General features: G+C 43.1%; 4 protein-coding genes across 5 annotated transcripts in view; all 4 read right to left on the minus strand.

Moving 5' to 3' along the window:
- Positions 1–22,991: 22,991 nt before the first annotated feature.
- plekhf1 (pleckstrin homology domain containing, family F (with FYVE domain) member 1) lies at positions 22,992–26,045 on the minus strand. Its single transcript, XM_033991648.2, has 2 exons — positions 25,767–26,045; positions 22,992–24,376 (listed from the first exon to the last, which is right to left on the minus strand). The coding sequence occupies exons 1-2, from the start codon at positions 26,011–26,013 to the stop codon at positions 23,790–23,792; spliced, it is 834 nt and encodes a 277-aa protein (XP_033847539.1). The 5' UTR covers positions 26,014–26,045; the 3' UTR covers positions 22,992–23,789.
- Positions 26,046–37,017: 10,972 nt separating this feature from the next.
- LOC117393662 (pleckstrin homology domain-containing family F member 2-like) lies at positions 37,018–39,077 on the minus strand. The gene is made up of 2 exons (XM_033991649.2): positions 38,804–39,077; positions 37,018–38,149 (listed from the first exon to the last, which is right to left on the minus strand). The coding sequence occupies exons 1-2, from the start codon at positions 39,048–39,050 to the stop codon at positions 37,578–37,580; spliced, it is 819 nt and encodes a 272-aa protein (XP_033847540.1). The 5' UTR covers positions 39,051–39,077; the 3' UTR covers positions 37,018–37,577.
- Positions 39,078–44,974: 5,897 nt separating this feature from the next.
- On the minus strand, positions 44,975–59,832 carry pop4 (POP4 homolog, ribonuclease P/MRP subunit). 2 transcript variants are annotated; one of them, XM_055229300.1, is made up of 8 exons: positions 59,763–59,832; positions 59,583–59,682; positions 55,560–55,615; positions 54,760–54,998; positions 49,688–49,765; positions 49,305–49,366; positions 47,669–47,770; positions 44,975–46,783 (listed from the first exon to the last, which is right to left on the minus strand). In XM_055229300.1, exons 2-8 carry the CDS (start codon positions 59,614–59,616, stop codon positions 46,647–46,649), a joined length of 708 nt encoding a protein of 235 aa, XP_055085275.1. In that variant the 5' UTR covers positions 59,617–59,682; positions 59,763–59,832; the 3' UTR covers positions 44,975–46,646. The 2 variants fall into 2 exon arrangements, with proteins under 2 accessions (XP_055085275.1, XP_033844289.1); XM_033988398.2 differs by having other exon boundaries at positions 59,583–59,824.
- A 5,576-nt stretch (positions 59,833–65,408) lies between these two features.
- Positions 65,409–72,089, minus strand: part of tpcn2 (two pore segment channel 2) — a 30,316-nt gene continuing 23,635 nt past the window's right edge. Inside the window, exons 20-25 of the mRNA XM_033986489.2 lie at positions 72,010–72,083; positions 70,979–71,084; positions 69,727–69,809; positions 67,312–67,393; positions 66,651–66,742; positions 65,409–66,281 (exon numbers count right to left, since the gene is read on the minus strand). Of these exons, the coding sequence (XP_033842380.1) occupies positions 66,167–66,281; positions 66,651–66,742; positions 67,312–67,393; positions 69,727–69,809; positions 70,979–71,084; positions 72,010–72,083 (552 nt within the window). The 3' untranslated portion in view covers positions 65,409–66,166. The remainder of the gene's footprint in view (positions 66,282–66,650; positions 66,743–67,311; positions 67,394–69,726; positions 69,810–70,978; positions 71,085–72,009; positions 72,084–72,089) is intronic.

Raw genomic sequence — 72,089 nt, forward strand, 5'->3', positions numbered from 1 at the left:
TTCATTACTTTCTTCGACATCAGACGTTTATTTTGGAAAACCCAGATGATGATGTCATGTCTTTGGAAGCTTTGGAATCTTCTGAACACACCTGAATCTACCAGGAAGAGAACTGTGGACTTGCACAAATCTGGTTCATTCTTGGTGCAGTTTCCAGACACCTGAAGGTGCCATGTCCATTTGTTCAAACAATTATAACCAAGTATAAAATAGAAAGACCATAAGAATGTGAAGATGCTGCTGAGGCTGGTTAGAGTGTGTCATTATCCACAGTGAAAGAGGACTGTACCGACATGAGCTGAAAGGACCCTCTGCAGGATGAAGACATTACTCCAAAAGAAACATAAAAAACACAGATTACAGTTTGTAAATGCACAGGGACAAAGAGTGTCATGTTTGGAGACATGTCCTATGTCTGAACAAACTAAAACTGAACTGTTTGACCATAATGAGCATTCTTTTGTTTGGAGGAAAAGGGAAGTTTGCAAGCCTGAGAACACCATCCCAACTGTGAAATGGGGGGTGGCAGCATCATGTCGTGGGGTTGTTTTGCTGCAGGAGGGACTGGAGCACTTCACATTATGTGGAAAATATTGAAGCAACATCTCAAAACATCAGCCAGGAAGTTAAGGCTTGCAACAAGTGGGTCTTCAAACGGACAATGACCTGAAGCATACAGCCAAACTGGTGACAAAGGCTTAAAGATAACAAAGTCAATGTTTTGGAGTGTCCATCACAAAGCCCTGATCTCAATCCGTTCTATCAGAAGAAATGGGCCAAAATTCTTGCCAACTATTGTGAGAAGCTTGCGGAAGAATATTTGACCCAAGTCACACAGTTTAAAGGCAATGGAATGAAATACTAATGAAATGTGTGCAAACTTCTGACTTTATTCAAAGTCTTGAAAAACTGTCTAAAAAAACATTGTCCAGGTAGTTCGCCATCACCATTCTGGTAAAGCATCCACGGAGCGGCATAACCAAGTGGAGCTATAGTGTACAGAAACTTCTGTGCAGAGTACGGACTGGAGACCCCAAGGTCACCTCCAAAGGTATTGGAGAATGATCGAGCCAAGATCCTGTGGGACTTCAGATACAGACTGACAAAATGATGATGGACCAACCGGACATTGTGGTGGTGGATAAACAACAGAGCAAAGCCGTTGTGGTGGACATTGCAGAACCAAGTGAAAATCAGGAAAAAGGAACATGAGAAACTAGAGAAATACCAGGGGCTCAAAGAAGAGCTGGAGAAGGCCTGGAAGGTGAAGGTATCAGTGGTGTCCATGGTCATCGGAGCACTCGGGGCAGTGACCCCCAAACTGGAGGAGTGGCTACAGCAGATCCCAGGAAAAACATCAGACATCTCAGTCCAGAAAAGTGCAGGAACAGCAAAAATACTGTTGAACCCTCAAGCTCCCAGGCCTCTGGTGGAAGACCCCAGGTCCTGGGCCTCTGGTGGCGGACCAGAGCGTGGGTGTTTTATATACACATACGCACATACATATAGTGACTTTAGTTTCTGTGTCTGGAGGTCTTACCCGTCCTCGCTCAGTGCAGTGGACTTAGCAACACTCACGTCTGTAGCGTTAGAGCACAGACCAGTCAGTCCAGTCGTATCTATGGAAACAAGTCATCAAAATCATTTAATTATTTGTCTTTTTAACCATATGATTAAAGTAATGTACAATAGCTCCTTTTATTAGCACACAGAGCTACACAGTTTTAATGCTGCTACTTTTTTAGGTGCTTTTTTAGGTGTCCTTGTTCTTTCTTTAACTCATATCCAAATAGAGCAGTTGATGTCATGTTGGCTGTCCGATTGACTGTTTCGATTTCGTGTTAGTTTGGTTGATTCATTTTGAAGATTTTTGCCTGTTTTGTTCTGGTCAGAAAACACCTCACCCACATTGTGCATCATTATGTGTAAGGATGTGTAAAGAGCAAGCTTTTTGGTTGTTTTATTTGTGTGTTTGAGTGTGTGCTTGTCAGGTGCTGAGCTGATGAGCAGATGGACAAAATTACATCTCAGCTTCGTTGACTTCAGAAGGATCTGATTTACAAACACTCAAACAGATGCATTTATTTGTGTCAAACTCTCAGAATCTACAAGAATGTTCAGAAGGAGACATCTTCTGTAGTAAACACATGTTAGGTAAGTCAAGTAAACGGCTGTGGGAGGAGGCTCTGGGAGCAGCCTCTGAGAGGAGCCTCTGGAAGGAGCCTTTGGAAGGAGCCTCTGGGAGGAGTCTCTGTGAGGAGGAGGAAGCTCTGGGAGGAGGACAAGGAGGAGGACAAGGAGGAGGACAAGGAGGATGCACTGGGAGGAGGACAAAGCGCTGGGAGTCTGATACCTTTCAGGTGGAGCACCATGGAGGAGCCATCAAAGGACAGCTCAAAGATCTGGTGGAGAAGAAAGACTCCAATGGAGCTTCTGGAGACTGTGACTCCCTCAGGCATCGGAGCGCTGCTGATGTTCACCACAGAACCGTTCACCTGTAACAAACCCACGAAACACACACCCCATGAAGGACACGCCCCCATGAAGGACACGCCCCCATGAAGGACACGCCCCCATGAAGGACACTCCCCATGAAGGACACTGCCACATGAAGGACACTGCCCCCATGAAGGAAACGCCCCCATGAAGGAAACACCCCATGAAGGAAGCGCCCCCATGGAGGAAACGCCCCAGTGCAGGACACGTCCCATTGAAGGACACTCCCCATTGAAGGGAATGCCCCCATGAAGGACACGCCCCCATAAAGGACACTCCCCATTGAAGGAACGCCCCCATTGAAGGAACGCCCCCATTGAAGGACATGCCCCATGAAGGACATGCCCCATTGAAGGAACGCCCCCACGAAGGACACACCCCCACGAAGCACACGCCCCCACAAAGGACACGCCCCCACAAAGGACACGCCCCCACAAAGGACACGCCCCCACAAAGGACACGCCCCCACAAAGGACACGCCCCCACAAAGGACACGCCCCAATGAAGGACACGCCCCAATGAAGGACATGCCCCAATGAAGGACATGCCCCAATGAAGGACACACCCCAATAAAGGACACACCCCAATGAAGGACACACCCCATGAAGGACACACCCCATGAAGGACACACCCCATGAAGGACACACTCCATGAAGGACACGCCCCATGAAGGACACTCCCCCATGAAGGACACACCCCATGAAGGACACTCCCCCAGGCAAGACATATCCCATGAAGGACAATCCCCCATGAAGGACTTATGCACTATTACACTATGACCCTCAACTATGACCCTCACCTATGACCTTCACCCTATGACTCTCACTTCTGACCCTCACCCATGACCCTAACCCTCTGACCCTTAACCATGACCCTCACCCTATGACCCTCACCTCTGACCCTGACCCATGACCCTAACCCTATGACCCTCACCCTATGACCCTTCACCCTGTGAACCTCACCTTTGACCTTCACCTTTGACCCTAACCCTATGACCCTCACCCTGTGAACCTCACCTTTGACCTTCACCTTTGACCCTCTCCCTCAATGTGAATTAGCAGCACTGTTCATTGTGCTTTTAGTTTTTGTTTTTATATTTTATAAAGAGAAAGTGCTAAGATGAGTGACATCATCCTAAATCTGGTTATATAAATCTTTTTGCAGATCAAAAATCAAATGTGACAGATATATTAAGTGTTGAATGTTCACCTGCACTGTTGCTCCGGGCCCCAGCCTGATCTTTGAGGGCCCCGCACTGAGCTCTAGATGGTGCAGCAGAGGAACGTCTTGACGGCGGCGATCTTTGAAAACAGCCGCCAGCGTCACGTGGTCTTTGGACAGCAGTGTGTAGCCACACAGGTCCTCCATTACTGTTCTGACATTATTCATATCGATAACACTGGAGCCCAGTATTGAGCAGAGCATCAGGCGTTTCACACAGCTGAGGGAGACGACAACAAGTATTTTTATGTATAATGACAAACATTTGTGCAAAAGTGGTCAAAGGTTTTAATGGTGTGGTCAGCAGTGACCTCTGAGGAGCTGTGAGATATTACATCATATTTACAACATGTCACATTGGCATGGTGGAGGGTTTGAGTGCCCAAATGATCCTAGAAGCTATAGGAGCATATCAAGGCCAGCTACGTCACCCGGACCGGCGTTACTGGGACCCCACCCTGGAGCCAGGCCTGAGGTGGGTGCTCAACAGTGAGTGTCTGGTGGCTGGGGCTCAGCCCGAAAGAGTGGCGTGGAGCTGTCCTCCCGTGGACCCACCACCTGCACAAGGGTCTGAAAGGAGCCAGTGCAGAGAGATCTAGGCGGCAGTTGAAGGCAGGGGCCTCGACGAATGGATATCCGGACTGGCTCTGGGGACATGGAATGTCATCCCACTGGGGGAAGAACCCTGGGCTTGTGCAGGAGGTTGAGTGTTACCAACTAGATATAGTCAGGCTGGACTGTCCACTTCTCTAGCATTGTCCATGTGGCGGCAAGCTGGTGTGGGCTTATTGCCCCACAGTTCAGCTCCAGGGTCACCTTGCGCCTTCTGGTCGGGGACAGGTCACTCACTGCTTGTGGGCCCGGCCTTCATGGAGTCTTCTTGGAATTGCTCAAACTGATACTTCAAGGGGGTGCTAGACAGCCTGTTCTTTAGAGCAGGAATTGAACTTCTGACCGTCTGGTCTAACCACTGAGCCACTATCACCCAAACAAACCTGACTATGGGGCATATTGTTCCTGCCCTCAAACCCTGTGTTAGAACTCTTAAGTATAAGGATATGTAACCCAGGTTGAAATTCTGTCTTATTAAAAAAGTTTTACTAAACTCCTACTTTGACCTGCCGTTAAATCTTGTTTATATACATGCTACAGATAGAATTAAAGAACAGAAGTGTTTGATCTGCATTTTACTGTGTTCGGCTCCAGAGAAAAAAAAATCTGATCACATCTCCTCATACCTTCTGTTCATACACTTCCATTCACATTGTTCCACCTCGATGAGATCATTGGTGGTGGCAGAGCATGTCAGTACTGAGTCACCGGAGCACGTTTGTGCACCTGGATCCACAAATGTCCCACTGGCTCCTGGAAAACCGAAAAAAGAATGAGTTGTTTGAATATTAGATTTACATAGCCTCCTCGTGCAGCAGAGTCTCAGACAGATTAGGGAAGAGTCGAGAAGGAATCTGAAGAGAAAACAGGACACGAATGAGAACACCTGCCCAGCCGTGTCCAGTGCCCTGCTCTCTGAAGACCCTGACTCCCGTCCAGCCGTGTCCACTGCCCTGCTCTCTGAAGACCCTGACTCCCGTCCAGCCGTGTCCGCTGCCCTGCTCTCTGGACCTACAGCTTTTCTTGTGCTTGCTTGCGTTTTTGGCTCATTATTTTTATTGTATTTATTTTAGGAATTTGGAAAGATGGATGGTGTTTTTAAACCAACAATTATTTAAAAGTGATGTATGGTGAAAGTCTACATTAGCCGATTCACATAACTAAAATATCGTCATTGTCCGTGTCCCTCACAGCAGTCCTGTCTTTCAATCTTGGAATTTAAGTGTTTGTGTCTCGTCTCATAGAGGGTCTACACTGTGTACGGGAGAAGGCACCCTGATGCGAAAAATAACACAAAAGACAATAAAAATGACATGTATTTATGTAAATATAAATGTATTCATGTATAAATGTATTTATGTAAATAGATGAATAGGTTGTCATCAGGAGACTTGGAATCCTCAGACTCACATCTCCATGTCTCCTGACGAGAATAAAGTTACAGTTAAGCAGGAAAAAGGAGTTTGTCTCATTAAACTGACCTGTGCATCCAACCACCACAAGAGGGCGTGCTCGCAAAGCTGGAAGATAAACGCTTGACTTCATGTTGCCATTTGGGCCGACTTCTACATGGACCCTCTGCAGAAAAGACATTTACAAGGGGTCAGAGGAGAGGGGACAGAGGGGAGGGGACAGAGGAGAGGGGCAGAGGAGAAGGGGCAGAGAAGAGGGGACAGAGGAGAGGGGGCAGAAAAGAGGGGACAGAGGAGAGGTGGCAGAGGAGAAGAGACATAGGAGAGAGGGCAGAAAAGAGGGGACAGAGGAGAGGGGGCAGAGAAGAGGGGACAGAGGGGAGGGGGCAGAGAAGAAGCGACAGAGGAGAGGGGGCAGAGGGGACAGAGGAGAGGGGACAGAGGAGAAGAGACATAGGAGAGAGGGAAGAAAAGAGGGGACAGAGGAGAGGGGCAGAGGGGACAGAGGAGAGGGAGCAGAGGGGAGAGGGCAGAGGGGACAAAGGAAAGGGGACAGAGAAGAGGGGGCAGAGAAGAGGGGACAGAGGAGAGGGGCAGAGGAGAAGGGGCAGAGAAGAGGGGGCAGAGAAGAAGCGACAGAGGAGAGGGGGCAGAAGACAGGGGGCAGAGAAGAGGGGACAGAGGAGAGGGGCAGAGGAGAGGGGACAGAGGAGAAGAGACATAGGAGAGAGGGCAGAAAAGAGGGGACAGAGGAGAGGGGCAGAGGGGACAGAGGAGAGGGAGCAGAGGGGAGAGGGGAGAGGGCAGAGGGGAGGGGGCAGAGGGGACAAAGGAAAGGGGACAGAGAAGAGGGGGCAGAGAAGAGGGGACAGAGGAGAGGGGCAGAGGAGAGGGGACAGAGGGGAGGGGGCAGAGAAGAAGCGACAGAGGAGAGGGGGCAGAGGGGACACAGGACAGGGGGCAGAGAAGAGGGGCAGAGGAGAAGGGACAGATAAGAGGGGACAGAGGGGAGGGGGCAGAGAAGAAGCGACAGAGGAGAGGGGACAGAGGAGAGGGAGCAGAGGGGAGAGGGGAGGGGGCAGAGGAAAGGGGACAGAGAAGAGGGGGCAGAAAAGAGGGGTAGAGGGGACAGAGGAGAGGGGTAGAGGGGCAGAGGGGACAGAGGAGAGGGAGCAGAGGGAAGAGGGCAGAGGGGGCGAAGGGGGAGGTGAGGGAGTTGAGAGATCATTGTCATACCGAGGAGTTGTACGCATATGATTCCACTTCCACATGTCCATATCGTCCAAAGCTCTGCAACTTGTATCTGAACTGCAGAAGAAGAGAAAGACTTTAGGGTCTTTCCATTTCAGGCTCTCTCTCAGCCACTCTCTCAGCCACTCTCTCCCTCACTTTGCTCTCTGTTTCTGCTCTCTCCTTCTCTCATCTGCTCTCTCCTCTCATCCTTTCTCTTCTCCTTCTCTCATCCACTCTCTCCTCTCATCCTCTCATCCATAACACCATACACTTGTGATGCTCTTTACAGGTTAGAGACTCTTAAAGCTCTACATTGTCAGTTTTCATTCACTCCCCTCTTTTCCCTCTCTCTCCTCCACTCTCTCACTCATTCCCATTCTTGGCCCTCAGGCTTCCAGGTGAATTGGCCTGTATTACTTTAAACAGTACTTTTTACTGTATATTTCTGTTAACTTCTTTAACAAGCCCTTATCAAATATTTAATGTATCCCATTGAGGATGTAAGCATGAATAAAGGTCTAGTGGTTCAGTCTAACTTGTAATAATAACACAGATTTGAAGTATTCACTGTATTGGTGACCAGTCTATGGCCCTCAGTCGGCCCTTGGCTTTGTCTGTGATTTTATATGTGGCCCTTCGTGAGAAAAGTTTGGACACCCCTGCCCTATACCCTCACGGAGACCTCCCCCGTCTCACTTACTCAAGGCCCTATACCCTCAGGGAGACCTCCCCCGTCTCACTTACTCAAGGCCCTATACCCTCAGGGAGACCTCCCCCGTCTCACTTACTTGAGCCCCTATACCCTCTTGGAGACGATACTTGACGTAGCAGGGGGCCCGTCCTGTAACTTCCTTGTTTGTGAATGGGTCTGAAAACGTGACTTCTTCTTCAAACTGTATGATGTTGATCTGGACGTTGTCCAGGTGGTCGTTCGGGGCCCAGTCCTGCCTCAGGCAGAGGTTTGGATAAGCAGCATGTTTGTAGCCAAGAAAACATGAATAGATGTGGCTTTCATCCACACTAACCTGTACATGACACAGTACAATATGTAGTTAGCCAAAAGCCTGGGTTTGGGTCTGGTTTGGGTCTGGTTTGGGTCTGGTTTGGGTCTGGTTTGGGTCTGGTTTGGGTCTGGTTTGGGTCTGGTTTGGGTCTGGTTTGGGTCTGGTTTGGGTCTGGGTTGGGTCGTGGTTGGGTCGTGGTTGGGTCGTGGTTGGGTCGTGGTTGGGTCGTGGTTGGGTCGTGGTTTGGGTCTGGTTTGGTCTTTGCTTAGTTCTTGTTTAGTCCTTTTTACTCACATAAATCTTAGTGTAGTTTTTCCCATAAAAACAAAAGGGGCAGGTGGAGATGTTCAGTGTGGTCCGCTCAATAGTTGCCTCTGTAAAAAAAGAATCATCACTTAACAGTCAGAGCCAATACTCCGGTAAGATATTCTGACACAATTGATACTGATATGATACTCAGATATGATACTCTGATAGGACACTCACACACAGAGATGATACTTATTCAGTTCCAGTCAAATGCAGCTGATCTAGCAGTTATAGGGGCCAATTTGGAGCTGAGTTCCACATGTGGAATTTCAACCGTATCATAGCAACTAAAGAGCCAATCAGGAGTGAGGCTGTTGAAGGTAACACCTCTTCATGCCCGCACCACTGGTCTAACAGGTAGCAGGAGGTTAACAACACTGTCAATCAAACCTGTTGCTAACGCTAACAGCAGAGGGGGAAAGAAGACGCCTGATTTGTCTGTTATTAATGTTCATATCTTGATTTACAGACACAATAGTGAAATAAAAACCCCAAGATCATGTAGAGCGGGTTCATACGAACATCCATCCATCCATTTTCTCCCGCTTATCTGCGCTGGGTCGTGGGGGCAGCAGTCTAAGCAGGGACTTCCAGACTTCCCTCGCCCCAGACATGTCCTCCAGCTCCTCCGGTGGGACCCCAAAGGCGTTCCCAGGCCAGCTGAGAGACATAGTCCCTCCAGCGTGTCCTGAGTCTTCCCTGGGGCCTCCTCCTGGTGGAACATGCCCAGAACACCTCCCTAGGGAGGCGTCCAGGAGGCATCCTGAGCAGATGTCCGAGTCACCTCAGCTGGCTCCTCTTAACGTGTAGGAGCAGCGGCTCTACTCTGAGCTCCTCCCGTGTGACCAAGCTCCTCACCCTAAATAATACTAATAATACGAACATTTAAGACCAAAATGACGAGTCTAACAGCAGCAGTTACAGAGAGAGGACACAGTTTTACACAAAGTGAATTGGAGCCAGAGTCAATGGAACAGGAAGTGCACCATGATCACTTCCTGTTTGGAACAAACTGGCTAGTAGGTTAGCTATGTCCATTTATATAAACAGACTATGGTCAGACTCAGATCAGACATTAATGTGCAGGTCCAGCAGACACTATCCCCACAGAATCCTATGAAACAAAACTCTGCTGTGATCTGTTTGTAGACTTTGGGTTTGTGATTCTGGTGTAAATACTCAAAGCTCAGGGCAAAAGATGCTCAAAGGGAGAGACTGAGGGGGGACTGGCCTGGGCCCTGTCCTGACGATACATTCATAGAGACGATACTCCGATATGATACTTCGATACGACATTCACACACAGAGACAATACTACGATATTCCGATACTGATGCTTGCACTCAGATGATATTCTGATCTTGGTAATGTAATACTGATACTCCAGTATCAATACTCAGCAGAAACAATCCAGCACAGACAGAGACCAGAACTCACAGCTGTGTAAAATACATTTGTTTAGATGAAACAAGCCTCATACCTGTCATGTGACTGAGGGCCGCCAAAAGGACCAGCAGGAGCATGTCCAACCAGCAGGGAGCAGTAAATACTTTATTTTGGTGCTGAGAAACAGACAATACAAAACAATATAAATAAGTATTTAGTGACAGTTTCTCTGACAGGAGACTAGGGTCCGGGGTTCAGGGGTCAGAGGTCAGGGGTCAGGGGTTAGGCCTTGTTCCAGACAGGGCAGAACCCAGAGCTGAAGAAATCTTCATATCTATCTATCCATCCATCTATCTATCTTTCTACAGTATCTTTGCTGTTCCTGCACTTTTCTGGACTGAGATGTTTGATGTTTTTCCTGGGATCTGCTGTAGCCACTCCTCCAGTTTGGAGGTCACTGCCCTGAGTGCGCCGATGACCAGGAGCACCACTGATGCCTTCACCTTCCAGGTTTTCTCCAGCTCTTCTTTGAGCCCCTGGTATTTCTCTAGTTTCTCATGTTCCTTTTTCCTAATCTATATCTCTCATATATATATATATATATATATATATATACACACACACACACACACATGTAGGGGGGTGTGTGTGTGTGTGTGTGTGTGTGTGTGTGTGGGTGGGGGTGTGTGTGTGTGTGTTTGTAAAAGCCGACAGAGTTGTGTCATTAATGAAGGGCCAATATTATGTAAAATCCTTTTCAATCATTTATTTTAACTCAGTTAAAACCTCAATTAAAACATCTTTATTTAAAGTATAACTAAAGTGTAATTTATGTTTATTTTTCTCTTTTGGAGTAAGATTCACTGAACTTCATTTGGGACATAAAGGACCATGTGACACCTGTGCTCTGTTAAGTTTAGTATCAAACGAGAAGGCGAGAGGTTTGGTGCCTCGAACTCAGGGTTAAACTCACCTGTGGATCACTGCAGAGGAGCACACAGAGGAGCCGTGCAGAGGAGCCGTACAGAGGAGACACGCAGAGGAGCCGTACAGAGGAGCCGTGCAGAGGAGCCGTGCAGAGGAGCTGTGCAGAGGAGCCGTGCAGAGGAGCCGTACAGAGGAGCCACACAAAGGAGCTGTGCAGAGGAGCACACAGAGGAGCCGTGCAGAGGAGCCGTACAGAGGAGCCACACAAAGGAGCTGTGCAGAGGAGCCACACAGAGGAGCCGTGCAGAGGAGCTGTGCAGAGGAGCCGTGTCTCTCAGCGTGAGGTGTCCCACTTTTATGCTGCTGCTCTGAGCCCAGCCCCACATTCTTCTGTTTCTGGGGCAAAAACACCTGAAAAACCTGAGCAGAGGAATTCAATCAAAACAAACACACGACACACATGACACACATGACACACACGACACACACGACACACATACAACCCACACACACACACAACACACACTGATGCAGCTCGTGTGGGGAAGGGAAGTAACAAAAAGAAAACCAAGAGGGATAAATGATAAATTAACAGGTAATTTAATTAACAGGAATGTGAGGGTGAACTAAACAAAAGGGAACTAAACATGTATAAACAAAGGTTCTTTGCAAGGAATTAAACAAAAAAAAAGCAAAGGTAAAGTAACTAAAGATGAATTTTACAATACATCACTAAATCTTACACAGTTAGTACTGAGAATCTAAGTGTCTCATAAAACAAAGCCATTGCCCCTGGACTGACTGAACTTAAGAGACACACACAAAGGCAGACGGGCCACTCCAGGCCCCCAGGCCCCCAACCCCGAGCAGGTGTCCCCAATCTTCTTAAATGGGGAGGAAGGCAGCTGGAGGTGGGCGGGGCTTGAAGACGGTCCTCCAATCACGGCCCGGGGATCCGGCGGCCATGTTTAAGGGGAAAAAGAAGATTTGGGAACACACGATGAACAAAACAAATATACAAACAACAAAAAGGAACTTAAGGCCTAGGGCTGTAACACACACAACACACAGACACAACACACATACAACACACACACGGGCCACACAACACACACACGACCCACACAACACACACACGACCCACACACAACACACACAAGACCCACACACACGACCCACAGACACAACCCACACACACAACACATACACACAACACACACAACCCACAACCTGGACACACACACATAACCATCATTTCAGTCATTCTACAGCCACAAAGTGTCGGGGTCATGTTGATGTTAAAGCTGAGGCAAGACAAGTTTATTTGGTACAAAGAGTTTTACCGAATAAGAAAAACATTAACATCACAACACAACAAATCAGAACATAAATAATCATCACAACAAATCAGAACATAAATAATCATCACAACAAATCAGAACATAAATAATCATCACAACAAATCAGAACATAAATAATCATCACAACAAATCAGAGAGGAATGGTAACACCTGAAAATCTTCTGAAAAACATCAGAGAATTTTCAGACAGTATGAGATTCCTGTCTTTTTCAAACCTACAAACACTTTAAGATAAAAACTGGTTCACCCAAAGGACAAAACTCCGAGCCACAAAGTAATGTGTCTACTCCATTCAGTGAAGAGTGAGCGTTACACTGGAAAAACTAAACAGACACTTCATAAGAGAATGAAACAACACCGAGAGAGAGCAACTCAGGACTACAGTCTGCTGTAAATCTCCATCTCAAAGACACTAACCACTCCTTTGAAGAGAGGGAAGTGATCTTTGCCACAGAAAACAAATGGTTTGAGAGAGGAGTTAAAGAAGCTATTTTTGTTAGGAAAGACGGAACATATCCTGTGTTCTGTTGGGGTCAAAGGTCATGTTTCTGCTTCGTTTACCCTCTGATCTACATTTTGGTGGTGCTGTGGGCCCCTGTTTGATGGATTCACACGAGCAGAAACAGACTGACTCATGTTCAGATAAACACAAGACAAACTCATAAGAACAGTGCTTTTCAGAGTGAGGAGAGAGGAGCTGTCAGACCGGTCCCACTGTGAAACCTGGAAACGTGAGCTCACCTTTAGTCCTGATACCACCCACTGAAACTTACTGACACTTACACTTGAGTCTTTGGGGATTTTAGTTCTGTAAAAGTGATGAATACACCAGTGTAAAGACACACAATCTCATTCAGTGTACATTTTCTTTATGTTCACTACTTTGTACATGTTATAAACACACGACATCAGACATATGAAGTAACATACATGGAATATGTAGTACAGAAAAACACATTCAATATATTTTATATTCAGATCCTCAGATCTGAATATAAAATATCACTTTGCTTTGTGGAGCTCAAACCCTTGTCTTTCTCTCATTGAGCTTCATGATGAAGTCTCCTGAAACATGCTGTGTGTGGGATTATTATTATTATTATTATTATTATTATTATTATTATTATTATTATTATTATTATTATTATTATTATTATTATTATTATTATTATTATTGTTGTTGTTGTTGTTGTTGTTGTGTGTTTTCTTGGAGGTTATGGACCAGGGGCACTTGGCTCAGGCTAACCCAGAGAAGATAACTCATCTGTGGGATGAATAGTTGTACATGTTGGGGTTCCCTGGAGGCTTTGAAGCTCTGAATCCACTTGTAGCACTTGGCTCCGAGTTCAGATGATCATGATTGACAGGTGGATTAGCCACTCAGGGACAGACGTGGGCCATTTGTATCAGAAAAACAATATGTATGTCACGGCCCGAATGGAGCATTTGTGCAGAATTAATGAGCGAAGTATAAACTCTTTTCATCTGATGGAGAAATGTGACCTCGTCTGTGAATCACAGGCGACCAATGAGCTCCTTCGTTTCACATGTCACTGAAATAAACAGATCTGATTGGATGATACTGAAAGATCAGAGTCTGAATGTGCCACGCAAAGGTTTCACACTATGGCATTAAACTGCTGTTACCAGCAAATGGCACCACCAGGCCAGGTCACAAGTCAGATCTGTGGAGAGCCCACTGTAAGAATGCATTTTTTCTCAAATATATTTTTGAGCAATAAAAACATCTGTCATTAAAAGTTACATAGTGAACCTTTAAAATGCAACTTATCAACAGACACAGTTTTGAAAATATGAAAATATGATCTTGAAAATCAACATTAATCAACATTAATCAACATTAATATTTTACCATTAGCTGTAGAAGCTGCTGGGCAGAAATACAGTCACAGAACTGAGTTTAAAGGTTTAAGTCCACATTACTACTACAGTACTACAGTATTACAGTATTACAGTACTGCAGTACTACAGCACTGCTGAGGTCAGTGTGATCTATATTTAGACAGAGCATTTTGAATCCGATCACACAAAGGTCCTGTTTGACGAGGGAAACGGTCATATCTATTTATATAAACTCTTGAATTGTTTGTTTTGGTTTGGCTGTTTCATCCTTTGTGTTTGAAATTATCACATTTAAAAACCTGTGGATTCATGTAGTTTGAGTAGAAGGATAACCTTCAAAAATAGTCACAAAGACCTTAAAGTTTGCCTGGAGAAACATTGGAGACACAGCGCCCCCTGGTGAAGAAGAGTGTGAACTGCACAAGGGACAAATTCAGTTTCTAATGACCTGGTAAGAAACATCAATGATTCAAAGCATTTCTCTTTGTTCGTACGGGGAGAGTCCGATGAGAGCACCAGACTCTTTTTTATGAGAGCTCTGTTCAAAATACAGAAAAATATAAAACAAAAAACAAACCATTTAAAACATTAAAAACAGGAGCAGGTGTGATTATAAATGTTTATCTCCACATTATTCAAGTGCTGCAGTGGCTCCAGGTTTTAGACGTACACAGTCATGTGATCTGGTTTTAAATGTTCCCATATCAATAACAAACGAGCAGGTGAGGTATTCTGTGTTTGAAGGAGTCCTTTATAAATACATTTTCTACAGTGTTGTTCTGAGTGAATTTTATTTATTGATTTTTTTTAATTTAACCTTTATTTTACCAGGTAGGTCGGTTGAGAACCAATTCTCATTTTCAACGACGACCTGGCCAAGAAGCAGAAATTTCAACATACAACAGAATAACATCCAAACAGGTAAAAACAAGACACAACAACAACACTAAGACAGTTACTATTTTCCACTATTTACATATGAACAGTGATGGTTTAAACTCATCTCCTGTTATGAAACAAAGGGCTGAGTGAAAGAGTCTAAAGGTTTATTTATATGTAAATATTATACCTCCAGAAACAAAGGCTGTTTGAACAGTTTATCTTCTGTAGTTTAATGGGATATCAGATTTGTTTTTGTAATAAACAGCAGCCAATGACCTGACAGATATTTAATACATCACACAGTTTTTGAGAATCATTTTTGATCAGAATCAGTGACCGTCCTAAACAATAACAATATGGAAGATCTCAGATAATAATCCCATAATACAGATTATACTGTTGATAATAATCTCATAGTACAGATTATATAGTTTATAATAATCTCATAGTACAGATTATTGTGTTGATAATAATCTCATAGTACAGATTATAGAGTTTATAATAATCTCATAGTACAGATTATTGTGTTGATAATAATATCATAGTACAGATTATAGAGTTTATAATAATTTTATAGTACAGATTATTGTGTTTATAATAATCTTATAGTACAGATTATAGTGTTTATAAGAATGTTCAGTTCAAAGTACTGCAGACAAAAATGAGTTGCCTACACATATTTGTCACAAAAGGCTTTACTTAAATAAAGGTCAAAGGTGCTGCTGGTGTTTTCCATTAAGACGTAATCACATAATTTCACACATTTCAGGGTCTTATTTTATTTGAAGAGGAACAGAAACAGAATCGGCTTTAGTTCAAGCACAAAACTTACAAATGTTATGAGCGATTTCCTTCCCCTTTGTGAGAAACACAGAGGTTTAAATGAACTCATCTGTTTTGAGACTGAGACTGTGATGTGTTTGACAAGAGAAAGGTTTGAATGTCTCCAGGATAAACACAGACTGGATAAAGACGGAGAGAGAGTGACTCCAATGTGTCTGTCTTTAATGTTCATATCTTGATTTACAGACACAAAAGTGAAATAAAAACCCCAGGATCATGTAGAGGGTTAATACGAACATTTAAGACCAGAATGAGTCTGAAGCAGCAGAGACAGAGAGAGGACACAGAGGAGACAGAGGAGACAGACAGAGGACAGAGGGGACACAGAGGGGACAGAGAGAGGACACAGTTTTTACACAGAAAGTGAATTGGAGCCAGAGTCCATGGAGCAGGAAGTACGCCCAAGATCACTTCCTGTTTGTAATGCAGCGGCTAGCACGTTAGCTATGTCCATTTATATAAACAGTGTGTGGTATAAATGAAGAGATAAAAATATTATTTAAAATACATTTCACAATTCTAAATATTTTGTGTAAATGTAAACAAAACCTCTGTTTTTCCCAGGCACAGACCCTCTGCTCACATCTCAAAGAGATAAACTGGTTTTGGAGCAATAATGACAGTTATTTCTGTGTTTCTTTTGACTTGAAGCAAAACAAAGGAACCAACGATATCTGTGTGTGTGTAGTGTTCACACACACAGATATAAAATGTGTGTGTCTGTGTGTGCGTGAACACAACACACATGTAAAGAGTATGTCATTATAAATGTGTAAAGGTGATATCAGATGGACAAAAAAATGACGCATAGGCAGTGACAGACAAGGCTCACCTGCGCTCACCTGCGCTCACCTCTGCAGACTGATTCATTACGGGAAGCAACAGATTTCAGAAACAAGCCTTTTAAGAACAAAAATGGACTCTCAGTTTTAAAGTACCAGCCTGCTGGGTGCAGACAGGTCAACTCCACATGTCTCCTTCTTATAAAGAGCTTTAGAGAGAGGCAAGGAGCTCGGAGCAGAGCCACTGTTTCTCCACATTAACAATATCAGCTAAGGCTGTGGGCAATTAATAGGCATTAGTCACTGACATCTGATAAACAGACAGCTCACGTTCCCAGAGTTCACAGAGGAACCGGTCTGACAGCTCTGTCGCCTGTCAGCAGAGACTTTAAAGTGAAATAACTGTACTCTGAGGCTCTGGGCGTGTTTGGCTTTTGTTTATCCCAGCTCTGAGTCCATAAGTCTGTTACTGCTCATATAAATCACTCAAAACAGGGGCCCGCTGTTCTGCAAGAAAATAGGTCAGAGGAGACGAGCGATAAAATGCTAGTCCTACAGAATGTGTGTGGCAGAGGTCCAGTTAACAAACATACAACAACAGTACAGATATGTTGTGTAAGCAGGTCAAAATAATATTAATAAAAATCAGGTACATCGACTTTAAAGCACCAGATGCCTAAAAACCCGACACAGGTTTGAGGTAGGATTATTAAGATAATTTACATTTGTCCTTTGCCTGTGATCAGGGGCAGTGAGGAGTGAGGGAAGTCCAGATTCTGAGCCAGGGTTTGGACAAGTAACAAACAGTGCTGTTCACATTTTAGACTGAAGTGTAAACCCACACGACAAAGAAAACATACACATAGAAAAATCCTACAGGTCCAGAACTGAACCCAGGGCCTTTTCGCTGTTCACCATTCTATGCCCCCATCAGTAAACCTACAATATCTCCATGGTATCAGAAGTTTAATTTTGTGTTTTTACAGTTTATAATTTTGGAAAACAGAATGACCCCATATTATTTAAAAGGTACTGGCATCCCAGAACATTCTTCTCATCCACCGTCATTCATACAGCTCCTGGTTCTTTATAACTGAGGTTAATAATATACTTTATAATATCATTTTAAATCTGTAAATGACTCTTGCACTTTCACTCACATTTCAACTGCTTGTTGTACGTTTCTTTGTAAATGCTCTGTGCATGTGTTGCTGACCTCGTAGCCCTTTCCCTCTTATCCTGGTCCCTCTTAGTCTGGTTCCTCTTGGCCTGGTCCCCTTTGGTCTGGTCCCTCTTCATCTGGTTCGTCTTGATCCGGTTCCTCTTGGTCTGTTCCCTCTTGGCCTGGTCTCTCTTGGTCTGGTTTCTCTTGGCCTGGTCTCTCTTGGTCTGGTTCCTCTTGGTCTGGTCTCTCTTGGTCTGGTTCCTCTTGGTCTGGTCTCTCTTGGTCTGGTCCCTCTTAGTCTGGTTGTTCTTGGTCTGGTTGCTCTTGACCTAGTTCCTCTTGGTCTGGTTCCTCTCGGTCTGGTTCCTCTTGATCTGGTTCCTCTCGGTCTGGTTACTCTTGGCCTGGTCTCCTTTGGTCTGGTCCCTCTTGGTCTAGTTCTCCTTGGCCTGGTCCCTCTTCAATTCAATTCAATTCAATTCATTTATTTTTGTAACGCCCAAAATCACAACAACAGTTGTCTCGAAGGGCGTTCATGTTTTGGTTCATGGGGGAAACCGGAGTACCCGGAGGAAACCCATCCAGACACGAGGAGAAACATGAAAAACTCCACACAGAAAGGCCTGGTGACCCAGGGATCGAACCAACCTTCTTGCTGTGAGACATGAGTGATGCCACTCAGTCACCGTGCCGCCAAGACACAAAAAACAAAACAACAGGAAAAATCAGACACAACAGGAAAAATCAGACACAACAGGAAAAATCAGACAACACAAGAAATCGGCCAGGCGAGGGGGAGGAAGACCAGACGAGGAGGAGGAGAGCCGGGCGAGGAGGAGGAGAGGCAGGCAAGGAGGAGGGCCAGGCGGGGAGGAGGAGAGGGTCCAGCTGTCATCGGGGGATCTGAAAGAGATACACTCCACAGGGGGAGTGGGACAGGGGACAACATGTGAATAGCATTGCTGATGAGAAAATAGGACAAAGTAGAGGATAGTGCTCAGGTTGCCATACTTCCCCCAGCTAGTTACTCCTACTGCAGCCTGTCTTATCCCGGGTTTTAATGACCCTAACTCCCTCACTAAGTAACCTGGTCATACGCTATACCGAAGAGGAAGGTTTTAAGCCTGGTCTTAAATACAGAGACTGTGGGGGCCTGTTTAACATCAGCAGGGAGTTGATTCCATAGCACAGGAGCTTGGTAACTGAATGCTCTCCCTCCCACTGTACTTTTGGACACTCTAGGAAGCACTAATAGTCCTGCATTCTGAGAGCGGAGTGCTCTGTTTGGCTGGTACGGGACAATAGCATCTTGCAGATAGGATGGGGCCATACCGTTTAGGGCTTTGTATGTCAGGAGGACGACTTTGAATTTGATTCTAAGCTCGACAGGAAGCCAGTGCAGATATTTTAGTACAGGACTGATGTGGTCTCTTCTTTTAGTTCCTGTTAGGACTCTGGCCGCTGCATTTTGGACCAACTGGAGGCTCCTTATAGTACTTTATAGTACTTTATAGTACTTTATAGTACTTTATAGTACTTTATAGTACTTTTGGGGCAGGCGGTGAGCAGGGAATTACAGTAATCAAGTCTGGAAGTAACAAATGCATGGATGAGTTTTTCAGCATCGTTTTTAGGTAAAATATTTCTAATTTTAGTTATATTTCGCAGGTGAAAGTATGCGGTTTTACAAGCTAGGTTTACATGGGCTGTGAATGAGAGATTTTGATCAAATAGGACTCCAAAATTTTTTACAGTAGGACTAGAAGCTATACTCACATTGTCGAGTGAGATTATCTGGTCTGACAGAGAATCTCTTTGACCTTTGGGACCAACGACAATGACCTCTGTTTTTTCAGGATTTAAGAGCAGGTAATTCAAGGTCATCCAGGTTTTGATGTCCTTCACACAGGCACTGAGTTTATCTATTTGATCAGTCTGATTTGGTTTCATTGATAAGTACAGCTGAGTGTCATCAGCATAGCAGTGAAAATTAATGCCATGTTTTCTGATAATGTTCCCCAATGGCAACATATACAGAGTAAATAGGATTGGACCAAGCACAGATCCTTGTGGAACACCACAGGCTACTTTAGAACAGGGAGAGGTGCTCTGGTTTATACTAACAAACTGGTACCTATCTGATAGATAGGATTTAAACCATTTGAGGGCGGTCCCTCTGATTCCAATGTCACATTCTAACCTCTGCAGTAGAATGTTGTGATCAATGGTGTCAAACGCTGCACTGAGGTCCAATAGGACCAGGACTGAAGCCAGCCCGTTATCAGCAGCAAGTAGTAAGTCATTTGTTACTTTAAGCAGTGCAGTCTCTGTGCTGTGGTGAGCTCTGAATCCAGATTGAAATTTTTCAAATATATTATTGTCCTGCAGGTGGCGGCAGAGCTGTTTCACCACAACTCGCTCTAGAATTTTTGAGAGGAAGGGAAGATTAGAGATAGGTCTATAGTTGACTAGTTCATCAGGATTTAGGTTAGGTTTTTTCAAAAGGGGTTTAATCACAGCATAATTAAAGGGCTGAGGAACGTAACCATTTTCTAACGACATATTTATTATGTTATGGATGGAATCTATTATTAGGGGGAGGGCTTCTTTGAGGAGTCTGATTGGAATAGGGTCGAGCAAACAGGTTGATGGTTTTGACGACATGATGACTGAGGTAATCTCCACCTCATCAACAGGAGTAAATTTATCTAATATTATTAGAGGGTCCATATGGGATATTGGCATTACAGACTGGATTTGCTCAGAGCTGATTTTTGGAGTAGCTTTGTTGATTTTGTCTCTAATGGTTGTGATTTTATAATCGAAGACGTGAAGAAAGTCATCACAACTAATGTTCGAGGGGATAAGAGACTCATTAGCAGTGTGGGAGTTTGTCAGCCTGGCTACAGTGCTGAACAGAAATCTGGGGTTATTTTTGTTTACTTCTATTAGATTTGAATAGTATCTAGTTCGGGCTTTCCGCAGAGCAGCCTTATAAGTGAGCAGGCAGAGCTTCCATGCCTTCAGAGACTGCTCAGAGCGCGAGCGGCGCCAAAGCTTCTCTGTGCGTCTCACATGTTGTTTGAGTGTCCTGAGCTGTAACGTGTACCATGGAGCCGGAGGTCTTGGTTTAATGCTTTTCTGTTTTAGCGGAGCTACAACATCGAGAGCAGATTTTAAGGTGAGCATTGTTCTGTCAACCAATTGATCAGTGACAATTGGATTAAAATTATTGTCATTGTCACATGACATATCTTTCAGTAATGGCTCAATAATTTCTTTAAACTCTGTAACCGATTTATCTGATAATGTTCTTTTCATTATAGTTTTTTTTTCTGTGGGGCTGGATAGTCTTTTAGTATAAATTGAAAGGTAATTAAGAAATGGTCAGACAGTATAGGGTTTTGAGGAAGGACAATTAGATCATTAATCTCAATACCGTAGGTTAGAACGAGATCTAGAGTGTGATTGTGACAGTGAGTCGGCTTATTCACACTCTGGGTGAAACCGATCCCATCCAGGAGTGCACCAAAAGCATTACTGACTCAGCATTAAAGCATTACTCTTGGTCTAGTTCTCCTTGGCCTGGTCCCTCTTGGTCTAGTTCTCCTTGGTCTGGTTCGTCTTGTCCTGGTGCTTTTCTAGTTAAAGGTTAAATGTAATAATTACATCATTATTATTGTGGTAATTTTGCCGGTGGAAAAACCCTCTTCTGGCAAGACAAACATCCGTCATAGTCAGATATTTATCAGGTTCATAGACAAACCTGTCGTCTGTCACTGATAAGATGAAGATAATGAAGATGATGAAGATGATGAAGGCGATGAAGACGATGACTCCTTCTTTTACTGTAATATTTCTGGACTGTGTCCAAGTTTCACTGACGTTTTGATCGCTGTGGCCAAAGACGCCCTGTTGTTGTCAGGCGTTTGTTTATGTATCTGTTGTTATTGTGACACTGGTGCCAGTATGATTGGAATTATTTAAATTATTAATCATGTTTTATGTAATGTCAATAATACTAATTATACTCTCACCAGTTTCACTCGTTTATGCAACTATTTCAACAGTAAAACCCTTGTGTAACTTTTCTGATGAAGCATTGAAGGATATTATTGCTTCACTTGGAATGTTTCAGTGTGGCATTAAACTTATGGAATGTTTCACAGTGTGGCATTAAACTTATATACAGAATACATATTTTTAAAAGTAAAAATCGCAGTACATGACCCCGGTCATCCTCTCCTTATACAGTGCAGTCGTCCTGTCCCATGAGCAGAAAAACACCCCCAAAGCATGATGTTTCCACCCCCATGATTCACAGTAGGGATGGTGCTCTTTGGATGGTTCCCATCATTCTTCTTCCTCCAAACACGGCAAGTGGAATTAAGACCAAAAAGTTCTATTTTGGTCTCATCTGACCACATGACTTTTTCCCATGATCCTCTGGATCATCCAAATGGTCATTGGTCAAACAGACGGGCCTGGACATGTGCTGGTTTCATCAGGGGAACCTTCTGTTAAACCATGACGTCTTAGTGTATTACAAACTGTAACCTTGGAAACGGTCCCAGCTCTTTTCAGGTCATTGACCAGCTCTTCCCGTGTAGTTCTGGGTTGATTCCTCTCCTTTCTTAGGATCATTGAGACCCCACGAGGTGAGATCTCACATGGAGCCCCAGTCCGAGGGAGATTGACAGTCATGTTCAGCTTCTTCCATTTTCTAATAATTTCTCCAACAGTGGATCCTTTTTCACCAAGCTGCTTGGCACTTCCCCTTTGCCCTTTCCTTGTGGAGGTCTACAGTTTTGTCTCTTGTGCATTTTTTCTTTGGTCTTGTCCATGTCAGTAGTTGGAGTCTTACTGATTGTCTGGGGTGGACATGTGTCTTTATGCAGCGAACGACCTCAAACAGGAGCTTCTAATTTAGGAGAATAAGTGGAGTGGAGGTGGACTTTTTAAAGGTGGACTAACAGGTCTGTGAGGGGCAGAATTCTAGCGGATAGACAGGTGTTTAAATACTTATTTGCAGCAGTAACATACAAATAAATTATTTTAAAAATCATACAATGTGATTTCCAGATTTTTTAGATTGTCTCTCACAGTGGACATGAAGATGAACATTTCAGACCCTCCATGATTTCTTCGTGGAAGAACTTGAAAAATCACAGGGTGTTCAAATACTTAGTTGCCTCACTGTATATTTTAAATATATATTATACTAATGTGACGCTGCTGCAGAACTACTTCTACCCATTTCATTTGGGCGAGTCTTGGTAATTGTGTTTGCATTTAAATTTTACATTGATGAAGTATAAATATATTATTATTATTTATATTTTATGCTATGTCAACTTGAAAATGAGTGAAATTTGTGTGAATTTATATATTTAATTTTTTCTTTTAGCAACAAATAAAAAGAGTCAGGTGATTCTAGTTTGTGTTTATTGAGGTGATAAATACACGAGGCAAATACAACAGTTCACATGACCAACGTTCACATTAAAGGTGCTTTAAGTTCACATTACATGTAAGAAAATAAATAAACTATGTACAAAGGAGTTTGTTTTTAAATATTTACAGATAAAGTCACTTAATAACACGGTTAATATTAATATTGCACACGACGCCGATAAAAATAGAATGAAAATAGAATTTCTTTTGTCCCGGGCTCATGGCACTGAGCAGCTTCTTTAGACGTACGATTCTCTAAGAGTCGCTCAGGTGAAAACTTAAAGGGGTGCTATATTTTTAAGTGCAGTGCAAAACCTCCTCTTCTCCATGAACATGTTGTTTGGTCTGGAATGTTAAAACTTTTCAATCTCCATGGAGACGAGTAGGTGACTCCACTAAAAGAGACATTTTTAAATGAACAAACGGGCGGCAGTAGCTCAGTCGTTGTAGTGACACTGATTTAAAGGTTGCCGGATCAAACCCCACTCTCAGCATCATTTGTAGAGCTGTCAGATCCACTGGCCCACAGGTTAGCGGTGCGATTCCCGCTCCCACAAATGAATGTTGTGGTTGTGTCCCTGGGCAAGACACTTAACTCCCCTCGCCCCCAGTGATTGTGTACACCGGTGTGTGAATGGGTAAGTGGTTTCTTGATGTAAAGTGATTTGTTGATGCTTATAAACTGACGTGTTCTTTAAATTTTCTCCCTGCATTATTGCTTTAAAGCTTTCCTCCTATAACCTATTACTTTATATCACTAAAATTATCTCAAGTTATTTACGCACAAAAGGCCACAGGGGCAGAAACCTTCACTGTTATGGTACAAACATCTGCAGTGTTCACAGAGGAGGCCAGACGTGCTCGGGTTTGAGGTACACATACGGAGAGAAAGACTCCATCCCATTGTCAGCCCAGTTAACCGGGTGATAATCGTCTTCGATGTAATCTTCATAGTGTGGTTCTTCAATGCTAACGTGCTCGTCTTCATCAGAGCGTAGTCCGGTGCTGTCTCCGCGGCCTCTCCTGTCCTCTTCCAGGCTCAGGCTGCTGTGGCACTGCACACACACCCTCTGCCTCTTGGTGGGATGGATGTTCCCGATCACCGCACGCTTTCGGGAACACACTCCACAAACCAGGAGGCCACATTTCCTGCAGTGGTGCCGACGGTGAGTCACTGTGAACTTCCGGGAGCAGCGCATGCAGATGGCGGAGGCAGGGTCCGGAATCCAGGTAACGGCGAATCTGGAGCTGGGTCTTCGGTCGCTGCTTTGAAGGAGACGGGCTTTGCACACCTCGATGTGCTCCATCCAAGCCTGCTTCTCGTCTGGAGACGCTGCAGAGACGTAGAAAGATTTACGGGGAGTTTTGACCAACCACTGGTGCTTCATCTGGAAACCATTCTCCAAGTCCTCCAGTTCAATGTCCTCTGCAAACACAAAATGAGACAAGTTTAAAAAAGTGAAGATGAATCGACCGATACCACAGCAGAACAGCCAGGGGAGAAAACCAGACCAGTGCCCAGATAATGAGATAAACACGACACGACTGACCAAACCGCCAGATAATGAGATAAACACGACACGACTGACCAAACCGCCAGATAATGAGATAAACACGACACGACTGACCAAACCGCCCAGATAATGAGATAAACACGACACGACTGACCAAACCGCCAGATAATGAGATAAACACGACACGACTGACCAAACCGCCCAGATAATGAGATAAACACGACACGACTGACCAAACCGCCCAGATAAGATAAACACGACACGACTGACCAAACCGCCCAGATAATAAGATAAACACGACACGACTGACCAAACCGCCCAGATAATGAGATAAACACGACACGACTGACCAAACCGCCCAGATAACGAGATAAACACGACACGACTGACCAAACCGCCCAGATAATGAGATAAACACGACACGACTGACCAAACCACCCAGATAATGAGATACACAACACATGACTTTTATAGATATAGATTAGAGTTTAACCATCAACTGTTAAACTACAATTCCTTTTGTATTTTATCTGAACAATGAGCTTAAACTGCCTCTAGGGGGCAATGTAATAAAGTTATATTTATTGATTGCTTGATATTTAGTCTTTAAAAATAGCAGTTCCACTTTACATCCAGACTAAACCATTGATATTGGAGTGGTCTATGGAGCATGTTAAGATTAAATGACAATAATAATAATAATGATAATAATAATAATAATCTCAGTAAATGCAGACATCAGATCAGGTCTCATCGCTGAAGTAAATTTGAAGTATGAAAGATTAGCCAGTTTGTCAGCAAAAGTTTAGATCAGAGTTTGGACGTAAGATGAAGAAATTTGATTAATTTTTACATATATTTGGATTATATTTTCATCAGGATTAATGTTATCAGTTTAAAGTCAGTCAGAAAAAATAAAATTGATCAAAAATCTAAATCAGTCTTTACGAGACTCTACAGATGTTTCAAGAACAAGTTGGCAACAACATGAAGACATAAGGTAAGTGTCCCAAGAACATGGGACATGCATCGTACCAGGGCAGCACCATTTGAGAAAAGATGATTTTAATCTACTGTATGTACTGGATTTAACCCATTGGAATGGAGTGTTTGCACATTTTAAACAGCCTCCACTGCTCCAAAGAGCTGCACAAAATCAAGTATAAAGAGCTAATCCATATAAAAAATACACAAATTATGTAAAATTATGTAAAATAATGTAAAGTAATGAAAGAACTAGCAAACTCATACAACTACGATAAAACACAGTTAAACATCAGATTGTCATTAAAATTCTCTCACCTAGAGGGATGATCTTCTGCTTCTTAAACCAGCGGCCGTTGATGACGATGCTGCCATAGACCAACATGTCGTTAAACAGGAAAAAGGCTTTAGGCTGCGCTCCACGCCGGCTCTGCTTCATCAAACGGCCCTCTCCGACCAGAACTCGGCCCGGGTCCAGGATCCGGGTCCCGCTCGGTCCAAAACACTTCTGCACAGCTTCCATACGGCGCTGGTTCTCCACCATGAAGGAGATCTGCTGCGTCATCGTGGTGCATTAAGTCCAGGACAGGCGTGTTGTATGGTGTGGAGTGAGAACACTCTGCTTTTATGCCGTTGGTGATGAAATGGGCTTTTCCTGTTTCAGAAGAACAAGTTTGGCAAGAATCAAAGAGAATGTTTTTACAGTGAAGGCGCTGCTCAAAGACACGTGCAGGTTTTTATATGTACAAGACACTAAATCTCATTCATTTACTACTTTTTACATTTTATATAAACACAGAAGACATCAAATATATGAACTAAGATATATGGAATGATGTACTAGAGAAAAAAAAAAGTGAAATAACTCCACTAAATACTTCAACAAACCAAAGGCTGCAAACTATGAAGATTTGTATATAAAATATATAAAACATATTAAGTGGTTATTTACTTTTTTTCTTGACTACATAATTCCATACATCATACTTCATATACAGTGAGGCAACTAAGTATTTGAACACCCTGTGATTTTTCAAGTTCTCCCACGTAGAAATCATGGAGGGTCTGAAATGTTCATCTTCATGTCCACTGTGAGAGACATAATCTAAAAAAAAATCTGGAAATCACATTGTATGATTTTTAAAATAATTTATTTGTATGTTACTGCTGCAAATAAGTATTTAAACACCTGTCTATCAGCTAGAATTCTGCCCCTCACAGACCTGTTAGTCCACCTTTAAAAAGTCCACCTCCTCTCCACTTATTCTCCTAAATTAGAAGCTCCTGTTTGAGGTCGTTCGCTGCATAAAGACACATGTCCACCCCAGACAATCAGTAAGACTCCAACTACTGACATGGACAAGACCAAAGAAAAAATGCACAAGAGACAAAACTGTAGACCTCCACAAGGAAAGGGCAAAGGGGAAGTGCCCAGCAGCTTGGTGAAAAAAGATCCACTGTTGGAGAAATTATTAGAAAATGGAAGAAGCTAAACATGACTGTCAATCTCCCTCAATTCAATTCAATTCAATTCATTTATTTTTGTAACGCCCAAAATCACAACAACAGTTGTCTCAAAGGGCGTTCATGTTTTGGTTGTTTGGACTGGGGCTCCATGTGAGATCTCACCTCGTGGGGTCAATGATCCTAAGAAAGGAGAGAAATCAACCCAGAACTACACGGGAGGAGCTGGTCAATGACCTGAAAAGAGCTGGGACCACCGTTTCCAAGGTTACAGTTTGTAATACACTAAGACTTCATGGTTTAAAATCATGGCACAGAAGGTTCCCCTGATGAAACCAGCACATGTCCAGGCCCGTCTGTTTGACCAATGACCATTTGGATGATCCAGAGGATCATGGGAGAAAGTCATGTGGTCAGATGAGACCAAAATAGAACTTTTTGGTCTTAATTCCACTCGCCGTGTTTGGAGGAAGAAGAATGATGAGAACCATCCAAAGAACACCATCCCTACTGTGAATCATGGGGGTGGAAACATCATGCTTTGGGGGTGTTTTTCTGCACATGGGACAGGACGACTGCACTGTATTAAAGAGAGGATGACCGGGGCCATGTATTGAGAGATTTGGGGAAACAACCTCCTTCCCTCAGTTAGAGCAGATGGGTCATGGCTGAGTCTTCCAACATGACAATGACCTGAAGCACAGCCAGGACAACCAAGGAGTGGCTCCATAAGAAGCATATCAAGGTTCTGGAGTGGCCTAGTCAGTCTCCAGACCTAAACCCAATAGAAAATCTTTGGAGGGAGCTCAAACTCTGTGTTTCTCAGCGACAGCCCAGAAACCTGACTGATCTAGAGAAGATCTGTGGAGGAGTGGGCCAGAATCCTGCAGTGTGAGCAAACTGGAGAAAAACTACAGGAAACGTTTGACCTCTGGAATTGCACACAAAGGCTACTGTACCAAATACTAACATTGATTTTTCAGGTGTTCAAATACTTATTTGCAGCAGCAACATACAAATACTTTTTTTTTTTTTTTAAATCATACAATGTGATTTCCAGATTTTTTTTTTAGATTGTCTCTCACAGAGGACATGTACCTAAGATGAAAATTTCAGACCCCTCCATGATTTCTAAGTGGGAGAACTTGCAAAATCACAGGATGTTCAAATACTTACTTGCCTCACTGTGTCCGAAGTCTTCTGTACATTCATAAAAAGTAGTAAATTAAATAGAAAATAACACTTCATGTGGCTGTGGGCAGGTCGTGTTTTCTCTGTGGTTTTTGGGAATCACCTGTGATCAGAAACATGTGAAATATGAATTCCTTGCAGATGCCTGTTTCTTGCTTGTTTCCGTGAAGGTGGAGAGTCTGGGGAGTTCAAGGAGTTTGATCTCAGCCGATGGCACTGAAAATTTTGCTGTGTCTCTCAGTGAAGCATGAGGTTTGGGGTCGAGCTGCGACTTTGGACCAAGAATTGTGACTATTTTTGTCTTGTGTGTTATGGCAGTTATTAAAAGTCTGTTTTGATTATGTAAAATCAATATTGAGACATTTTAGTTTAGAAAAACTAGTCTGACCAATATGAGTTTATGATTCTTGTTATTGCCTAATGTAAAATTAACTTTTAATTATTATGGACATATAAACTACAGCACATTGGCATTAAGTAAAAGTACCAAAGGACAAATATAAGGTATCTGTACTAAAGTCAATACATTTACTTCACTATTTTTGAGCAGGACGGCAAAGTAAAAATATTTTTATTATTTTATATTATTGTGAGACCTGCTGACTATATATTATATATATATATATATATATATATATATATATATATATATATATATATATATATATATATATATATATATATATATATATATATATATATATATACCCTTACTCTCTATAAATCCTCGTCTGTCACGTTTTCCTCTGAATCAGATGCCATCATTGAATCAAACATTCTATATTTGGTCAAGCTTTTGTTTTTATCTTGATAAAGTTTTGGATCCGCCCTGAAAATGGGCAGTGACTTACAGTCACAATTAATTTGAATCCACACAGGTGAGATAAGAGACTTTTGTCCTTTGTTATTTTTACAGGTGCAGTTTGTCCCACAGACACCACAGTTATATCAGGTGTATGAGGTGTATGAGATATATCAGGTGTATGAGATATATCAGGTGTATGAGATATATCAGGTGTATGAGGTGTATGAGATATATCAGGTGTATGAGATAAATCAGGTGTATGAGGTGTATGAGATATATCAGGTGTATGAGATCTATCAGGTGTATGAGATATATCAGGTGTATGAGGTGTATCAGGCGTATGAGATATATCAGGTGTATGAGATCTATCAGGTGTATGAGATATATCAGGTGTATGAGATATATCAGGTGTATGAGATATGTCAGGTGTATGAGATATATCAGGTGTATGAGATATATCAGGTGTATGAGGTGTATGAGATATATCAGGTGTATGAGATATATCAGGTGTATGAGATATATCAGGTGTATGAGATATATCAGGTGTATGAGGTGTATCAGGTGTATGAGATCTATCAGGTGTATGAGATATATCAGGTGTATGAGGTGTATGAGATATATCAGGTGTATGAGATCTATCAGGTGTATGAGGTGTATGAGATATATCAGGTGTATGAGATAAATCAGGTGTATGAGGTGTATGAGATATATCAGGTGTATGAGATCTATCAGGTGTATGAGATATATCAGGTGTATGAGATATATCAGGTGTATGAGGTGTATCAGGCGTATGAGATATATCAGGTGTATGAGATCTATCAGGTGTATGAGATATATCAGGTGTATGAGATATATCAGGTGTATGAGATATGTCAGGTGTATGAGATATATCAGGTGTATGAGATATATCAGGTGTATGAGGTGTATGAGATATATCAGGTGTATGAGATATATCAGGTGTATGAGATATATCAGGTGTATGAGATATATCAGGTGTATGAGGTGTATCAGGTGTATGAGATCTATCAGGTGTATGAGATATATCAGGTGTATGAGGTGTATGAGATATATCAGGTGTATGAGATATATCAGGTGTATGAGATCTATCAGGTGTATGAGATATATCAGGTGTATGAAATGTGTCAGGTGTATGAGGTGTATGAGGTGTATGAGATGTATCAGGTGTATGAGATATATCAGGTGTACATGAGGTAGAGAGAGAAGAAACAGAGAAGGTGAAAAGGTTTACTCTGGAAACTGTGCACGCCCTTCAAGTTTCTGTTACATAAAGTGAGGAGGAAATATTTCAGAACACAACATTACAAAACACGGAGCTTTGATCATGGCTTTCTACAGAAGATGCGTCACTCTCAGATTTATATTTGGTAGTGAAACAGAAACACAATCTGAGTTTTGGTGACTGGATTTTTTCCTTAACACTGAAATCCTGTTTGCATCATTTAGGGAACCTTCACACGTCAGCACGGGGCATAAAGGAACTGTTTTTACCTCAGTCTTAAAGACATGAAATACAGAACTGGTTCATTTTAAAGTTTGGTCCAAAGTTATTTCTCTCTTTCTCAGTGTAATATCCCTAAATGTAAAACCGCCTTTGCCCAATCCTCCTTCTTATATAGGGCAGTTAAACAATGGAATAAGCTCCATCTGAGATACTGAGTTTAAACTCACAGCCTTCACCACAAAGGTGAGAGCATGGTTATTAGAAAACCAAACATGTACGCACCATTGATTGTAAGATGTGAATGAAAGTATTTATATGAATGTGTTACTAGCTGTGTTCTGCTACTACACACAGCAGGGTGAGTGTGAATAAGATTAAATGGGTATGGATGTTAATTGGATTAAGTTGCTACATGGGCAGGTTTGCATTTTAAATCGTATTGTGTGTGTGTGTGTGTGTGTGTGTGTGTGTGTATGTGTGTGTGTATGTGTGTGTATGTGTGTATACGTACATTTTAATGTTGACCCCTCCCCCTGAGGACTACAGAAGTTAGCTATAAAGCTAGAATCTGGCACAAGCATCTCTGCCATTGCACTTAATGTAATTGTGCATTGTCCTACTAAATAAATAAATGAATGAAATGAATGAAAATCTTGCCTTATGCATTCAGAGGATCCTAATTATTCACCATGATGAGTTTATAAGCACTTTACATAACTTTTAGAGACCAGAGCGGAGTTTACAGTCACAGTAAAGCTAATAACAACTAGCATGCAAACAAACACCTCCTGATTATCAGATAATACAATGCTTTCTACCTGAATGCAGACAGTTGAATATCTCTTTAGCAAAAATGCATGAGAATCAAATCAGATACACAAAGCCTGAAACTAGACCAGGACTAGACCAAGACCAAACCAAATCCAGATAAGGACTAAACTGGGCTCAAACCAGGTCCAAACTGGGACAAGTTTAACACACCCTAGTTTTTGAAATATATAAGGCTGTGCATAGAACTGAAATGATTTATTTATTTATTTATTTATTTATAGCGGACAGTGCATGTTGACCAACAGTAACTGTTTAACATGCCAGAATTAGCCAAGAGGCTAGTTTTCATCTGTTGTCCCTTGCCATGATGTACAGATGGCTCCTTGCAAATTTAAATAATTTACAGAGGACACAGAATAAAATAAAAATAAATGTACATTTACAGGTGTGGTAAAAAGGTAGAAAAGCATTAAGTCTTGAGCAGTGAATCATAGCGAAGACAAATGAAATAATTAAAACAGACAGGTTATTAAAAACAGCATGCAATTAATAACAGTAAAAGATTATGTTAAAAAGCACAAGAAAATAAACAAAGGGCCAATAAAAAGATTTGTTGAAGCAGAATTACAGAGGCGCACATGCAAAGGACAAACACTAGATGGCAGCAGCAGGAGTTTGGTGTTGACAGGTCTGATTTGTTAAAAGCCAACGTTTAAATTGAGACTTAAAAGAGTTGTATGTGGAGCTCTCCCTGATAATTGTAGAGATGCTGTTCCACCTTTAGAAGCTCTAACAGAACAGGCTGATTGACCAAATGCTGTCTTTCTGAATGGAATCAGACAGTCTCCTCTTGAGGCTCCTCTAGTGATCCTGGTTTTAAAGTCAAATATACATGTAGTGTAACTATGACGTGGAACAGGAGACATTTACTCTGCTGTCGATGATGAGATTATGTGTAATTATAATCTACACAATCTGCACTTACCCCAGAGTGGACCTCACGCTGTCAGACCGGTGTGGACCTCACGCTGTTACATCAGAGTGGACCTCACGCTGTTACACCAGAGTGGACCTCACGCTGTTACACCAGAGTGGACCTCATGCTGTCAGACCGGTGTGGACCTCACGCTGTTACACTGGTGTGGACCTCATGCTGTCAGACCGGTGTGGACCTCACGCTGTTACACCAGAGTGGACCTCATGCTGTCAGACCGGTGTGGACCTCACGCTGTTACACCGGTGTGGACCTCACGCTGTTACACCAGAGTGGACCTCACGCTGTTACACCGGTGTGGACCTCACGCTGTTACACCGGTGTGGACCTCATGCTGTCAGACCGGTGTGGACCTCACGCTGTTACACCAGAGTGGATCTCATGCTGTCAGACCGGTGTGGACCTCATGCTGTCAGACCGGTGTGGACCTCACGCTGTTACACCGGTGTGGACCTCACGCTGTTACACCGGTGTGGACCTCACGCTGTTACACTGGTGTGGACCTCACGCTGTCAGACCGGTGTGGACCTCACGCTGTTACACCAGAGTGGACCTCACGCTGTCAGACCGGTGTGGACCTCACGCTGTAAGACCGGTGTGGACCTCACGCTGTTACACCAGAGTGGACCTCACGCTGTCAGACCGGTGTGGACCTCACGCTGTCAGACCGGTGTGGACCTCATGCTGTTACACCAGTGTGGACCTCACGCTGTTACACCAGAGTGGACCTCACGCTGTCAGACTGTTAGACAAATATCACTGAATAAAAAACAGCGTTATAATAATATAAAAAACTCTGTAGTTGTAGATAATTATTTATATTCTAAATTCTATATACATGATGAAGAAACTCTGGGTTGGTTTGGTGCTGTAAAAATGTTCACATATTCACACCAGAGTCAAAGGTTCTCATTGTATGAGGCAGGAAAAATGAGAATTTTCTAGATGAATTTTAAAAATACTCCAGTGGGTTTGGCATCAAGGCTTCAGTGTTCTTTTGTAAAATGGTGAAATAAAAGTAGTTGTATGTACCCCAAGATACTTGAACTGCTCCACTTGAGGCAGAGACTCTTTGCCCACCTGAAGAAGGCAAAAAAACCTTTTTCCGGTTGAGAACTATGACCTTGGATTTGGAGGAGCTGATTTTCATTCCAGCCGCTTCACACTCGACTGCAAAGTGCCCCAGTGCTGCAGGTCCTGGCTCAATGGTCCCCAAACTGGACCCCCTCCGGCCCCTGAACTGGACTCCCTCCAACCCCCAAACTGGACTTTCTCCAGCCTCTGGCTGCACCTTGAAATTCTGTCCATAAAAACAATGAACAGAACCGATGACAAAGGGCAGTCCTGGTCTCACATGCACTGGGAACAGGTCTCACTTACTGCAGAGAACACAGCTCCTGCTCAGGTCACAGATCCACAAAGCACATGTGGACTGTAGCCTCGAGGACCCGATGGAGAGTTTGAGCTGGTCCAGTGTTCCACGACCGGAATAAAAACTGCACTGCTCTTCCTGAATCTGAGGTTCAACTATTGATCAGATTCTCCTCTCCAGTCCCTGGAATAGACCTGAGGCTGAGGAGTGTGATTCCCCTGTAATTGGAACACACCCTTCAGCTCCCCTTTTTAAACAGAGGGACCATCACCCCGGTCTGTCAGCCCACAGGTACTGTCCCCGACCTCCACGCAATGTTGGAGAGACGTGTTAGCCAACACCCACAACATCCAGAGACTCACAGTACTCAGGATGTATCTCATCCACCCCCGGAGACACTGAGGAGCTTAAACCACCTCAGTGTCTTCTGCCAGGGTGATGGATGAGTCCATCTCTGAGTCCTCATTCTCTGCTTCCACCTCTAAAGATGTGATGGTGGGATTGAAGACATCCTCAAAGTATTCCATCCATGCCAGAATTTCTTTGAGGTCGACCGAAAGTCCTCCTCAATGACCTCCTTGAACTCCTCCCAACCCCAACAACCACATGAGCCTCAGGAGTCCCACAAGCCACCAAGGCTCAACAGGAGTCCTTCTTCAGCCTGACAGCATCCCTTACTTCCGGTGTCCACCACCGGGGGTTGCCGCCGCAACAAGCACCACAGACTTTGCGAGCACAGCTACAAGCAGCCGCATCGACAATAGAGGCGGAGAACATGGCCCATTAGGAGTCCATGTCCCCAGCCTCCCCCAGGATCAGGGAGAAGCTCTCCTGGAGGTGTGAATTAAAGACCCTAGTGACAGGGCTCCAGAAGTTTCCAAAAGACCCTCACAGTAAGCTTGGGTCTGTCAGAGATCTTCCCCCAGACCCCACACACTCGCTGATGAGCATCCAGCCCAGGCCTGGTTATAGGGGGGGGACAGTTATGTTTATGGAATTTAAAGTCAAAATCTTACATGCAGTTCGCAGAATCAAACCTGCCAGTGAAAATTACACTGGCAACTTCCTAAAATATCTCAGATCATTTGCATATAATTTGCATATAATTCTGTCACGCCACAGACTGAAGCCAGGCCAAACCCTTTTATCAGAGAATCAGACACAGGGTTTCACTGTTTTCACTTCTCAAAGCTGGTTCTGTCCTCATGCCACTGTCTTCTCAGCCAATCACAGCGCAGGATTCAGTCAACACTGTTTCCTGTTTGGGAACCAGAAGAATATATATCGCTCTATTTATTTATACATTACATTTTCAGGGTAAAACCTGTTTGTTTTCAGGCTATTTTTATTGCCTGAAATATTCTACCTTAATGTCATTAAACGTATCTCTTAGCATTTATTCATTACTAAATCTTTAGCATGTCAGTATGTGAGTAGTAATACTGTTGTTTTTCTTTGCTTGGCTTTACTTGAGTTCAGCTGGAGTTCATGTTTAGGTATCGGTAAAAATACCAGTAAACAGATAAAAAGTTATTTACCACAGACCCGGTCTGACTGGAATCACGCCAACACTTGAATCAATTATTTCCTGATATGAAAGCCAAAAGAAAATAAAAACAAGGAAATTAAAGTCTTTAAAAGAAAGTCCCGACAGGTGTTTAAAGTGACAGTGATTAATATATAATCCATGTAATGTTGAATCCAGACTTTTCCTCACTTCCTGTCGCTGCTTCATTTCTTTGTTTATTCTTTATTTGGCACCGACCCTGAACAAAAACATTAATCTCACAAAAGAGAAGACGATTTATACCAGATTTAGCCACAGCTCCTCTCCACCTGGGCCCATGGACAGGTGCAGTCAATGGACAGGTGTGGTCCTTGGGCAGGTGCAGGTGCATGTTCTCTCTATGTCTCTGTGGAATTTGCATGTTCCTCCTGTGTCTGTGTGGAGTTTGCGTGTTCTCCCTGTGTCTGTGTGGAGTTTGCGTGTTCTCTCTGTGTCTGTGTGGAGTTTGCGTGTTCCTCATGTGTCTGTGTGGAGTTTGCGTGTTCTGTCTGTGTCTGTGTGGAGTTTGCGTGTTCTCCCTGTGTCTGTGTGGAGTTTGCGTGTTCTCCCTGTGTCTGTGTGGAGTTTGCGTGTTCTCTCTCCTCGGGGACAGAAGGACCTGATTTGTCTGTTATTAATGTTCAGATCTTGATTTACAGACACAACAGTGAAATAAAAACCCCAGAATCATGTAGAGGGTTAATACATTTAAGACCAGAATGAGTCGATACAGAATTAGATGCAGACATTGCTCTGCAGACTTGTTTTGACCTCAGAAGCTGCTTATATTGTTTATCTGCTCTGGGGAAAGACCATTTTTGCTCAAATACGTGGAAATAAATCACATACAGGACCTTTAATACTGGGTTATTTTACACTGAATCCAGATGTGACAGGATTGTTCATGAAAGAGTACAACATTTAGCTTCCTGCGCTATAAGGAGCCGTTTGTGCTGCAGTGTAGATGTGGTGTAAATGTTGACAGCTCTAAATAAATGACGACATATGTGATAATTGAAAATAAAGATAAGATCTGAACAAAAGAACAGGAGCAGAGTTCATACTGACCCGGTCTGACTTGTCCTCACCAAAATGGCCACCCCACTGACTCGTCCTTACCAAGATGTCCGTCAGTCAAAACACAAAGATCAAATGGCAACTTTCACCGTCTGCACTTTTATAGCCCCTATGAGCTCAACAGTGAGCGCCCCAGATGCCCCGGCCCACGTCTGGATGTAAAGGTCCAATTCATTTTTCCCATAGAAACACTTGTATTAAAAGTTTGAAAGTTCAATTCAAGTTACTAAAATAAATAGAATTTTGAGTTGTGGGAGATGCCGTGACATGTCTGCTATTGTCTGCGGGTAACGCGCAACCTGATCATATTTGTCGTAACGGGTGAGTGTAGCGGACCAAGGGATGCAGACTCGGGGCAGATTTACAGTATTTATTGTTGAAAAGGTGCAGAAATGGGACAAAGTATGAACAGGGGGTGATCCGGAGGAGAACAGGAACACACGAGCACAGGAACCGACAGGAACCGACAGGAACCGTCAGGAACCGACAGGAACCGACAGGAACCGTCAGGAACCGACAGGAACCGTCAGGAACCGACAGGAGACACGACAAACGCAGCACAGACAGGGTGACAAACAGACGATCTCACACTGAGTGTCTTCCCCCATCTCCTCTTATCCATGGCAGGTGTGGTGATTAGCCAGATGGGGAGCAGGTGCGCGGGGGAGGAGCCGAGAGCTCCGCCCAGCTCCAGGTACAGGCAGGTGAGGGAGGGGGAAGAGCACACAGGGAGGAAAACCAGGAGCGGACAGTGCGGATCATGACAATATTATATACACTACATTCAATTATAAATATATCTTTATATATTTTAGAGTTAGACTGTACATTGACCAAACACCAAAGAGAGAATTCTTTATAAATGTTTTATTTCAAATACAAAATGAGGCAGATTGAGTGGTTCAGATACAAACGTGTGTCTGATGTACGAGAGCTTCAGTTTCAGACAGATACAGTTTCACATTAAGACAAACACAATCTGTGGATTTAAATTGTGCCTAAAGAGCTTTTGAGTGCGTTCTTCATTCACTCCACACTGGGAGTAATCTACCATTGTAGCCACAGCTGCCTTGGGGCAGCTCCATCGGCCCCTCCCACTAACACTCACACACTACATTCATAACAGGCAACGTGGGTGAAGTGTCTTGCCTAAGGACACAACAGCAGTTTTCAGTAGATCCACTGCTGCCGCCCTGTGAGTCACATCCCAGAACTAACCAGGTCTGTACCAAAAGTTTCTATTTACATCCTTCATAAAAGCCACTGTCCCGTAACAATCTCCAGGGTCATTTATGGGAGGAGCATATTTACAGTCAGGTTTACTTTTAGATGACCATGTTCTTCTTCTTCTGTTCAAGTACACGTAGCTTTAAACTGTTTAAAGACGCCATGTGCAGGTTTAAGTAGTTTCATAATGATGTCCCTTCAGGACCGTCGTGGTTCTAGTTTAAACGTGAGAGGGCCAGACGTGTTCAGGTCTGATGTAAACATAAGGACAGAATGAGTCCATCCCAGAGTCGTCCCAGTTCGCCAGATCGTATTCGTCTTCGATGAAATCTTCGTATAAATGATCTTCGAAGCTTCCCGACTCGTCTTCATCAGAGGGTAGTCCGATGCTGTCTCCGCGGCCTCTCCTGTCCTCTTCCTGGCTCAGGCCGCTGTGGCACTGCACGCACACCCTCTGCCTCTTGGTGGGATGGATGTTCCCGATCACCGCACGCTTTCGGGAACACGATCCACAAACCAGGAAGCCGCATTTCCTGCAGTGGTGCCGACGGTGAGTCACACTGAAGTTCCGGGAGCAGCGCATGCAGATGGCGGAGGCGCGGTCGGGGATCCAGGTCATGGCGACGGGCCGTCCGGAGCTCGGGAGGCGGGTCTTACACACCTCGATGTGCCGGATCCATGCCACCTTCTCCTCCCGGGACGCGGCCGACACGAAGAAGGATTTCCCCGGAGCTTTGATGAGCCACTGGTGCCTCATGTAGCCGTCCTCCAGGTCCTCCAGCTCAATGTCCCCTGAAATAGGACACCAGGTCAGTGAAAAGGGACGAGAAGAGGAAGACGAGTGGAGAGACAGGAGGAAGACGAGTGTGGAGACAGGAGGAAGACGAGTGTGGAGACAGGAGGAAGACGAGTGTGGAGACAGGAGGAAGACGAGTGGAGAGACAAGAGGAAGACGAGTGTGGAGACAGGAGGAAGACGAGTGTGGAAAGAGGAGACGAGTGTGGAGACATGAGGAAGACAAGTGTGGAGACAGGAGGAAGACGAGTGTGGAGACAGGAGGAAGACGAGTGTGGAGTGAGTTTGGAATGACTGAATAAAGCAAAATAAAACGTCCTTGGGTGAAACAGAGCCAGGACAATACAATCCATTAAAAATAATAATAATATTATAATTATTATAATTCTAACGATAATAATCCTGCTCCTGTTTCAGAGCCACTCATTGATCCTTTTCAGACTCAACATAAATAATAAATATGATTTTTAATCCAATGAGGTTCATCTTTTTTTCATTTATTTGAACAGATTCTTGTTTGAGTTTTAGGAGGTGACTCCAGAGCAGCCGAGCATCAGCTCTGAAAACACTCCAGACCTTCTGAAACATGAGTCTGTTCAGAAACATGAGTCTGTTCAGAAACACTCCAGACCTTCTGAAACACTCTCTCACCTAGAGGGATGATCTTCTGCTTCTTAAACCAGCGGCCGTTGATGACGATGCTGCCATAGACCAACATGTCGTTAAACAGGAAAAAGGCTTTAGGCTGCGCTCCACGCCGGCTCTGCTTCATCAAACGGCCCTCTCCGACCAGAACTCGGCCCGGGTCCAGGATCCGGGTCCCGCTCGGTCCAAAACACTTCTGCACAGCTTCCATACGGCGCTGGTTGTCATTGGCAAACAGCAGTGTATCCCCCATGTCGGCTCTGGTTCAGTCTGAGTGCTCTGTGTGTGGAGTCTGCAGAAGAACGAGGCTTTTAAAGAGCACGGTGACGCAACAGGGATTTCTACAGTTCAAAAATAAACAGGCTTTTAAGAAAAGGAGGAGCTGAGTTTGAAAATGCACAAGGAAGAAAGTGAGTCCTGGAGCTGTGCCAGGGTTTTCAGGTAAATGATAAAGTGTGTGGACTTAGTCCAAGGGAGAGGCTGGAAATGAAGGGGAAGTCCAAATGTGACAAATATAAAAGGCCTAATGCAAAAGTTCAAAGAAGCCGGATAGACTATATATAGGCTAGAGTTATTTTTAATTATTGTAACTATATATAGCAGGTTTTTATTCTGCCTCTTCTCCTTTAATGGTAATTTTATGATGACAAAAGAAACATGGACTGACAGACTTTTATTAGACATAGTAAAGTGACAGGAAAGTATTTGAGAAGTGACAGGAAAGTTTTTTGTAAAGTAATGGGAAAGTTCTTAAATTGAAAATTGAAGGACAGTGTTTAAAGAGTGAGAGAGAGTTTTTAAAGGGGCAAACGAGTGGGTGAGAGAGTTTAAAGGGGCAAATGAGTGGGTGAGAGAGTTTTTAAAGGGGCAAACGAGTGGGTGAGAGAGTTTTTAAAGGGGCAAACGAGTGGGTGAGAGAGTTTTTAAAGGGGCAAATGAGTGGGTGAGAGAGTTGCAGATTGGGTGATTATTTATGTTTTGATTTGTGTGATTTTAATGTCTTTCTTATTCTGTAAAGCTCTTTGAATTACCTTGTGTACGAATTGTGCTGTACAAATAAACTTGCCTTGCCTTTAGCATCTGGTTTACATAAATAATTTACTAGAAAACTTTTTGCACTATTTTTGTTCCTAATGCAGTGATCTCGGGAGGATATCGTTTAAATCCGCCCCATTATTCAAACTGTTCAGATCTTTAATCATGTTCTGGTCCAGGGGTCGGTGACCTTTAACCCCCAAAGAGCCATTTGGACCCAGTTTCTTGATCTGTGTCTCACACAGACCTGTACCTTCTTCTCTCAGAGGCTCCTCTGTCCTCCACTCGTCCCCTGCATTAATGGCCCCTGTTTGAACTCGTCCTCAGTATAAAAGACACATGTCCACAACCTCAAACAGTCAGACTCAAACTCCACTATGGACAAGACCAAAGAGCAAAGGAACCACAAACAAAACTGTAGACACCAGGCCCCGAACACTCAATCTGCAACAGGGAAGAGCTGGAGTCAACAAATCAACTGTGGAGCAAGTATTAGAAAATGGAACAAGACCAAGACCTGGGGCTCCACCAAGATCTGACTCCATGGGGTCAAAATGACACAAGAACCACACGGGGCGACCAAGTGAGTGACCTGAGAGCTGGGGCCAAAGTAACAAAGGGACCATCAGTAACACACTACGCCGCCAGGACGACTGATCCGTGTAAAAGAAACATACAGAGATTCTGAGTGAAAACCTCCTTCCATCAGTGAGGACATTGAAGATGAAACGTGGCTGAGTCTTTCAGCGTGACAATGATCCAAACACACCGCCCGGGAAACGAAGGAGAGGCTTCATAAGAAGCATTTCAAGATCCTGGAGTGGCCCAGTCTCCAGATCTCAACCCCATAGAAAATGTTTGGAGGGAGTTGAAAGTCCATGTTGTTCCAAAACATCACTGCTCTAGAGGAGATCTGCAGGAGGAACGGACCAAACTACAGCAACAGAGAAAACCTCTGGAGACTTACAGAAAATCAAAAGGCTATGTAACAAATATTGAGATTAACGTTTGTTATTGGCCAAATACTTATTTTACACCATAATTTGCAAATATACAAAAAATCTTTAAAAATTCTACAGTGTGATTTTGTGGATTGTTTCCCTCATTCTGTCTCATAGTTGAAGTGAATGATGAAAATTACAGGCCTCTCTCCTTCAAGTGGCAGAACTTGCACAATTGGGGCTGAATAAATACTTTTTTGACCCATACATATATATATATACACATACATATACATATATATATACATACATACATATATATATATATATATATATGTACTGGATCCAAAGATCCACAGGACTCCAAATGCAGATTTCTCCATAAATCACGGCATTTTGGCGAGTACCGTCTTGTGACGCCCTTTTTTTGGGCAACGAAAAATCAAGTATTTTGCCAAGGCATGTGGAGCCACAGAATAAGGATGAAAGAGCTGCATGCTGCTCCGGAGCCACAATATAAGGATGAAAGAGCCACATGCTGCTCCGGAGCCACAGAATAAGGATGAAAGAGCCGCATGCTGCTCCGGAGCCACAATATAAGGATGAAGGAGCCACATGCTGCTCCGGAGCCACAGAATAAGGATGAAAGAGCCGCATGCTGCTCCGGAGCCACAGAATAAGGATGAAGGAGCCGCATGCGGCTCTAGAGCTGCTGGTTGATTCCCCATGTTCTAGTCGTTTCTTCTCGTTGAGCCTCTGAAGGACTAATTTAAAAGATTTTTACTAGAGGATGCAATCAAAGACTGAATGTGCAATCAAGTTCCACAATATGGCTTAAACTTATCTTCACTGAGACAAGCAGGTCAGATCTGTGGAGAAGCGAGGGTTTTTTGGATCAATAAAAACATATGCAATTGAAGAAATGAATGTTCGATAAATGTAACGCATTTTTACTGTGAGCGAGTCCGCCTCTCCACAGACCTAGCGCGTAACAAAGTGAGGAGACTCTGAGGATCTGAATATAAAATATATTGAATGTGTTTTTCTGTACTACATATTCCATGTATGTTACTTCATATGTCTGATGTCGTGTGTTTATAACATGTACAAAGTAGTGAACATAAAGAAAATGTACACTGAATGAGATTGTGTGTCTTTACACTGGTGTATTCATCACTTTTACAGAACTAAAATCCCCAAAGACTCAAGTGTAAGTTTCAGTAAGTTTCAGTGGGTGGTATCAGGACTAAAGGTGAGCTCACGTTTCCAGGTTTCACAGTGGGACCGGTCTGACAGCTCCTCTCTCCTCACTCTGAAAAGCACTGTTCTTATGAGTTTGTCTTGTGTTTATCTGAACATGAGTCAGTCTGTTTCTGCTCGTGTGAATCCATCAAACAGGGGCCCACAGCACCACCAAAATGTAGATCAGAGGGTAAACGAAGCAGAAACATGACCTTTGACCCCAACAGAACACAGGATCTAATGTAAACCTGAGGACTATGGCCTTATGCACTTTCTCACACCAAATACAGTGACTGAGCAGGTAATGTAGATCAAGTGTCTTGCCCAAGGACACAATGGCGACAGTGAACCCTCTGTGTAGTCACAAAAGAATCCAAATACAAGCACTATTTAAGTCTTACATTTACACTGACAGGGATTTGTGACCTTAAACATTATTTTTGAAGCCTCTTTCTCTTAATGCAAAGGTCTGGTCTCCGCTCTGTCTCCAGAAACACAATCGTCCAATCAGAGTCGATTTAGTTGGTGAAACGAAGGAGCTCATTGGTCAGCATCATTAAAAAAATACAAACATACATTTCTCTCCTCAGAGGAACTTTGCTCATCAATTCTGCAGAAACCGCCATGATTTTCCCCTGTGATATTTTTTCCCTCCTTTTTGTTCCTCATGAGCTGCCGTATTTGTTTTAATACAGACGGACCATGTGTGTCTCTGATTGGCTGATCCACCTGTCAATCACACCCATCTGAACTGGGGGAGATTCACCAGTGACTCACGTCTCTGTAAAGTGTTGAAGTGTCTGCTCTGGATCCAGACAAACACGACTTAAAGTGACACATTAAGACGTTAAGTCCCATGATGCACTGCTCTGATCTGTTTAACGTTTCCTCATCACAGACCTGAAGTTGCGTTTTGTTTCATTCTCACATGTTTAACACAAAAACTCTGCAGATTTAGACTGAGTTCTTCTCTCAAACTGAAAACACTCTGTTCCACCTTGTGATGTCATCATGTGGTGATACAGGAAGTGCTCCACTGTGTTTTTAAACTCCACACACCTTCATTTATAGAATCATTTGGATCATTTCAGTCCTGGAGTTGTCTCTTATCTCGACTGAACTAAAGGTAAAAAGAGCCGTTAACTTAAACTACCACTTGATGACATCACAAGGGGGAACAGAGCATTTTGAGCTTTGGAGATGTTACAGACTCATAATAAAGTGACTCAAACACGTTCAAGGTGCTGTACCTGAAGTTTGCCCCAGTGCAGATGAGCCACATAAGAGCTCTGGAGGTTAAAGTCGCTGTTTGCATCTGATTATAGAGTTTTACTGTAAGAGAAGCCGTTGTTAGCATGCTAGTGCTAGCAAACCTCCACTCTGGCCTCTGAGAGCGGTGAAAACCACTTATAAACTCATCACCGTGAATGAATGCATGAGGTCAGTGAGGAGGAACTTTGGACCAAACTGTTTCAAATGAACAAGTTTCGTGTTTCACATTTTTACGAAAAATACAGCACCAAGTCTGATTTGAACATGAAACGGTTCAAATCCTCCTGGAACAAAACAAACACCAGAGCAAAGCCGATAACGTCTCAGTGACGTCATTAAAACAAGAACACAGTGTGCAGGAGGTAAAGGCCGTGTGAAGTGACAGGTGACATGTGCAGAGTGCGAGGCCCAAGGGCACAAGGGAAAAACAGGAGTTGAACAGGTTTGTGGCACAGGTGTCACAGACAGAAGATCCACAGTGTTAAACAGGGCGTGCTCAGGGTTACATAACTCAAATGTGCTAATGGAGCCTTGAGAAAGTCCTTTACACCATCAGGTAACTCACTCAAAAAGATACACTCTGTAACTTTTCTATGCGCTCGTCTCCATGGAGATATTGTTATTGCTTTGCTGGACTTCTTCCATAACATGGAATTAAACATCTCCGTCTTCAAAGACACAAGCCGGTGATGCCAAAATACAGATTAGATCCATGGAGGGGGCGACACCGCTCTAATTAAATAAGTGCAAGATGGGTTAATGCCACGCTGTGGAACATTCTAGGCAAAGCATTAATATCTCCATGGTAACAATGTGAGCAATTGAAGGGAGTTAGATTGTTGTTCACTGGCATCAAAATATTTTAAGCAATTTCTTAGTTAAGTCATTTGAATAATGTTAAAAAAAAAAAAAAAAAAGAAAATACACAAGTTCATCAGCCAGAGTCAAAGTCTTTATATAAATGAACACACCTCAGGTGTCTGCATCACAAACAGGAAGTGACCGCATCACAAACAGGAAGTGACCGCATCACAAACAGGAAGTGACCGCATCACAAACAGGAAGTGACCGCATCACAAACAGGAAGTGACCGCATCACAAACAGGAAGTGACCGCTTCAGTGTCTCCTCTCTTTGTCTCTGCTGCTTCAGACTCATTCTGGTCTTAAATGTTCGTATTAACCCTCTACATGATCCTGGGGTTTTTATTTCACTATTGTGTCTGTAAATCAAGATCTGAACATTAATAACAGACAAATCAGGTCCTTCTGTCCCCGAGGTCGCTCCTGTTAGCGTTAGCAACAGGTTTGATTGACAGCGTTGGCAGGCCGCCTCCTGCCAAACCAGTGATGTGGGGCAGGAAGGGGAGTTACCTTCAACCTGCTTGCTCCTGATTGGCTCTTTGGTTGCTATGATACTCGCGGTCAGAATTACAAATATTAAACTCTTCTCCAAATCATCCCTTTACCTGCTCTGGCCTCGATGAGCTTCAGTTGAAGCTGTGACGTCACACTCAGTCACTTCTTTACACAGACTGTGGTTAATGAGAGTCATTCAAATATCGTGTAGGAACGACAACATAACTTCGACTCAGACAGTAAAGACGTGACGGAGCGAGTGATCAATCAAACCTGTTGCTAAAGTGAATTGGAGCCAGAGTCGATGGAGCAGGAAGTGCGCTCATGATCACTTTGTTTTATAATGCGGCGGCTAGCAGGTTAGCTATGTGCATTTATATAAACAGTCTATGGTTTTACCTTGTGCCCTTAAAACCTTTGAAAGTTAAACAAACAAACAAACAACCTGCTCAGGTCAAAGAATCATCACAAAAAGTTGCAGATTTAAGTATTTAATCAAAACAACATTGGCTCTAGGACAGAATGAAGACGCTGACAGGAATCCAGTTTTATGAAAGACAAAAGGAGGAAGTGAAACTCACTGCTCTGCAAAGGGACTTTAAGTTTGAATTCTGATAAGGAAATCATTAAAGAATTTAAACCAAATGTGAGGAAAAATAAAAATAAGCCCAGTTCTCGTAAATAGGATTAAACGTCTGCAGCAAAAGAGGGAAAAACACCACGTAAAGTGTATTCAGAGGAACAGGTTCCACACGGCTCCTTTTGAACATAGGACATCACTTTTCATTCATTTCATTTGTGGTGTAAGTGTGATGTCATCACTTTGCCTGAAATGTTCCAGAGTAAGGCATTAAATGTATTTATCTTGCATTTATTCAGTTACCATTGTTTTTATGGTCAAAATAACTTCAAAAACTTGCCGAGATCTGACCTGAACCTCGGTCATAGAAATCAGCCGATTTGTGTTTTCCACGGATGATACCGATTATTCAGAATCCAGAGCAGCCGATATTATCGAACTGATATTATCAATATGTGGGGCCGATTCTGATTATTTTCCCCAAATGATGTAAATTAAATTTACTACACAGTGGCCCCAGGCCTTCTGACCTCAAACCTTTAAGAGCGTTTAAGCACTTATGTCTTTGTATTCAAGTGTTTATATAAAGCTTTGTTCCAGAACTAAAGATCGCCCCCTGCTGGAGATTTAAGGCAGATCGGTCCATCTCTAATGGGTCATCTGCCTTTCTAAACGCTGCACTGTGGAACATTTCAAGGCGAAGCTGTTATTTTTCAAGCAGATCCTTAACCAAAAAAGCTGATGAGATTAAACAGATTTGAATGCAGAAAATGCTCATGTTTCTACTTAAAAATAAAAAGATAAACAAAAAATAAATAAGAATAAGCCAATGACGCATTAACCATTTCTCAATTTGGAAATCCATATTTTAAATCAGGTATGAACCGTTCTCCTCCTTGTGGGGAGGAGCAGCTGGGGCTCCTGAAAGCCTCCCTGGAGACGAGTTCATGTCCCCGGGGAAGACTGGGGACTGTCTGGGGTGAGGGAAGTGTCTGGGGTGAGGGAAGTATTTGGGAGTTTCGGCTCAGACTGCTGTTCCTGCGACCCGACCCGGATGAGATGGATGAAACAGTTTATCGATAGTTTGAAAAAAGTCCTGTGTATCCCGCAAGTTTCAGAATTATGGATTATTAAGACCACTGCCAAAAATGTAAAACAAAACGTCCTTTTTGAATAGAAAAGTCCTCAAAATTCACAAACCTGAAACACGACGTGATGTTGTTGAGCTGAGAGTTAAAGGGACGATGGGGCCCCCAAGGACCGCAGGCCCCAGACTGGGACACACAGGCCCGGTGTGCGGGCCCGGCGTGCAAATAAATAAAAACTCAAATGAAATGTCCAGAAAAGTCCTTGTGTCGACATACAGGAGGTCATAGGTCAAAGGTCAGCAGCTCCTTGTCTCGACATACAAGAAGTCGCAGGTCAGAGGTCGATGGCTCCTTTGGATTTGAACTTCTTGGCAGAGCGCTCGCTCGCTCTCTGCTCGATCCTGCTCCCGTAAATGTGAGACACAAAGCCGTTCACCTCCATCTCAAAAACACTGTGCCTCTTCGGGATCACTGAGAAATAAAACAAATAATCAATACATCTGATGACAACCCTGCGCACGTGAGCCCGGTCTGTCTGCGCGGGCGAGCCCGGTCTGTCTGCGCGGGCGAGCCCGGTCTGTCTGCGCGGGCGAGCCAGGGTCTGGCTCGCCTGCGCAGACCCTCATTCATTATTATATTTTATATTAATTATTCTACACTATTGTACTTAATATTTTATATAAAGTACAATAATATAAAATAATTAATATAATTATTGTACTTTATATTAATTATTATTATACTAATATTAAACTGGACTAGCCAACTTTTTGTTGTACAATTTTTAAAATGAAAAAAAAGTTGTTGTGTTGTGACCATGTGCAGACTCTTCTGTGACAAAAAGAGTTTATGTTTGTGTCAGTCTGAAGAATGTCCGCTCTTAGCTCCGCCCCCGTCACCTCCAGGTGAGTGACAGACCGCAGTCTGAAGAATGTCCTACTCTCAGCTAATTTAAATGAGATCATTTATTATTAGATTAGAAGAATGATCTGACTCCTCCCCCTTTAACGACTTAATAACAGCTCCGCTGAGCGCTGCGTGTGAAGCTCCCATTAAGTGTTAAAGAAAACTCCAGGATCATAACTGGACCATTTTAGAACGGATAGAAAAGGTGAAGAATGGTGCAGAAGAGGACAGTGGTGCAGAGGAGGACAGCGGTGCAGAGGAGGACAGTGGTGCAGAGGAGGACAGCGGTGCAGAGGAGGACAGTGGTGCAGAGGAGGACAGCGGTGCAGAGGAGGACAGCGGTGCAGAGGAGGACAGCGGTGCAGAGGAGGACAGCGGTGCAGAGGAGGACAGCGGCGCAGAGGAGGACAGCGGCGCAGAGGAGGATTATTTCTTGTGTCAGAGCCAAACCTTTTATTTCGTCTTTGTTGGTGATAATTTTGAAAACGTGTTTAAATTCTTGAATCAAAATCCCGGTGAGGCCGACGTACGAGGCACATCTGGACCGAACCACTGCAGAGAGAACGAGACCTGACTGTGGTTAAACTGTTTGAGGAAATATTCAAACCAGTTCACATTAAATGAGCCACTCACTTCAGAGTGTGGCTCATTTTAAAATAAAATCTAAATCCACCATGTTGAAATAACGACGGTCAAGTTCTTTATGTTGTGTTCTCCAGATTTAAGCTCGATTACACTTCACTTTTTTCTTTGCATGTTATGAAACAATGAGACGTATTTATGCTTAATTTTATTCAAATAATATAATTATTATAAATACATGGAGTATCCACCCAGCACTTAAGAGGACGCCCTTCACATGTGGATGTGCAAACGAGCGTGTTCCTCGATGTCACACGCAACCACGAGAAAAGGCAATCTGGCAAAATTCAAACCAAAATAAGTCTTGAATTCTTAGTCTAGAATTAAAATAAATAAAAATATTGATTTAAACGCCTATTTTTCATTTTTGTAAAGTTTATCATTTTAGTTCCTGGTTGGACACGGGCAGCAGACGTGGCACGTAAAGGTTTTCCACAACTGTTACCGAGCAACCATGAAGTAAACAAGGGTCAAAACTCACTCCACAGCCCCTGACCCCTCACTCCTCACTCACTCCACAGCCCCTGACCCCTCACTCCTCACTCACTCCACACCCCCTGACCCCTCACTCCTCACTCACTCCACAGCCCCTGACCCCTCACTCCTCACTCACTCCATAGCCCCTGACCCCTCACTCCTCATTCACTCCACACCCCCTGACCCCTCACTCCTCACTCACTCCACAGCCCCTGACCCCTCACTCACTCCATAGCCCCTGACCCCTCACTCACTCCATAGCCCCTGACCCCTCACTCCTCATTCACTCCACACCCCCTGACCCCTCACTCCTCACTCACTCCACAGCCCCTGACCCCTCACTCACTCCACAGCCCCTGACCCCTCACTCCTCACTCACTCCACACCCCCTGACCCCTCACTCCTCACTCACTCCACAGCCCCTGACCCCTCACTCCTCACTCACTCCACAGCCCCTGACCCCTCACTCACTCCACAGCCCCTGACCCCTCACTCCTCACTTACTCCACAGCCCCTGACCCCTCACTCACTCCACAGCCCCTGACCCCTCACTCCTCACTCACTCCATAGCCCCTGACCCCTCACTCCTCATTCACTCCACAGCCCCTGACCCCTCACTCCTCACTCACTCCACAGCCCCTGACCCCTCACTCCTCACTCACTCCACAGCCCCTGACCCCTCACTCCTCACTCACTCCACAGCCCCAGACCCCTCACTCACTCCACAGCCCCTGACCCCTCACTCACTCCACAGCCCCTGACCCCTCACTCCTCACTCACTCCACAGCCCCTGACCCCTCACTCACTCCACAGCCCCTGACCCCTCACTCCTCATTCACTCCACACCCCCTGACCCCTCACTCCTCACTCACTCCACAGCCCCTGACCCCTCACTCCTCACTCACTCCACAGCCCCTGACCCCTCACTCCTCACTCACTCCACAGCCTGTGACCCCTGACCCCTGACCTTTAATGAGAGCTCCGTGGAAGTCTGCCTTCAGAAGCTTCATCTGAACCAGCTGTGGGTTCCTGCAGAAACGACACGAAGCTTCAGTCAAAACGAGTGTGAGGATCATCCTCAGTTTACAGAGAATAACTGATGCAACAAACAAAACATTAAAAATACACTCGGCAAGTTACAAGTCACATCTATGGAGAGGGGAGCCCGCTGAAAGCCTCACATAAGATAGTTTGACAATTAAATACCTATAATTGAACGTGACGTATACGTTTAATGCCACACTGTGGAACCTTTCATTACATCTCCACAGAGACGAGCAGCTGGAAAACTCTTCACCAGTGAAAGATAAAGTGTAAAGTCCCACAGAGAAGCTTTAAAACCAAACTCACGTGGTGGGCTGCAGACCCCCGCACAGGTCCAGGATGTACTGTCTCCACAGGTCATGAAGAGGAAGGAACAGCTCGTATCTACAACAGGACACAAGTACTTCACTAAAAGTACTTCATATGACACATACTACTAAAAGTACTTCGGTAACACTTTAAAATACGGTCCGGGACTTACCAGTACTTACGGTGGTAGTTAGTAGATACTTGACTGGTAGTTACGGTGGTACTTACAGTGGTAGTTTGTGGTACTTACAGTGGTACCTATAGTGGTACTTACAGTGGTACTTACAGTGGTACTTACAGTGGTACTTACAGTGGTAGTTTGTGGTACTTATAGTGGTACTTACAGTGGTACTTACAGTGGTACTTACAGTGGTACTTATAGTGGTACCAGAAGTGATACTTAGACTAATAACTACTGGTACTAGTACTGGTACTTACTGCAAAATCATATGAAGTGAATGGTATTAAAGAATATGGTGTTATTAGGCATATGAATCTTTGATTTCATTATACGTTCATAGAAAATACACAAGACAAAACACTGTGAAAACACAAACACTTTATTATGACAAATTTCACATTAATACGACAATCAGATTTAAAAGAAATTTCCAATAATGACAATAACAAATAAATGACACGTTTTAAATGAACATGACAGTGATACATACTGTAAAATATCAATACTTTAACTGCTATTTTAAAGCGAGACATTATGGTACTTGCACTATTAATTACTGGTACTTACTGTAGTTTATACTGGTAATTACTAGTACTTTCCGTGGTACTTACTGCTGTATGTACTGGTAATTACCATAATAGTTACTATGGTAATTACCAGTACATACAGCAGTAAGTACCACGGAAAGTACTAGTAATTACCAGTATAAATAGTATTACTAGTACTTTCCGTGGTAATTACAGCTGTATGTAATGGTAATTACCATAGTAACTATTATGGTAATTACCAGTAAATACAGCAGTAAGTACCACGGAAAGTACTAGTAATTACCAGTATAAACTACAGTAAGTACCAGTAATTAATAGTGCAAGTACCATAATGTCTCGCTTTAAAATAGCAGTTAAAGTATTGATATTTTACAGTATGTATCACTGTCATGTTCATTTAAAACGTGTCATTTATTTGTTATTGTCATTATTGGAAATTTCTTTTAAATCTGATTGTCGTATTAATGTGAAATTTGTCATAATAAAGTGTTTGTGTTTTCACAGTGTTTTGTCTTGTGTATTTTCTATGAACGTATAATGAAATCAAAGATTCATATGCCTAATAACACCATATTCTTTAATACCATTCACTTCATATGATTTTGCAGTAAGTACCAGTACTAGTACCAGTAGTTATTAGTCTAAGTATCACTTCTGGTACCACTATAAGTACCACTGTAAGTACCACTGTAAGTACCACTGTAAGTACCACTATAAGTACCACAAACTACCACTGTAAGTACCACTGTAAGTACCACTGTAAGTACCACTGTAAGTACCACTATAGGTACCACTGTAAGTACCACAAACTACCACTGTAAGTACCACCGTAACTACCAGTCAAGTATCTACTAACTACCACCGTAAGTCCCGGACCGTATTTTAAAGTGTTACCAGTACTTCATATGACACATGCTACAAGAGAACTACTAAAAGTACTTCATATGACACATACTACAGGAGTACTACTAAAAGTACTTCATATGACATACTACAGGAGTACCACTAAAAGTACTTCATATGACACATGCTACAGGAGTACTACTAAAAGTACTTCATACGACACATACTACAGGAGTACTACTAAAAGTACTTCATATGACACATACTACAGGAGTACTACCAAAAGTACTTCATATGACACATACTACAGGAGTACTACCAAAAGTACTTCATACGACACATACTACAGGAGTACTACTAAAAGTACTTCATATGACACATACTACAGGAGTACTACTAAAAGTACTTCATATGACACATACTACAGGAGTACTACTAAAAGTACTTCATATGACATACTACAGGAGTACCACTAAAAGTACTTCATATGACACATGCTACAGGAGTACTACTAAAAGTACTTCATATGACACATACTACAGGAGTACTACCAAAAGTACTTCATACGACACATACTACAGGAGTACTACTAAAAGTACTTCATACGACACATACTACAGGAGTACTACTATAAGTACTTCATATGACACATACTACAGGAGTACTACTAAAAGTACTTCATATGACACATACTACAGGAGTACTACTAAAAGTACTTCATATGACACATACTACAAGAGTACTACTATAAGTACTTCATATGACACATACTACAGGAGTACTACTAAAAGTACTTCATATGACATATACTACAGGAGTACTACTATAAGTACTTCATAGGACACATACTACAGGAGTACTACTAAAAGTACTTCATATGACACATACTACAGGAGTACTACTAAAAGTACTTCATATGACACATACTACAGGAGTACTACTATAAGTACTTCATATGACACATACTACAGGAGTACTACTAAAAGTACTTCATATGACACATACTACAGGAGTACCACTAAAAGTACTTCATATGACACATACTACAGCAGTACTACTAACACATACTAAAAGTACTTCAGAGTTTGGAGATTTTCTCGGTGAAACAGTTGAAATGACCATTTTCACGATAGAGTCACATGTTTCAGACGCAGGTTCATCGTGTACAGAGTTTGGTCATGACACTTTCTCGCAGATGGACAAAATGCAGATTGTGACCCGGTGCCCTCTGACCCCGAGGGGTTCAAAGACACGCCCCCTCTACTCGTTGTCAGCCAGACACTCGCGGGAGGCTTAGGCCACACCCACTACAAACTATAGACATGTTAAACGCAATAATTTACCTGAAGAAGGTCAGAGGGAAACATTGTACTAATAAAAGTGAACTAAGAGTGAGACGTGTGCAGGAGTGTTCTTAAAACTAAGAGTGAGGTGTGCGGGAGTGTTCTTAAGACTAAGTGAGACGCGTGCGAGAGTGTTCTTAAAACTAAGAGTGAGACACGTGCGGGAGTGTTCTTAAAACTAAGAGTGAGAGGTGTGCGGGAGTGTTCTTAAAACTAAGTGAGAGGTGTGCGGGAGTGTTCTTAAAACTAAGTGAGAGGTGTGCGGGAGTGTTCTTAAAACTAAGTGAGAGGTGTGCGGGAGTGTTCTTAAAACTAAGAGTGAGACGCGTGCGGCATGAGTGTCCTTAAAACTAAGAGTGAGACGCGTGCAGGAGTGTCCTTAAAACTAAGTGAGACGCGTGCGGGAGTGTTCGTAAACTAAGAGTGAGACGCGTGCGGGAGTGTTCGTAAACTAAGAGTGAAACGCGTGCAGGAGTTTTCATAAACTAAGAGTGAGACGTGTGCAGGAGTGTTCATAAACTAAGAGTGAGACGCGTGCAGGAGTGTTCATAAACTAAGCGTGAGACATGTGCACGAGTGTTCTTAATACTAAGAGTGAGACGTGTGCACGAGTGTTCTTAATACTAAGAGTGAGACACGTGCACGAGTGTTCTTAATACTAAGAGTGAGACGTGTGCACGAGTGTTCTTAATACTAAGAGTGAGACGTGTGCACGAGTGTTCTTAATACTAAGAGTGAGACACGTGCACGAGTGTTCTTAATACTAAGAGTGAGACGTGTGCACGAGTGTTCTTAATACTAAGAGTGAGACGTGTGCACGAGTGTTCGTAATACTAAGAGTGAGACGTGTGCAGGAGTGTTCATAAACTAAGAGTGAGACGCGTGCAGGAGTGTTCATAAACTAAGCGTGAGACATGTGCACGAGTGTTCTTAATACTAAGAGTGAGACGTGTGCACGAGTGTTCGTAATACTAAGAGTGAGACACGTGCACGAGTGTTCTTAATACTAAGAGTGAGACGTGTGCACGAGTGTTCTTAATACTAAGAGTGAGACGTGTGCACGAGTGTTCTTAATACTAAGAGTGAGACGTGTGCACGAGTGTTCTTAATACTAAGAGAGACGTGGGCAGGAGTGTTCTTAATACTAAGAGTGAGACACGTGCACGAGTGTTCTTAATACTAAGAGTGAGACGTGTGCACGAGTGTTCTTAATACTAAGAGTGAGACACGTGCACGAGTGTTCTTAATACTAAGAGTGAGACACATGCACGAGTGTTCGTAATACTGAGAGTGAGACGTGTGCAGGAGTGTTCATAAACTAAGAGTGAGACGCGTGCAGGAGTGTTCATAAACTAAGCGTGAGACATGTGCACGAGTGTTCTTAATACTAAGAGTGAGACGTGTGCACGAGTGTTCGTAATACTAAGAGTGAGACGTGTGCACGAGTGTTCTTAATACTAAGAGTGAGACACGTGCACGAGTGTTCTTAATACTAAGAGTGAGACGTGTGCACGAGTGTTCTTAATACTAAGAGTGAGACGTGTGCACGAGTGTTCTTAATACTAAGAGTGAGACACGTGCATGAGTGTTCTTAATACTAAGAGTGAGACGTGTGCACGAGTGTTCTTAATACTAAGAGAGACGTGTGCAGGAGTGTTCTTAATACTAAGAGTGAGACGTGTGCACGAGTGTTCTTAATACTAAGAGTGAGACGTGTGCACGAGTGTTCGTAATACTAAGAGTGAGACGTGTGCAGGAGTGTTCATAAACTAAGTGAGACGTGTGCAGGAGTGTTCATAAACTAAGAGTGAGACGCGTGCAGGAGTGTTCATAAACTAAGCGTGAGACATGTGCACGAGTGTTCTTAATACTAAGAGTGAGACGTGTGCACGAGTGTTCGTAATACTAAGAGTGAGACGTGTGCACGAGTGTTCTTAATACTAAGAGTGAGACACGTGCACGAGTGTTCTTAATACTAAGAGTGAGACGTGTGCACAAGTGTTCTTAATAGTAAGAGTGAGACGTGTGCACGAGTGTTCTTAATAGTAAGAGTGAGACGTGTGCAGGAGTGTTCTTCAAACCTTTCCGTGGGGTTAAACTCAGTAATGTCCCATGTTGGGCTGATGTACGAGCCTCATGTTTGTGTTTTTGTACCTCTGGGCCTCTGGTTTTATCTGGAACATCTTCAGGTCCCTCTTCTGTTTGGAGCTCAGTCCTTTGGCCTTCTTGTTTTTGGACTTCTTGTTTTTGGGCTTCTTGTTTTTGGACTTGTTGTGCTCCAGGACCAGAGCTTTGTGAGTGAGGATGTCTCCGACGTCTGACTTGGAGCCGCTCTGCAGACTCCTCCTCAGGAAAGAGCGAGTGAACGCATCGGCTTTGGACTTCCCCTGGGGCTGGGGAAACACAATATTGCAATACATGAAAAACAAGTCAAACAAGTCAAATCCTCCAGGCGGGACTTGGGACTCGGCTCTTTCAGGTGGGACTCGGCTCCTTCAGGTGGGACTCGGCTCCTTCAGAGCTCATTTGACCCACTTTTTTGCCTCTTTTGGAAAATCTCAGGACTATCCCAGGTCTATAAAGTGGACCACATAATTTCCACTGTAATTCTAAATCAGTTTTAGACCTGGAATAGTCTGGGAATGAACCTGGAATGGACCTGGAATGGACCTGGAATGGACCTGGAATGGACCTGGAATGGACCTGGAATAGACCTGGAATAGACCTGGAATAGACCTGGAATGGACCTGGAATGGACCTGGAATGGACCTGGAGTGGACCTGGAGTGGACCTGGAATAGAACTGGAATAGACCTGGAATAGACCTGGAATAGACCTTGTGGAACCAATGCAATCATTATACAAAATAGAAAAAAAATACATAACATAAGAACATATAAGTAACATTTAAATTGTTTGTTTTTAAATAATTTGACAGGAGGAGTGTTCACTGACCTGCACGTCCAGCGCTCGGGCCAGCTCCTGAGGGATCGGATCGTTCACCGCTGCTTCTGCCAAACAATAAAACACTAAATCAACATTGACCTTAAGTTTGAGAGTTTACAAAGGATAAACTTATCAAAGATTTGATTTTAGTGACAAGAACAAAATAAAAGTGCACCACAGACCTCATCAGTCGACTCACAACAGCACGACAGCGCCCTCAACCTCACGGTTAGTGTCACTACCTCCTGTATCTAATGTCTCTGTGTCTGGACCAGTTTATAATATTTGTTTTTACATTATAACACATTCTGGCTTTTTTTAAACTTATGTTTATTCATATGTTTTATGAAATGACACTATCCTCTTTTAAATAAAATAAAACAACCTACCAGGGTCTGGGCTGTTAAAAACTGTCTTCTTGACCATCAGTCCTGCTCACACTAACTATACCAGACGGGTATTGGGCCTTCAGATGTGGGTCCCATCTGATGGCCACTGCATTACCCGATCATGAGTGTTATTGTACTGTCTTAGTGTCATATTACTGTCTTGTTTACATTTATAACACCAATAAGGTACAGAGCGATCAGATGCTGCCCTCGTATCATCTGAAACCGACTACACTGTATTTATTCTGATATTTGTTGCATTTTTTTTTCTATATCTTGCACTTTAATAACTTGTAGCTTGCACTATGTATTGAAAATTTTGCAGACTTGTACATTGTCTTTTGTATTGCACTTTTTATGTGAATTGTTTTTTTAATGTTTGCGACACCGAGGACTACGGATGGAAATGAGCATTTTGCTAAATCTGGTGCAGCCATCTATTTAATGTATCTGCACACTGTCCTTCAAAAAATAAATAAATAAAATAGGGTCAATGCACTTTGACCTCTGACCTACACAAAAGAGGTTATATCACTGTGTCAGATTTAGAAATCGACTGATGAGTTTTTTCATGGCTGATAACGATTATTCAGAATCCAGAGAAAAAGCTCTGCCGATATTACTAGGCCGCTTTTAATCATTTTCCCAAAAAAATAATTCATTTGAAATTACAACTAATAAAAACATCGTCTAAACTTTTCACTGCAAAATGAAACTACAGTCCCTGACAAAAGTCTTGTCACTTATCCATTTTGTAGAAACAAAAGCTTATAACTGGACTTTAAATTAATCGATTGGTCTTAGAAATGTCTCATATGAAGCTAAAACCCTCCCAAATTATGCTCAATATACTAAAATAAATTTGCTTCACTGAAGAAAGATTGATCATTTAATGAACACAGAAAGGTCAGATTTTGGCAAGACAAAAGTTTTGTTGCCTACAGAAAATTGAACAAATAATTTACTTCAAATACAAAAATATGTTGCATAACGTCAGTGAATTGAGTCGTGGTGCTGTGAGATCCATATTTAATATCTTGTATGACTTCCATGAGCTCGAAGGTCTGCATCCATGCGGTTCGACAATGATTCATACAATGTGTTGATGAAGTCATCAGGAATAGCAAAGAAAGCAGTCTGCCTCCCAGAGTTCATCCAGATCCTTTGGTTTTGCCTTCCATGCTTCCTCTTTCATTCTCCAGACGTGCTCAATGATGTTCATGTCTGGTGACTGGGCCAGTCCTGAAGCAGCTTGATCTTCTTCGCCTTGAGGAACTTTGATGTAGAGATAGAAGTTTGAGATGGAGCACCATCCTGCTGCAAAATTTGACCCCTTTTATGGTTGGGAATGTAAGAGGTAGTTAATACTTCTTGATATTTTAGGTTATTGATGTCGCCTTCCACCCTGAAAATGTCACACCCCCCCATACTGGATGTAACCCCAGACCAGGATTTTTCCACCATCAAACTTAACTGTTTTCTGGGCGGCTGTGATTCAACCGAGGATTCATCTGAGAAATCCACCTTCTGCCACTTTTTCAGTGTCCATCCTTTTTGCAGGTTGTGGGCCTCGGCAAATGCCACACGGTTTTTAATTTCCTTTTGTTTAGTGCTGGTTTCTGTGCACTGATTCGACCATGGAGGCCATTTCGAGACAGAATTCTACAAACTGTTGTGGTTGACACAGGGACTTGAGGTGACCAGGCCCCTGGATGAACTCTGGGAGGCAGACTGCTTTCTTTGCTATTCCTGATGACTTCATCAACACATTGTATGAATCATTGTCGAACCGCATGGATGCAGACCTTCAAGCTCATGGAAGTCATACAAGATATTAAATGTGGATCTCACAGCACCACGACTCAATTCACTGACGTTATGCAACATATTTTTGTATTTGAAGTAAATTATTTGTTCAATTTTCTGTAGGCAACAAAACTTTTGTCTTGCCAAAATCTGACCTTTCTGTGTTCATTAAATGATCAAACTTTCTTCAGTGAAGCAAATTTATTTTAGTATATTGAGCATAATTTGGGAGGGTTTTAGCTTCATATGAGACATTTCTAAGACCAATCGATTAATTTAAAGTCAGGTTATAAGCTTTTGTTTCTACAAAATGGATAAGTGACAAGACTTTAGTCAGGGACTGTACAATAAGAAAAAATGATTTCAATATAAATTATTCTTACACATCCACAGCCCTGTTTCTAAAGGTGATCCAAAATGGAGTGTGAACGTCGTCATCACTGAAGTGTTCAAACACAGATTTATGCAGCAGTCAGTGAGTCTAATCCAAATATCGTCCCAGAGTAAGGCCGATATCCCATATGCAAACAAGGGGAAATATCGGTCTGGAGGGACTATGTCTGTCAGTCTGGAAACGCCTTGGGGTCCCACCGGAGGAAATGGAGGAAGTGTCTGGGGTGAGGGAAGTCTGGGAGTTCCTGCTTAGACTGCTGCCCCCATGACCCGGCCCCGGATAAGAGGAAGAACATGGATGGATGGATATTTATACAAATGTGTGTGAAATATGACAAAAGTATTTATACAAATGTGTGAAATCTGAACATTAACGTCACACGAGTCATTTTCTTTAAAGATGCGGCTCGTTCAGTTCCAATACTGTAGCTTTAAGTATCGATGATTCCAGATATCGACCAGAGACTGAAAACAGCATTTATTTAAACAAACATAAAACTAAACTGATCCAAAAGTTTAAGGGAGCTGTTTTTTTATCTCGAGTAACGACAGAACAACTTTGTCTAAATAAAAGTTCAAACATTCTGAGACTTTGTAAATGTCTCATTACATCAGTCTAAAACAGGATATCGACTGAACCGATACTTGGAGCCGATCTCTGATCCAGAATCAGATCAGTTTAAATGTCCAACCAGGATGCCACACTCTGGAACATTCAAGGCAAAGCAACAACATCTCCATGGAAACAAGCACGTGGTAGATCGACCACTGCCACCAGAAAAGCTGCATAGTGCACCTTTAAATCTAACCTCAGCTCCTTCTTCCCCTGTACCATCCTCTGGACCTCTGTCCTCCTATGGACCTCTGTCCTCCTCTGGACCTCTCTCGCCTCCTCTGGACCTCTCTCGCCTCCTCTGGACCTCTCTCGCCTCCTCTGGACCTCTCTCGCCTCCTCTGGACCTCTCTCGCCTCCTCTGGACCTTTCTCGCCTCCTCTGGACCTTTCTCGCCTCCTCTGGACCTCTCTCGCCTCCTCTGGACCTCTCTCGCCTCCTCTGGACCTCTCTCGCCTCCTCTGGACCTCTCTCGCCTCCTCTGGACCTTTCTCGCCTCCTCTGGACCTCTCTCGCCTCCTCTGGACCTCTCTCGCCTCCTCTGGACCTCTCTCGCCTCCTCTGGACCTCTCTTCCTCTGGACCTCTCCTCATCTGGACCTCTCCTCATCTGGACCTCTCCTCCTCTGGACATCTGTCCTCCTCTGCACCTCTTTTCTCCTCTGTACCCCTCTCCTCCTCTGTTCAGTTCCTCCTCTCCTCCTCTGTTCAGTTCCTCCTCTGCTCCTCTTATCTTCCACATTGTTAAAATAATGAGCACATTTACATTTCAGGCCTGTTAAACATATTAGTTTTATTTAAATGCTAAACTTATTTGGCCACCTGAACTCACCTTTTATGTCTTTAATGTTCTTCATGTTCTTCATTTCTTTATGTTCTTTATTTCTTCATGTCTTTCTTTCTCTTTAAAGCAGCTTTAGAATCAGCTCGATCTAAAAACAAAAGCGGCAGAAACACAGAACTTTGAGCGCAGATGCTAAGCTAACGTTTGTTTGCTAACCCCGTGGCTAACCCGTGTTTGTGCGGACACTTCCTGGTCTCTTCTTCTTCTTCCTCTTCTTCATGAATCACCGTAGGACACTGCTGCCCCCTAGTGTATTAAACAGCACAAATACAGCAGAAGAATGACACTGAATTAAAGATAAGATAATAATTTAGACTTAGACAAATTGTAAAGATCAACACGAGAAAAGTCACAGAGTTAAAATAAAAAGCAAAGTTAGATTTACTCTAGTAACTTTTTTAAGTAATTGTACTTTTTAGAGTTTCTGGCTCCTTTAGATATGATTTAGTTTGGATGTGCTTTGGAACTGGTTTGAACCTGGTTTAGTCCTGGTTTAGTCCTGGTTTAGACCTGGTTTACTCCTGGTTTAGTCCTGGTTTAGACCTGGTTTACTCCTGGTTTAGTCCTGGTTTAGACCTGGTTTAGACCTGGTTTACTCCTGGTTTAGTCCTGGTTTAGACCTGGTTTAGACCTGGTTTACTCCTGGTTTAGTCCTGGTCTAGTCCTGGTCTAGTCCTGGTTTAGTCCTGGTTTGGACCTGGTTTAGTCCTGGTTTAGTCCTGGTTTACTCCTGGTTTAGTCCTGGTTTAGTCCTGGTTTAGACCTGGTTTACTCCTGGTTTAGTCCTGGTTTAGACCTGGTTTAGACCTGGTTTACTCCTGGTTTAGTCCTGGTCTAGTCCTGGTCTAGTCCTGGTTTAGTCCTGGTTTGGACCTGGTTTAGTCCTGGTTTAGTCCTGGTTTACTCCTGGTTTAGTCCTGGTCTAGTCCTGGTCTAGTCCTGGTCTAGTCCTGGTCTAGTCCTGGTTTAGTCCTGGTTTGGACCTGGTTTAGTCCTGGTTTAGTCCTGGTTTACTCCTGGTTTAGTCCTGGTCTAGTCCTGGTCTAGTCCTGGTTTAGTCCTGGTTTGGACCTGGTTTAGTCCTGGTTTAGTCCTGGTTTAGTCCTGGTTTAGTCCTGGTTTAGTCCCGGTTTAGTCCCGGTTTAGACCTGGTTTGGATCTGGTTTAGTCCTGGTCTAGTCCTGGATTAGTCCCGGTTTAGTCCTGGTTTGGACCTGGTTTAGACCTGGTTTGGATCTGGTTTAGTCCTGGATTAGTCCTGGATTAGTCCTGGTTTAGTCCTGGTTTAGTCCTGGTTTGGACCTGGTTTAGTCCTGGTTTGGACCTGGTTTAGACCTGGTTTAGTCCTGGTTTGGACCTGGTTTAGTCCTGGTTTAGACCTGGTTTGGACCTGGTTTAGTCCTGGTTTGGACCTGGTTTAGACCTGGTTTAGTCCTGGTTTGGACCTGGTTTAGTCCTGGTTTAGTCCTGGTTTGGACCTGGTTTGGACCTGGTCTAGTCCTGGTCTAGTCCTGGTTTAGTCCTGGTTTGGACCTGGTTTAGTCCTGGTTTAGTCCTGGTTTGGACCTGGTCTAGTCCTGGATTAGTCCCGGTTTAGTCCTGGTTTAGTCCTAGTTTGGACCTGGTTTAGTCCTGGTTTAGTCCTAGTTTGGACTTGGTTTAGTCCTGGTTTGGACCTGGTTTAGACCTGGTTTAGTCCTGGTTTAGTCCTGGTTTGGACCTGGTTTAATCCTGGTTTGGACCTGGTTTACTCCTGGTCTAGTCCTGGATTAGTCCCGGTTTGGACCTGGTTTAGACCTGGTTTAGACCTGGTTTAGTCCTGGTTTGGACCTGGTTTAGTCCTGGTTTGGACCTGGTTTAATCCTGGTTTGGACCTGGTTTAGTCCTGGTTTAGACCTGGTTTAGTCCTGGTTTGGACCTGGTTTAATCCTGGTTTGGACCTGGTTTAGTCCTGGTCTAGTCCTGGTTTAGTCCTGGTTTAGACCTGGTTTAGACCTGGTTTAGACCTGGTTTAGACCTGATTTAGTCCTGGTTTAGACCTGATTTAGTCCTGGTTTGGACTTGGTTTAGTCCTGGTTTGGACCTGGTTTAGACCTGGTTTAGTCCTGGTTTAGTCCTGGTTTAGACCTGGTTTAGACCTGGTTTAGACCTGATTTAGTCCTGGTTTAGACCTGATTTAGTCCTGGTTTGGACTTGGTTTAGTCCAGATTTAGACCTGATTTGGCTCATTTTTGTGGCTCTTGGAAAATTCCACATTTTGTGACTCATTTTTTGTCACATTCAGATTATAAATGAGATACTACGACTACCACAACTTGCTACTCTTACTTAAGTAGTACTTTTCCAAAATACTTTTTACTCTCACTTAATTTTAATAGTTTCTTGGGCGACTACTCTGTACTTTTACTTGGGTAATATTATATTATGTTACTCTTACTCGAGTACATTTTTTGGCTCCTCTTCCTCCTCTAATATGTTCAAATAATTAAATAATATACAAGTACATGAGCCTCATACTTGTATGTGAGCCTCGTACATGTACACGTGAGCCTCGTACTTGTACACGTGAGCCTCGTACTTGTACACGTGAGCCTCGTACTTGTACACGTGAGCCTCGTACTTGTACACGTGAGCCTCGTACTTGTACACGTGAGCCTCGTACTTGTACGTGAGCCTCGTACTTGTACACGTGAGCCTCGTACTTGTACGTGAGCCTCGTACTTGTACCTGAGCCTCGTACTTGTACCTGAGCCTCGTACTTGTGCACGTGAGCCTCGTACTTGTACACGAGCCTCGTACTTGTACACGAGCCTCGTACTTGTACACGAGCCTCGTACTTGTACACGAGCCTCGTACTTGTACACGTGAGCCTCGTACTTGTACACGTGAGCCTCGTACTTGTACACGTGAGCCTCGTACTTGTATGTGAGCCTCGTACTTGTACCTGAGCCTTGTACTTGTACACGTGAGCCTCGTACTTGTATGTGAGCCTCGTACTTGTATGTGAGCCTCGTACTTGTATGTGAGCCTCGTACTTGTACCTGAGCCTCGTACTTGTGCACGTGAGCCTCGTACTTGTACACGAGCCTCGTACTTGTACACGAGCCTCGTACTTGTACACGAGCCTCGTACTTGTACACGAGCCTCGTACTTGTACACGAGCCTCGTACTTGTACACGAGCCTCGTACTTGTACACGAGCCTCGTACTTGTACACGAGCCTCGTACTTGTACACGAGCCTCATACTTGTACACGAGCCTTGTACTTGTACACGTGAGCCTCATACTTGTACGCGAGCCTCGTACTTGTACACGAGCCTCGTACTTGTACATACTTTGTTTCAGTCTGTACAGGTTTGAGGCTCGTGTTCATTGTTGAATCTTGTTCAGACCCAAACTTTTAAAACCCCCAGAGTCAAACACAGACGTGAAGGTGAAGTGTCTTTGTACTTAACAAAAACTAGTTTTTTTAAAAATGTTTATTAAAAAACTCATCATCTTAAAATATATTTAAATCTTAAGTTACAAAAATCTGCACAGTATCACACATTCAAAACATTAAAACACATTAAACTCCCAAAGTTTTCAAGGCACAAAAATATAAGTAAAATGTACAAAATACTCCCCTTTTTCACCTTTAAATACAGATAAATGTACTTTTATACTTTTATACTTGTGTTTGTCTGTTCCTGTGCGTTTGAACAGATAAATGTACTTTTATACTTTTATACTTGTGTTTGTCTGTTCCTGTGCGTTTGAACAGATAAATGTACTTTTATACTTTTATACTTGTCTGTTCCTGTGCGCTTAAACAGATACATGTACTTTTATACTTGGCGTAAACTTTGAAACTGAAGTTGATCTGAAGCTTAGAAGTTAAACCAAGGAAACTTCAGAATAATAAATACTCTAGTACTAGTTAATTATTCTAATAGTACAGAGGTCAAAGGTCAAAGGTCGCTCTGACTTCTTTAAAAAGTCTTATTGTTCCATTCCAATTACATAACCAATGTATTTAATTCAGCACATTTCATTTTCATATTTTTATACAGAGGGACGTCAGTCTCAGGCTCAAACACGACCGTCCAATCAGATTTGTTCATTTTAGTGACACGTGTAAAATGAGGGAGCTCATTGGCCATCTGCCATTTTGAAGAAAATCAAACGTGGTTCACCTCAGATTAAGAGTTAAATTCTAAACATTTCATTGTAACAAGTAAAAACCAAGCAAATAACTAAAGAAAATAAGATTTAAATATGTCACGTTCTGTAATGTTCTAAAGTATGGCATTATCAATCTCCATGGAGACGAGTGACATCACTGCATTTTTTAAAAAGAAAAGAAAAAAAACAAAAGAAAAACATGAGTTGAGTGAGAAACGGCTGTAGTGATCTGAAGCTGTCAATATAATGTGTGTGTCAGCACGTTTCACTGAACCCAAACAGAACCCAGAAAGAACCCAAACAGAACCCCAAAAGAACCCAGACAAAACCCAGAAAGAACCCAAACAGAACCCCAAAAGAACCCAGAGAGAACCCAAACAGAACCCAGACAGAGCCCAAACAGAACCCCAAAAGAACCCAGACAAAACCCAGAGAGAACCCAGACAGAGCCCAAACAGAACCCCAAAAGAACCCAGACAAAACCCAGAGAGAACCCAAACAGAACCCAGACAGAGCCCAAACAGAACCCAGACAAAACCCCAAAAGAACCCAGACAAAACCCAGAGAGAACCCAAACACAACCCAGACAGAGCCCAAACAGAACCCAGACAAAACCCAAACAGAACCCAGACAAAACCCAAAAAGAACCCAGACAAAATCCAGAGAGAACCCAAACAGAACCCAGACAAAACCCAAAAAGAACCCAGACAAAATCCAGAGAGAACCCAAACAGAACCCAGACAGAACTCAAATAGAACTCAGACTGAGTGTCTCATATACAACACTCTTTTCCCTCGTGTTCCGTCTCGTGTTCCGTCTCGTGTTCCGTCTCGTGTTCCGTCTCGTGTTCCGTCTCGTGTTCCGTCTCGTGTTCCGTCTCGTGTTCCGTCTCGTGTTCCGTCTCGTGTTCCGTCTCGTGTTCTGTCGCGTGTTCCGTCGCGTGTAACTCGTTTTTGTGCTGTAAACTCACATCACGTCTGACAGTAAAAACGTAGCTTCTCAAAATGGAGGAAAAAGCTCCGTTTTACAGACGGGACTCAGTAGAACGTCTAGAACAGTGACGAGAACAGCTGGGACACAGTCACATGACCTGTACAAGTTCAATATAAACCGACCGTTTGACGAGGGCAGACTCTTAGAGGCAACATAAAAAAATGATAATTTAGGAGCGAAAAGTGTTAAATCCAGCTCTGAATTTGTGTTTGTTTCTAAAACTTATTAATAGAGTCAGATTTATCAATAAAAAAATGTCAATAAAAATATATCTGTCAAAATGACTAAGACATGCTCCCATTTGATTGGTCGATTAAAAAGGGGGCGTGGCACTGATGCATCTACACCTCCATGTGACGTCATACAATTATAAGAAAGAAAAAGCTTCTTCTTTGAATCTGAACGATTGAAATAAAACATTAGACTTGAGCCCGGCTCAAACAACAGGATCAGTCTTAAACGACGGCCCGGTCCCCCACGGCCCGGCCCCAGGCGGCGCGGCCCCAGGCGGCCCGGCCCCAGGCGGCCCGGCCCCAGGCGGCCCGGCCCCAGGCGGCCCGGCCCCAGGCGGCGCGGCCCCAGGCGGCCCGGCCCCAGGCGGCGCGGCCCCAGGCGGCCCGGCCCCAGGCGGCGCGGCCCCAGGCGGCCCGGTCCCACGGGCCCGGCCTCATCGGCTTGAACAGATTGTGACTCTTGATGAAAACAGTATTTACAGTGACTCTATTTTAAAGGCAGAATTTTTCATACATTCCATTAAAAAATATAAATAAAATAAAAAAAAGTAAGGCTCTGCCGATTGACACTCTGCAGCTCCTGTCGTTCTGGGGGTGTGATGCTAACTGGGGGCACTGGGGGGACTTAAATCTGATCCTTATTTTAACACAATCTGACCAGAAAGAGGTTGGAACTACATCAGATGAGATGATTTGTGCTGTTAAACAAGTCCCTCTCAAATAACATTACAGTCACACGCTAGCTAGCATTAGCATTAGCATTAGCATTAGCATTAGCCAACAGTCAGTCACATTTTTGTGTAAAATCAAACTCCTAAACAGGACCGTGAATGCTCGGACTGATCACAGACTTAAAACTTTTTTGTTAATGTGTGCATTGTGTCTCCATGGAAACTGCTGAACATTCCACCATAGACACACATGTAGAACACCCCCAGCGCGATGTCATTGCATAGTATCAATACGTTTCTGGCGTTATGAGGCTGTTTCTCATCAGAAACATAAACCAGACTTTATGAAGCTTCACACCAACACGACAGAGCTGTGCTGGTGTGGAGCTTCTACTGACAAAGTAAATGAGATAACTAAAGAACTAAAGAAGCACAGAAACGGCTCTGTACTGATTAAAACTCCAGGTTCTTGGTCTATCATAGAACGTAAAGCTCACATATGGAGCTTTTAATCAGGGTCGTGGTTGGGCCAGTAGACTCTGGTTTGGTTCTTGGTCCAAATGGAGGTGAGGGTGTTGGTGAAGCTGACACAGAAGCTCCTCCTCTGTGGGCTCCTGGATCTGCCCTCTGCACACAACAAATCAAACAATTATTCAAACTCAATGAAGAGAGAGCTCCGCGGCTCGCCTGGTAGAGGTGGGAACTCTACTTGTGTTTTGTCTCTAGTTTTACCCTTTACTTTTACTGTGCTGAAGCTGTGCATGTGTGTCTAAATGTATGTGAATATTAGTGATGTTTGTGAGGGAACTTAGATTTAAAGAACTACTTCCTGCTTCGACTTTGGAGTTTGAAATTCAAGCCAGATGTCATATTTATTCTCATCGCCTCCTCGGAACATTTGTGTTCTTTGCATTTGACCCATTCTTCCGTGCTGCGAGGCAACACCAGACCCATCTCCAGATCTGGATCATCGAGTGTGAATGAAGGAACACCTACTTGAACATGAGCTGAACAGACGTCTCATATCTGATCCTCTCCACGTCGATGACAGAACAGCTGTGACTGCGGTCCCATTTATAAATAAAGTTCTACAAAAAACAAAACAATACATTTAATATTTCTACAGGACGACAGCAGTAAAACATGAGTCTGCAAAGGTTGTTCCTTTGAAAGTGTCTATGTTTACGACAAAACAGTGACTTTTTATTCAGCACATTTCCACCTTCAAGACTCTTTTCATTAATGAACCACTCACACATTCACAGTGTCTTGCCCAAGGACACAACGACATCGTTCCCCTGCTGGACCTGGAATAGCACTACCAACCTGTGGGTCAGTGGATGTGACCGCTCGACCAATGACGTTTATGTTGAGAATTCAAACCACTAACCTTCAGATCATTGGATAAACACTCGACCAACTGAGCCACTGTCGCCGCCAAAAGTCATGATCTGATTCTGGACTTATCAGATTATAGAAACGTCATGTTCCATAGACTGTTTGTATAAATGGACATCCATAACATGCTAACGGCCGCGTTCCAAACCGGAAGTGATCAAGGGTCTGTGGTTCCATCTGATGTGACTAATCTGGTTTCTTTCATTCGGCATTTACTTATTTATTTTAAATAGATGTTTTAATGTAAACGTGAACTCACCTCGAGAATCAGAGCCACAAACAGATTAACCCACATGACAGAAGATACGAGCCACCAGCCCACGAAGTAGATCTTTGACCACCTGGAAACAAGAAAAAGACTGGAACTAAAACACGAAAAAGACTGGAACTAAAACACGAAAAAGACTGGAACTAAAACACGAAACAGACTGGAACTAAAACACGAAACAGACTGGAACTAAAACACGAAACAGACTGGAACTAAAACACGAAACAGACTGGAACTAAAACAAGTAAAAGACTGGAACTAAAACACGAAAAAGACTGGAACTAAAACACGAAACAGACTGGAACTAAAACACGAAACAGACTGGAACTAAAACACGAAACAGACTGGAACTAAAACAAGAAAAAGACTGGAACTAAAACAAGTAAAAGACTGGAACTAAAACACGAAAAAGACTGGAACTAAAACACGAAAAAGACGAACTAAAACACGAAAAAGACGAACTAAAACACGAAAAAGACTGGAACTAAAACGCGAAAAACACGAAATAAAACGCGAAAAAGACTGGAACTAAAACACGAAAAAGACTGGAACTAAAACACGAAAAAGACTGGAACTAAAACACGAAAAAGACTGGAACTAAAACACGAAAAAGACTGGAACTAAAACACGAAAAAGACTGGAACTAAAACACGAAAAAAACTGGAACTAAAACACGAAAAAAACGAACTGAAACAAGAAAAAAACTGGAACTAAAACAAGAAAGACTGGAAATAAAACACGAAAAAGACTGGAAATAAAACACGAAAAAGACTGGAACTAAAACACGAAAAAGACTGGAACTAAAACACGAAAAAGACGAACTAAAACGCGAAAAAGACGAACTAAAACACGAAAAAGACTGGAACTAAAACACGAAAAAGACGAACTAAAACACGAAAAAGACTGGAACTAAAACACGAAAAAAACTGGAACTAAAACACGAAAAAAACGAACTGAAACAAGAAAAAAACTGGAACTAAAACAAGAAAGACTGGAAATAAAACACGAAAAAGACTGGAAATAAAACACGAAAAAGACTGGAACTAAAACACGAAAAAGACGAACTAAAACACGAAAAAGACTGGAACTAAAACACGAAAAAGACTGGAACTAAAACACAAAAAAGACTGGAACTAAAACACGAAAAAGACTGGAACTAAAACACAAAAAAGACTGGAACTAAAACACGAAAAAGACTGGAACTAAAACACAAAAAACACTAGAAATAAAACAAGAAAAAGACTGGAACTAAAACACGAAAAAGACTGGAACTAAAACACGAAAAAGACTGGAACTAAAACACGAAAAAGACTGGAACTAAAACACGAAAAAGACTGGAACTAAAACAAGAAAAAGACTGGAACTAAAACAAGAAAAAGACTGGAACTAAAACAAGAAAAAGACTGGAACTAAAACACGAAAAAGACTGGAACTAAAACAAGAAAAAGACTGGAACTAAAACAAGAAAAAGACTGGAACTAAAACAAGAAAAAGACGAACCAAAAAAAGAAAAAGACTGGAACTAAAACACGAAAAAGACTGGAACTAAAACACGAAAAAGACTGGAACTAAAACACGAAAAAGACTGGAACTAAAACACAAAAAACACTAGAAATAAAACAAGAAAAAGACGAACTAAAACACGAAAAAGACTGGAACTAAAACACGAAAAAGACTGGAACTAAAACACGAAAAAGACTGGAACTAAAACACGAAAAAGACTGGAACTAAAACACGAAAAAGACTGGAACTAAAACACGAAAAAGACTGGAACTAAAACAAGAAAAAGGCTGGAACTAAAACAAGAAAAAGACTGGAACTAAAACAAGAAAAAGACTGGAACTAAAACAAGAAAAAGACGAACTAAAACAAGAAAAAGACTGGAACTAAAACACGAAAAAGACTGGAACTAAAACACGAAAAAGACTGGAACTAAAACACGAAAAAGACTGGAACTAAAACAATAAAAAGACTTGAACTAAAACACGAAAAAGACGAACTAAAACACGAAAAAGACTGGAACTAAAACACGAAAAAGACTGGAACTAAAACACGAAAAAGACTGGAAATAAAACAAGAAAAAGACTGGAACTAAAACACGAAAAAGACTGGAACTAAAACACGAAAAAGACTGGAACTAAAACACGAAAAAGACTGGAAATAAAACAAGAAAAAGACTGGAACTAAAACACAAAAAAGACTGGAACTAAAACACAAAAAACACTAGAAATAAAACAAGAAAAAGACTGGAAATAAAAATGATGAGTTTAAAGCCCGCCCCTGTGCCCCTGTATTGTTTCTATAAAGGCCTGATCATACCCTGAGCTGTGCGGCCTTTCCACAGATTAGACTTGTAACACGTTTCCATGGAGACTGCAGTTTAAATGTCAGTATGGTTGGACTTACTCTGTTGTGTATCGGCTGTACGCTTCTATAAACGCCTGCCAGTTGTTGACGATCATGACGTCGTACAGAAGAATGATGGCGGCCTAAAAACGAGAGGAAACATCATCGCCACGGCAACAGAGGCAGAACAGGTCTGAACCCGGAATATTACGGAACATTACAGGATTTACTGCCAATTAGAAACTATACTATAAGACTGAACCAGGACTTAACCAGGACTAGACCAGGACTAGACCAGGACTGGACCAGGACTGGACCAGGACTGGACCAGGACTGGACCAGGACTGGACCAGGACTGGACCAGGACTAAACCAGGACTAAACCAGGACTAAACCAGGACTAAACCAGGACTAGACCAGGACTAAACCAGGACTAGACCAGGACTAGACCAGGACTAAACCAGGACTAAACCAGGACTAGACCAGGACTAAACCAGGACTAGACCAGGACTAGACCAGGACTAAACCAGGACTGGACCAGGACTAAACCAGGACTAAACCAGGACTAGACCAGGACTGGACCAGGACTGGACCAGGACTGGACCAGGACTGGACCAGGACTGGACCAGGACTGGACCAGGACTAAACCAGGACTAAACCAGGACTAGACCAGGACTAAACCAGGACTAGACCAGGACTAAACCAGGACTAAACCAGGACTGGACCAGGACTAAACCAGGACTAAACCAGGACTAGACCATGACTAAACCAGGACTGAACCAGGACTAGACCAGGACTAGACCAGGACTAGACCAGGACTAAACAAGGACTAAACCAGGACTAAACCAGGACTAGACCAGGACTAAACCAGGACTAGACCAGGACTGGACCAGGACTGGACCAGGACTAAACCAGGATTGGATCAGGACTAGACCAGGACTAGACCAGGACTAAACCAGGACTAGACCAGGACTGGACCAGGACTGGACCAGGACTAGACCAGGACTAGACCAGGACTAGACCAGGACTAGACCAGGACTAGACCAGGACTAGACCAGGACTAAACCAGGAATTTGTGGGTCTAAAGAAAGCCTAGTGTCTGTAGTGTAAAGCTCTTGTAGTGCCAGATTCGTCTGAAACGGCCCCAGACTCGTCTGAAAGGGCCCCAGACTCGTCTGAAACGGCCCCAGACTCGTCTGAAACGGCCCCAGACTCGTCTGAAACGGCCCCAGACTCGTCTGAAACGGCCCCAGACCCAGACTCGTCTGAAACGGCCCCAGACTCAGACTCGTCTGAAACGGCCCCAGACTCACAGCAAAGTCGTCAAAGTTGTTGGGCCAGTACTCGAGCTGTTCGTACGTCCCACAGATCACACTGAAGTTCGTGGTGATGTTCTCCATCGTTGAGTTAGAAAGAATTCTGCAAAAACATGATGAACATTTGAAATGAACCTTCATAACCGTAGATTAGCTACAGCATTAGCTCAGTATGCTAACATACTTATGCTAAACTAAAGGAGCACTGTGGAGTTTTTCTCCCTGCTTTTTGAGGAATATTCTACAGTGGCATTAAACTTATGTATCTCCATGGAGATGAGCGACCTGCACCACTTGGCCAAGTTACAGGTCAGATCTGTGGAGAGGCGACTGCTGTAAGAATGTGTGTTTTTAAGTGTGTTTTTTTTTCAGTAAGTAAAACATTTATCATAAAGGCAGGTGCGTTTAATGCCATACTTTGGAACATCTCCATGGAGACAAGTATTAACCTCAACATTAAGTAGAGAGGGATATTTAATATATTGTTTTGTAGCAGTGTAAAGAACCTCATATAAATCTTTTTTAATTAATTTAGTTGTAATAAAAAAAACAACATTATGTCTCAGTATTAAAGTGCATTTTGTCTCAAAGTCTCAACTCCCCTGTAACTGTAAACAACAGAACCACTACATGTGTGAGCCTATAGCGCCCCCTACTGTCTGTAACTGTAAACAACAGACCCACTACACGTGTGAGCGCCCCCTGCTGTCTGTAACTGTAAACAACAGAACCACTACACGTGTGAGCCTATAGCGCCCCCTACTGTCTGTAACTGTAAACAACAGACCCACTACACGTGTGAGCGCCCCCTGCTGTCTGTAACTGTAAACAACAGACCCACTACACGTGTGAGCGCCCCCTGCTGTCTGTAACTGTAAACAACAGAACCACTACACGTGTGAGCCTATAACGCCCCCTACTGTCTGTAACTGTAAACAACAGAACCACTACATGTGTGAGCCTATAGCGCCCCCTGCTGTCTGCTGCAGGTAGCACATTATTACACTTGTGTTTCAGTGTTTTCGTACTCAGGGTGCGGAGGAGGTTTGATGGCTCCTTCAAAGAGCCAGATCCCAATCACAGCGAAAACGTAGTACACCACCTGGAA

This window comes from Periophthalmus magnuspinnatus, chromosome 3, assembly GCF_009829125.3.
Source record: "Periophthalmus magnuspinnatus isolate fPerMag1 chromosome 3, fPerMag1.2.pri, whole genome shotgun sequence".
Classification (NCBI taxonomy): Eukaryota; Metazoa; Chordata; class Actinopteri; order Gobiiformes; family Gobiidae; genus Periophthalmus; species Periophthalmus magnuspinnatus.

Coding starts and splice junctions, on each gene's coding strand:
- pop4 (XM_055229300.1), bottom strand. CDS start 59,616: ATGAAGAACATGAAGAACATTAAAGACATAAAAG. Junction 49,766..54,759: donor ATAAAACCAGAGGCCCAGAG/GTACAAAAACAC, acceptor GTCCTGTTGTAG/ATACGAGCTGTTCCTTCCTC. Junction 49,367..49,687: donor GGGGGTCTGCAGCCCACCAC/GTGAGTTTGGTT, acceptor TCGTTTCTGCAG/GAACCCACAGCTGGTTCAGA.
- LOC117393662 (XM_033991649.2), bottom strand. CDS start 39,050: ATGGGGGATACACTGCTGTTTGCCAATGACAACCAGCGCCGTATGGAA. Junction 38,150..38,803: donor GCAGAAGATCATCCCTCTAG/GTGAGAGAGTGT, acceptor GTCCTATTTCAG/GGGACATTGAGCTGGAGGAC.
- plekhf1 (XM_033991648.2), bottom strand. CDS start 26,013: ATGACGCAGCAGATCTCCTTCATGGTGGAGAACCAGCGCCGTATGGAA. Junction 24,377..25,766: donor GCAGAAGATCATCCCTCTAG/GTGAGAGAATTT, acceptor TTGTGTTTGCAG/AGGACATTGAACTGGAGGAC.